Source organism: Rhinoderma darwinii (assembly GCF_050947455.1).
Source record: "Rhinoderma darwinii isolate aRhiDar2 chromosome 11 unlocalized genomic scaffold, aRhiDar2.hap1 SUPER_11_unloc_16, whole genome shotgun sequence".
Lineage (NCBI taxonomy): Eukaryota > Metazoa > Chordata > Amphibia > Anura > Rhinodermatidae > Rhinoderma > Rhinoderma darwinii.
In genome coordinates, this window is record NW_027461847.1 from 1,113,978 (window position 1) to 1,186,066 (window position 72,089).

At 41.5% G+C, this 72,089-nt stretch overlaps 1 long non-coding RNA gene across 2 annotated transcripts; it reads right to left on the minus strand.

Annotated features, from left to right (window-relative positions):
* Nucleotides 1–39,563: 39,563 nt before the first annotated feature.
* On the minus strand, nt 39,564–53,431 carry LOC142698010 (uncharacterized). 2 transcript variants are annotated; one of them, XR_012865641.1, is made up of 5 exons: nt 53,061–53,431; nt 43,820–44,135; nt 43,478–43,680; nt 42,318–42,412; nt 39,564–40,067 (listed from the first exon to the last, which is right to left on the minus strand). It is a non-coding gene; the product is annotated as an uncharacterized LOC142698010 (long non-coding RNA). The 2 variants fall into 2 exon arrangements; XR_012865640.1 differs by lacking the exon at nt 53,061–53,431 and having other exon boundaries at nt 43,820–44,484.
* Nucleotides 53,432–72,089: the final 18,658 nt, after the last annotated feature.

Sequence of the window (72,089 nt, forward strand, 5' to 3'; positions counted from 1 at the left end):
GCTCATTTTTTGCCCCCAACAATTCTGACATTTGCGCATTTTGTGAATTTTCGACGCTAGTAAACTGTTGTAGAAAGGTTAATATATTCCCCCAAAGGCTACAGACCGTAATACAATATCTTAATGTAAGGATGTGTACACTTAATTGTGCAGCAACGCTTGTTGTCTCCATTCTATGTCAGTGTGGGAAGTAGATGTCCGGCCTTATGATTTTGTGATATGTGATAGACCCAGAATCCCAATCACCAAACCAAAGAATGCAAAATAAAGACACAAAACATTATAATTGGGTGTTAAATGGTCAAAACTTTTATTATATTATATGACCAAACCCAAAATGGCAAACCTCCGACTCACGAAGAGTCACCCTCCAGCACGCAGGAAAGGAAAAACCCCCTGTGGGGGAAACCTCTAGGGAAACCATGGCTGGAGGATTGCCCTTCCTCTGGGCTTAGAAGGTGCCAAAATATCATTTGTAGCAGAATTTGTACATTTTCTCAGATTTTCAAGGAAAGACATTACAATGAACGAACGACATAAAACACATAAATCGGCTGATCTGGTTGGCTAGGCGGATGTCTCTCTTCCTGGGCACCCATTAAAATGAATGGGCGATCCACGGATGAGACGGGTCCTCCAGATGCCTCCTTGTAGCACCTGTCTCCGCTCTGGCTAATAGGGGGGGATCTCCTGCTGGAAACCCCCCTCTATTACAGACAACCCGTATGAAGAGGATGGCATCACTGTGATGAAGAAGTGGTCTGGGGTGAAGGGTTTCCCTGCTAGAACCTCCAAATTACATCAGGTCGGCATTGGTGGGGAAGTCAAGCTCAAGGTCCTCAGTCCCATCCAATATGGCGCTGAATGTGGCAGTAAAACCTTCTAATATGGAATCTTCTTTATGTCATAAACATTTGTATTTATGACATCAGCGCATTCATCATCATTACTACAGGAGTTTATTACCACTGCACAACTCATACATTGTGACGTCACCCACAGTGGTCTGAAGTGTTAACCCTTTACTGACTGGCAGTGTACTTACCACAGAGGCCATAAAGCTGAATAGAACATATCAGCGGCCATAAAGGAAAAGGGATAATGCAGGGAGCATCTCCGCACAAGAACTATCCATGACAAAGAGTTCTCCAGTATGAGATAACTTATCTGCTTTCTCCAAAAACCAGCACCACACCTGTCCATAGGTTGTGTGTGGTATTACAGCTCATTACCATTCACTTCAATGGAGCTAAACTGCAATACCAGATACAACCTGTGGATAGGTGTGGTGCTGTTTTTGGAAGAAAGCAGCCATATTTTTGTAATTCTGCACAGCTCCTGTTAGAAATAGTTCAAAAAAATGGGGGAGAAGGAGAAGAAGGGGAGAGGGAAAGAAGAAATTAAAAAAAGGGGAAAAGAGGAACTCTGAGGTAAAAGAAATCAAACTAGACTGAAAGGAGTCTGCTGGAGGTGCCAGATGGAAAGACAGATTTCTGCCCTGGGGACCAGATTAGTTGAAATGTATCTTGAAGGGGGGCTTCAGAGAGTGGGTTTTAACCCCTTCCCCCCCCTATGAAGTGCTGTTGCATTGAAAAACTATGCAGTTCATCTTCGAATGCAGCGTCACAAAAATAAATTATGAAGTAAAATATAAAACTATATAAATTTGGTATTGCAATAATCGTAACGACCCGCAGAATCAAGTTATCATGCAATTCATGCCGCCCGATGAACACTGTAAAATCAAAACAGAAATGGCGGAATTAAAAAAAATAATTCAATTCACCCCACAAAATGTAGTTTTTTTTTACATTGTTTTTTTAATACATTATATGGTACATTAGGCCACAGGGTAAATTCCACGTAAACAGCGCCATTCATCGGTTAACTGTTTAAATGATATGAGTTCAAGTGACCTTTATCGAAAAACACCATAAGAAATGTTTTCACAATTAACCTTCTAATTGGGCCTAGCATGTGTGATACTGTCTGCTAAGCCATTGTATCTAAGCATATTATATGTGATACTGTCTGCTAAGCCGTTGTATCTAAGCATATTATATGTGATACTGTCTGCTGAGCCGCTGTCTCCTATCAAGTAGCAGAGCTATCAGGTGACATAGTCTTAGGGTATGTGCACACACACTAATTACGTCCGTAATTGACGGACGTATTTCGTCCGCAAGTCCCGGACCGAACACAGTGCAGGGAGCTGGGCTCCTAGCATCATACTTATGTACGATGCTAGGAGTCCCTGCCTCGCTGCAGGACAACTGTCCCGTACTGTAATCATGTTTTCAGTACGGGACAGCAGTTCCACGGAGTAGCAGGGACTCCTAGCATCGTACATAAGTATGATGCTAGGAGCCCGGCTCCCTGCACTGTGTTCGGTCCGGGACTTGCGGCCGAAATACGTCCGTCAATTACGCACGTAATTAGTGTGTGTGCACATACCCTAAGGGTTCACACGCCTTTGATTTGAAGCTGGAAACGTTTTTTGAGGTGTTTTTTTCTAGATGTTTTTGGTGCTGATTTTCCATTGACACAATGAAAAACATCTCCAAAAACGGCTCAAGAAGTGACATGCTCCTTCTTTTTACGTGGCGTTTTAAAATACAATAGGCAGATGTTTGTAGGCATTGGGCTACCGATTTTTCAGGCGTATTTGAAGGCGTTTACGCTCCGAAATACGGCTGAAAACACAGCGTGTGAATATACCTTTATAGATACGCTGTCTCAGATATATATATCTTTTTTTTTTTTTTTAGTGGTGTGGGCAAACCATGTCTTGTGTCACAAGACAGTCTTATTAGTGGGGTAGATACGGGGTCTGGCTTAGGCCTTTTGTTGCACAATCAATGTAAAATTGTACACTAGCTCGGAGCTGGCGTTGATTTCTGCTTTACATTACGCCCGTTACTGGCGTAAATTATAGTAAAATTGTCGGCCCTTTCCGCAAAGCGCCACACACTTTTCAAAAAAGTGCCAAAGGCAGCATAAACTGCCCAAAAACTTTCCCGCAATTTGGGAATACTGAGATACCTTGGACCCACCAAAGGAAATAATTCTTGGGGGTCTACCCTTCAACTATATAGAAATAATTTAAACACTCTTAAATGTGTACTAAAAACGTGTGTAGTAAAACAAAGACCAATATTCCCACCATATTGTGACAGATATCAGTCCTACACAGGCATTCTGCAGAACATATAAGTGAATACAGTGCAGTGAAATTCAGTTACTCACATGTGACATCTTCTTAGATTGGAGTTGTTCACGTTCTCTTTTCTTCTTCATCCGGCCCAGAACGCCATGATGACTTCTTCCAGTCTTCTTCATCTCCAATGCCCAAACGCGAACCACAAGTTACGTCATGAAAGTGTTGATGTAACCTAGATACCACGTGTAATGACGGGGTAGGGAGATAGACGGGTGAGCCCTAATATACCCGCCTCTCAGTCCCTGCCTACTTGCACGGCCCGTCCTAGGCGACGGCGTACAACTGGGCGACGGTCCCTACGCTCAATATGTGCACGGCAGACAAACAGACAAGGGTACACAGAAGCTAAGGGAAATGGGGCAGTTGCCCATGGCAACACAGTGAGCAACAGGCGTAGTGAACGAGTCGAGTCAAACCAGTGTACCAAACGCAGAGCAGTAGCGTAGTCAGTAAAGCCAGGGTCAAAATGAAGCAAGGTCAATAATAATAGCAGGAGCAGCAGAGCCAGAAAACAGGAAAGAATCACAGGCAAAGACAAGCAGGAAATGAAGGTATAAATAGATCGAGGCCGGGAGCTAGAACCGTCTGGCCAGGCTGTAATAGGTTCTCCCACTCCTGAGCCTACCAGCCTGAGTGGTAGCAGATCGAGTCACTCTATCAGACCTAGGAGCAGGTGCAGACTGATTAACCACGGGCGTCGACACAGAAGCTGTGTCTGGCAGATCCTTTACACCACGTTCCCGTGACCTAATGTGCCACGTCACAGCGCATTCAAATTGTGGAAGTGTCCGGTCTACATGACTACCGACTGTCATGGTGTGCAGACCTTAGATCAAAATTTTGACATATAACTAACTGACACTAAACCTCATAGGGTAATTTTCTTTAGCTATTATACCAGGATGTAGGCGGAGGAGTAGGCTAAGAGAACGGAAAGTGGCTGAGGCGGGAGTTGGGCCAAAGTGGATATGACACTTGACTGGGGTCTGGGGAGGGGAAGGGGAGAGAGACATGTGGGAAGGTGGGAGCAGAGGGGCAACGTGAAAAAAATAATTAAACTGAATCTACTGCTTTAAAACAGTCACTCACCAAGTTGCGGAGCTGGTCCCTGCATGGGTCCCATTCCTTTCTACAAACCAATTACCACTAATCATAACCTTGATGAGCGGCGGCTGCCCACTTTATTTTACTTTTGTGGCCAGGCCCCTGACAGTAGTACCAGTGGTACTACCCTGATGGCAGGCCTGTTTGCAGGGGTACTAACCAACTACGTCACAGATAACCCAAGTTTCAAGACCAATCAAAGTTATGGATTTTTGGCATCCCATGGAATATGGGAACAATAGGGAATTCTATCAGTAAGTATTCTGCCTTTTTCTTGGCTAATACTCCTAATCCAATTCCTTCTTCTAGCAGATTTTTTAAAGATTCTTTACATGCGGTGCTTGGTTTCGCCACAAGTTTGCGATATGTCGATTCATTGTCTAAAATGGTATGAACGTGTCTGGGATATAAACAGGAATCTAGAACAACTCCTGCTCCGTAAGATTTGGAGGACACAGTTATACGCTGGATATATGGTGAGCCCCTCTGTGTTTTCACTGTTAGCCCTTATGTGTACATAGTGAACCTTTTAGAAGGTTAATCTTTACCCGCTAAGGTGGAAGGCTTGGTTCCAATGCCTAGTTATGGTGGTGTCTGAGGAAATAAAGGTCCTTTTAGACATCCCGATACTGACCATGAAAACCAGCACCAATCGACGATACAGCGTGTCACAAGGAGCAATCATCGTTAATGTATGGGGGCAAACAATCGTTACTACACCAGACCCCGCACCGATCTGCAAGTCTAGCTGCCTCCGGGCACTGGACAACACTGCCAGAAGCAGAAGGCTCCGATCACTGCATAGCGGCCGTTCGGCAGAACTGCAGCTCGGCCTCTACTCTTTGACCGGAGCCATCTACTTCCGGAAGTGTTGTCCGGTGCCCAGAGGCAGCTGGAGTGGCGGATCGGTGCGGGGTCCAGGTGTCGGATACGCACCGATCAAATACTGATGACCTATCCAGTGGATAGGTCATCAGTTGTCAGAACGTGGAAAACCCTTTTAAAGGGAAGGTGTCACGGAAATTTTTTTTTTCTATATATATATTTATAATATTGCTTTTAGTATGTCATTAAAATAAATTGTATTTATTTGTGTTTTTTTGTTGTACTTTTTACTTTTTTCCTTCTTTTACTTCTCTATGGGGGCTGCCATTTTTTTTTTCATCTCTCTGTATCTGTCCATTAACGACACATACAGAGATGGAATACGGCACATACATTCCCATAGAGAATGCGAACGGGAGCCGTTCCATTCACTATAGCGCACGCCGTCTGTGTGGGAACGGCGCATGCGCCACTCCCACACAGATCAAAAGGAAGGTCTTTAGTAGAGCGACATCCAGCGCCATTTTCATGTGGACCGGAAGCCACGGCCGAACAGTAAGATAAGGACTTTCGGTCGCGGCTTCCGGCCATATGTTGAAGGCAGCGCAGACGCAAGGACTAGGAGCGGCAGGGCGGAGGCGGCGGCAGGAGCAGGTAAGTTATGTTTGTGTATGTGATGTGTGTGTGTTTATGTTAGTGTTATACTGTCTGCTGAGCACTGTATCTATTCCTCCTACACTGTGCATTCGCTCAGAAAATGGCGGCACACAGTGTAGGAGGTTTGAACATTCAACCCCCTCCTTTCTCCTGGCACTAGCCAGGATAAAGGAGGGGAGATTCTGTGAGGACACTAGAGCGAGTGTGTCTACTACAAATTTGCAGCATAAGGCAATGAGGTTGCTTTACCACATGCCAATGCGGTAATTTTGGGATTTGCTTACTCTAGTGACCAGCACATGGAAATGTTATAAATTAGAATCTCATTTATAATATTTCCTGACTTGTGAAAAAATTTAAAAATTAAAACAATGTGTAATCACTTATGTACTAACTGTTTAACTGAAAAAAATTAAATTAAATTCCTAGCGACACATTCCCTTTAATACTGGCGCTTCATACACCAGTCCTATTAAACAGTTTGCTGGAGTAAGATGCAACACATTTATTAACAGGCGAACGACTCTTAATAAATGTGTCGCATCTTTTAGCTGCAACGCGGCCTGTCATCAGTACTTTCTAGGTGCTGCGGCCTGTCATCAGTACTTTCTACGTGCTTCGGCCTGCTGTAAGAGCCTGAGGGAATCCGGGAGGGAGAATCGGAGTGGTGAGGTAAGTACATTTTTAAAATGTATTTTATTGTCTGATTGGGGGGGCATACAGTCTGATTGGGGGGAGGTATGGGTCTGGCACGGACCTTTGCCTTGTTACGCCCCCCAGAGATAAATCTGGACCACATTATACATATAGATTTCTGCTATAATTTATATCAGTTACTGGCGTAAATCATAGTAAAATTGTTGGCCATTTCTGCTGGGCCATTTTTGCACCCCAAAAATGTCAACATTTGTGTATTTTAGTAAACTGTTGTAGAAAGGTTAATATATTCCCCCCAAAGGCTACAGACCGTAATACAATATCTTAACCCCTTCCCTCTTTAGCCACTTTTGACCTTCCTGACAGAGCCTCATTTTTCAAATCTGACATGTGTCACTTTATGTGGTAATAACGTCGGAATGCTTTTAGCTATCCAAGCGATTCTGAGATTGTTTTCTCGTGACACATTGGACTTGATGTTACTGGCAAAATTTGCTCGATATGTTCAGTATTTAATTGTGAAAAACACCAAAATTTAGCGAAAAATTGCAAACATTTGCATTTTTCTCAACTTAATTGTATCTGCTTGTAAGACAGGCAGTTATAAGACACACAATGGTTGCTAACTAACATCCCCCATATGTCTACTTTAGATTGGCATCGTTTTTTGAACATTATTTTATTTTTCTAGGACGTTACAAGGCTTTGTACTTTAGCAGCAATTTCTGACTTTTTCAAGAAAATTTCAAAAAGCTATTTTTACAGGGGCCAGTTCACTTGTGAAGTGGCTTTGAGGGCCTTATATTTTAGAAACCCAAAAAAAGTCACCCCATTTTGAAACTTTCACCCCTCAAAGTATTCAAAACAGCATTTAGAAAATTTCTTAACCCTTTAAACTTTTCACAGGAATTAAAGCAAAGTAGGGGTGAAATTTACAAATTTCATATTTTTTTGAAGAAATTAATTTTTAATGCAATTTTCTTTATAACACAGAAAGTTTTACAACAGAAATGCAATTCAATATTTATTGCCCAGATTCTGCAGTTTTAGGAAATATCACACATGTGGCCGTAGCGTGCTACTGGACTGAAGCACCGGCCTCAGAAGCAAAGTAGCACCTGGTGGATTTTGGGGCCTTATTTTTATTTGAATATATTTTAGGCACCATGTCAGGTTTCAAGGGCTCTTGCGGTGCCAAAACAGTGGAAATCCCCCAAAAGTGACCCCATCTGGGAAACTACACACCTCAAGGAAATTATCTAGGGGTATACTGAGTGTTTTGACACCCCAGGTTTTTTGCAGAAATTATTGGAAGCAGGCCGTGAAAATTTCCGCAAAGACTGAAGGAGAAAAAGCACCGCAAAATTTGTAAAGCAATTTCTCCCGAGTAAAACAATACCCCACATGTAGTAATAAACGGCTGTTTGGACACATAGCAGGGCTTAGAACGGATGGAGCACCATTTGGCTTTTGGAGTTCACATTTAGCAGGAATGGTTTGCGGAGGCCATGTCACATTTACAAAGCCCCTGAGGGGATAAAACAGTGTAAACCCCCCACAAGTGACCTCATTTTGGAAACTACACCCATTGAGGAAATTATCTAGGGGTACACTGAGCGTTTTGACCTCACAGGTTTTTTGCAGAAATTATTGGAAGTAGGCCCTGAAAATAAAAATCTACATTTTTTCAAAGAAAATGTAGTTTTAGCACATTTTTTCTCATTTACAGAAAGACTGAAGGAGAAAAAGCACCGCAAAATTTGTAAAGCAATTTCTCCCGAGTAAAACAGTACCACACATGTGGTAATAAACGGCTGTTTGGACACACGGCAGGGCTTAGAATGGAAAGAGCGCTATTTGGCTTTTGGAGATCACATTTAGCAGGAATGGTTTGCGGAGGCAATGTCGCATTTGCAAAGCCCCTGAGGGGCAAAACAATGAAAACGCCCAAAAAGTGACTCCATTTAGGAAACAACACCCCTTGAGGAATCCATCTAGGATTATTGTGAACATTTTGACCCCATAGATGTTTCATAGAATTTATTTGAATTGGGCAGTGAAAATAAAAACAATCCTTTTTCTTCAATAAGACGTAGCTTTTCCGCACATTTTTTTGTTTTCTCAACAAATAATGGAAAAAAAGAACAAAACATTTGTAAAGCAATTTCTCCCGAGTACGGCAATACCCCATATGTGGTCATAAACTGCTGTTTGGGCACACGGCAAGGCTCAGAAAGGAAGGAGCACCATTTGGAGTGCAGATTTTGCTGGATTGGTTTCTGGGCACCTGTGGGACCAAAACTGTGGATACCCCGCAGAAGTGACCACATTTTGGAAACTACACCCCTCAATGCATTTACCTAGGGGTGTAGTAAGCATGTTAACCCTGCAGGTGTTTTGTAGAAATTAGTGTGCACTCGATGTTGCAGAGTGAAAATGGGATTTTTTTTTCCATATATATGCCAATATGTGGTGCCCAGATTGTGCCACCATAACAAGACAGCTCTCTAATTATTATGCTGGGTTTCCTGGTTTTAGAAACACCCTTCATGTGGCCCTAATCTTTTGCCGAACATTCGACCAGGCTCAGGAGTGAAAGCGTACCATGCGAAATCGAGGCCTAATTTGGCGATTTATAAAGTATTGTATCACAATTGCAGAGGCTCAGATGTGAAATAATAAAAAGAAAGCCCTGAGAAGTGACCCCATTTGGAAACTGCACCCCTCATGGCATTTATTAAGGGGTGTAGTGAGCATTTTCACCCCACAGGTCTTTTCCATAAATGATTGCGCTGCGGATGGTGCAAAGTAAAAATTTATATTTTTTCCTAGAAATGCCATTTCAATGGAAAAAATATGTCATACCCAGCTTATGCCATTGGAGACACACACCCCAAAAATTGTTAAAAGGGTTCTCCCGGGTATGACGATGCCATATATGTGGAAGGAAACTGCTGTTTGGGCACACTGTAGGGTTCAGATGGGTGGGAGCGTCATTTGGCTTTTGGAGCGTGGAATTTGCTTGGTAATTGTTTGGAGTGTTTCCGTTTATAATGTAGGGCATATGTGAGCTGGGCAGAGTACATCAGGGGCATAGTCAGGGGGTATAATAATGGGGTAAAAAAACAATAAAATAATCCATTTATGTGTGTTACGCTGTGAAGCAATCCTTTCCGCACTGATATATGGCATCCTTTCTTATCCCCCTTTTGGTCCACACTCCGGACCTTTGCAGTTTGGGGAATTTTGCTGTGAAGTGTTGTCCTGGTATAATACGGGCACCGTCGCTTCCAGCGGATATGTTTGGGCCCTCCCCTTCCTGGTTCCCTAATTTTAGGTCCTTGATAAATCGCCTCTTGAAACAGAAGAAATGTTCCCCTCGGGCTGGCACAACTGCATGTTTTTATTTCCTGACTTATTGGAGCCATAACTAATTTTATTTTTCACAGATGTAGTGGTATGAGGGCTGTTTTTTTGTGGGACGCGCTGTAGCGATTATTGGTACCATTTTGGGGTACATGCGACTTTTTGATCACCTTTTATTCTATTTTTTGGGAGGCCAGGTAAACAAAAAAACGCAATTCTGGCACAGCTTTTTTAGTTTTTTTTATACAGCGTTCACCATGCGTTATAAATTACCTGTTAACTTTATTCTGCGGGTCCGTACGATTCCGGCGATACCTAATTTATAGAACTTTTTTATGTTTTACAACTTTTTGCACAATACAATTACTTTTGTAAAAAGAATGTATTTTTTCTGTCGCCAAGTTGTGAGAACCATAACTTTTTAATTTTTTTGTCGACGGAGCTGTATGAGGGCTTGTTTTTTGCGGGACAAGCTATAGTTTTTATAGGTACCATTTTTGGATACGTGCGACTTTTTGATCACTTTTTATTCCAATATTTGTAGGGCAAAGTGACCAAAAAACAGAAACTCGGGTATAGTTTTTTACGTTTTTTTTTACGCTGTTCACCGTGTGCAATAAATAATATAATATTTTGATACCTCAGGTCGTTACGGTCGCGGCGATACCAAATACGTATGGTTTATAATTTTTTTTCAATAATAAAGGACTTGATAAGAGAAATAGGGCGATTGTGTTTTATTTTATTACTTGAAACTTTTATTGTTTTCAAACTTCTATTTTTTTCATTTTTTTTTACACTTTTTTATACTTTCTTTTACACTTTCTTTCAAGTCCCACTAGGGGACTTGAAGTTCCAACTGTCTAATGTTTTTTTTCTAATACTTTGCACTACCTACATAGTGCAATGTATTAGATCTGTCAGTTATTCACTGACAGCAAGCCGATTAGGCTTCGCCTCCCGGCGGGGCCTAATCGGCTTCCGTAATGACATATCAGGAGACCATTGTGTCTCCTGTTGCCATAGCAGCAGTCGCCAGTCCTGATTGCCTGTCAGGGCTGGTGATCTGCTAGTAACCACTACGATGCAGCAATCGCTTTCGATTGCTGCATCGAGGGGGTTAATGGCAGGGATCGGAGCTAGCTCCGGTTCCTGACATTACAGGTGGATGCCATCTTTCCGGCGGCTACGGAAGCCGATCAGGCTCCGCCGCCGGGCGGTTCTTGACCGTCTTCTGTATTAGGCAGACCGGGAGGCCAGTATTAGGCCTCCGGTTGCCATTGCAGCCACCGGAACCCCGGCAATTTCATTGTTGGGGTTCCGATGAGCTGCAAACACCTTGAGTGCAGCACTCACGTTTGAGCGCTGCACTTAAGGGGTTAATGGCGGGGATCAAAGCTAATTTCGGTCCCCGCCATTACAGCCGGATGTCAGCTGTAAGATACAGTTGAGATCCGGGGATGATGGCACCGACTCAGCTTCTGAGCCGTTGCCAAACATTTGGCGTATGGATACGGCAATTTGCGGGATGTCATAGCTTTCCATGGCGTACCCATATGGCAAATGTCGGGAAGGGGTTAATGTAAGGATGTGTACACTTAATTGTGCTGCAACGCTTGTTGTCTCCATTCTATGTCAGTGTGGGAAGTAGATGTCCGGCCTTATGATTTTGTGATATGTGATAGACCCAGAATCCCAATCACCAAACCAAAGAATGCAAAATAAAGACACAAAACATTATAATTGGGTGTTAAATGGTCAAAACTTTTATTATATTATATGACCAAACCCAAAATGGCAAACCTCCGACTCACGAAGAGTCACCCTCCAGCACGCAGGAAAGGAAAAACCCCCTGTGGGGGAAACCTCTAGGGAAACCATGGCTGGAGGATTGCCCTTCCTCTGGGCTTAGAAGGTGCCAAAATATCATTTGTAACAGAATTTGTACGTTTTCTCAGATTTTCAAGGAAAGACAATACAATGAACGAACGACATAAAACACATAAATCGGCTGATCTGGTTGGCTAGGCGGATGTCTCTCTTCCTGGGCACCCATTAACATGAATGGGCGATCCACGGATGAGACGGGTCCTCCTGATGCCTCCTTGTAGCACCTGTCTCCGCTCCGGCTAATAGAGGGGGATCTCTTGCTGGAAACCCCCCTCTATTACAGACAACCCGTATGAAGAGGATGACATCACTGTGATGAAGAAGTGGTCTGGGGTGAAGGGTTTCCCTGCTAGAACCTACAAATTACATCAGGTCGGTATTGGTGGGGAAGTCAAGCTCAAGGTCCTCAGTCCCATCCAATATGGCGCTGAACGTGGCAGTAAAACCTTCTAATATGGAATCTTCTTTATGTCATAAACATTTGTATTTATGACATCAGCACCTTCATCATCATTACTACAGGAGTTTATTAACACTGCACAACTCATACATTGTGACGTCACCCACAGTGGTCTGAAGTGTTAACCCTTTACTGACTGGCAGTGTACTTACCACAGAGGCCATAAAGCTGAATAGAACATATCAGCGGCCATAAAGGAAAAGGGATAATGCAGGGAGCATCTCCGCACAAGAACTATCCATGACAAAGGGTTGTCCAGGATGAGATAACTTGTCTGCTTTCTCCAAAAACCAGCACCACACCTGTCCATAGGTTGTGTGTGGTATTACAGCTCATTACCATTCACTTCAATGGAGCAAACCTGCAATACCAGATACAACCTGTGGATAGGTGTGGTGCTGTTTTTGGAAGAAAGCAGCCATATTTTTCTAATCCTGCACAGCTCCTGTTAGAAATAGTTCAAAAAAAGTGGGGGAGAAGGAGAAGAAGGGGAGAGGGAAAGAAGAAATTAAAAAAAGGTAAAAAGAGGAACTCTGAGGTAAAAGAAATCAAACTAGACTGAAAGGAGTCTGCTGGAGGTGCCAGATGGAAAGACAGATTTCTGCCATGGGGACCAGATTAGTTGAAATGTATCTTGAAGGGGGGCTTCAGAGAGTGGGTTTTAACCCCTTCCCGCCCTATGAAGTGCTGTTGCATTGAAAAACTATGCCGTTCATCTTCAAATGCAGCGTCACAAAAACAAATTATTTTGTAAAAAATAAAACTATATAAATTTGGTATCGCCATAATCGTAACGACCCGCAGAATCAAGTTATCATGCAATTCATGCCGCCCGATGAACATTGTAAAATCAAAACAGAAATGGCGGAATTACAGGTTTTTTTAAATACATTATATGGTACATTAGGCCGCAGGGTAAATTCCACATAAACATCGCCATTCATCGGTTAACTGTTTAAATGATACCAGTCCAAGTGACCTTTATCGAAAAACACCATAAGACATTTTTTCACAATTAACCTTCTAATTGGGCCTAGCATGTGTGATACTGTCTGCTAAGCCGTTGTATGTAAGCATATTATATGTGATACTGTCTGCTAAGCCATTGTATCTAAGTAGACCTAAGTAGACAAAAGTAGATGGTCCAGCGCAGTCAGGTTTAAAACAGAACGTAGTTCCAATTTTATTTGGATAGTTAAAACAAGATCATTCCCGAATGCAAGGGTGAAAATGTAGGTAAGGTGCCTACGCGTTTCAGACGTATACCACGTCCTTCCTCATGGCTTTAATGCTAACAACTAAATGTCAGAACGAGGTTTATATCCGGTTGCCAACAGGTGAAAATGAGTGATGTCACAGAAAAGTGGTGCTGTCCAGCATAGTAGTGCTGAACTAGGGAGACGCCTATAGGGCATCAGCATTCTGTGAATAAAATCTATCCAGCACGGTGGAGCTGTCCAGCAGAAGTGGGTGGAGCTGTCCAGCAGAAGTGGGTGGAGCTGTCCAGCAGAAGTGGTGCTGAAACAGAGAGCCGGTGATAGAACATCACTGCTCCACTAGTAAGTTGTGTGCTTACAGCATTGGTTGATGGCTAGTAATAAATAATAAGATGAGGGATAATAATGATCCAAAACTATCCTAGAGTAGTGGATAGAATATTAATGCTAATTTCTGTTTATTAGGCTGTCGGATATAAACCTCTGAAATACTCACATCGAAAAATAAAAACATGAATAGACGCTAAAAAATACATGATATTAAACAGTTTAAGACAATACATGAACTGGAAAGAAGGGGAATTATGTATTGGTCTTCAAGGATAATTAGTATTGGAAAATTTGTTTTCCTTTGTATACTAGACCGTCAATTGGTTAACGGGAAATCTGGTGGGGGAAGGACCCGTTAATATGGATAATTAGGTGTCATCTGTAAAAGCCATGAACATTAACAGGTATTATTGATTATTAGGCCATATTAGATTCTGCCGATCATTTCATAGATTCTTTTACTATTAGTGGAACATTAATTCTTTTTTTAGGTTCAAACCTTTAGGAAACCTGGTTTTTAGTGTAAATATCCAGTATGCTTCACGTGATAAGATTTTATGTTTGATGTTCCCCCCTCTGGTTGGAGTTTTGACTTTTTTTCTGGCATAACATCTCAGACTTATAATTGATCTATTATGGAAGGTTATGAAATGTTTTACAACATTGGAGATATTGGTGAGGTTGGGATTTCTTATATAGCCCAAATGTTCTAGTATCCTAGCTTTACATTTGCGGCTGGTGAAACCCACATACATTAGGTTGCATTCCAAACACTCCACAATGTATATCACTGCCTCACTGTTGCAATTAATGTAAGTTTGAATTGAAAAATTTGTATTGTTATCTGAATCTCTGAAGTTCTTAGTGGGCTTAGCATATGAACAGATTTTACATGGATGCGAGCCGCATTTAAAGAAACCCGTATATTGAAGCCATGTCAGTTTGGGAATGTTTGAGGAAAATATAGAAGGAGGCAACAGGTCACCTAGGGAAGGAGCTTTTCTGGACACCACACGACAACCATCCTTCAAAATATCTGACAGAGCCTCGTCTTCCATTAGAATGGCTACATTTTTATGGACGATTTTCTTGATTTCATTAAACTGACTACTGTGTTGTAACACCAAAGTAGGTAAGTTTAGACCGGTATCTTTATTATTAGGTTTTGGCTCTAGAAGTAGATCTCGGGGCTTTTTTTCTACAATGGAGGTTGCTCTTTTGAGGGTTCTGCATACCCTCTTTTGCATAGTCTCCTACAAATTTTCTGTTGTTCCACCCGGTAATTGGGGTCGTTACTACAATTTATTTTTGCTCTGTACATTTCTCCCACTGGGATTGATGAGATGGTTTGTCTGGGGTGACCGCTTGTAGCATACAGGATGGTGTTCCCTGAAATCGGCTTACGGTATGTTTTAGTGTTGATTATTTCCCCTGCATGACCTGTGAGTTCTAGGTCCAGAAACTGGATAGTATCTTTTTGTGAAGAATAGGTAAATTTCAAGTTGAATTGGTTGTCATTAAGATAATTGATGACATTTGGGATATCTGACATATTGCCTTCCCATATAAATAGCAGGTCGTCTATATACCTTGCATACCAGTTAATAGATCTGCCAAAAGGATTATCACTAGAAAAAATGAAAAGTTCCTCCCACCAGGCCATCACAAGATTAGCCAAAGAAGGGGAGAATTTAGCTCCCATTGATACTCCCTGTAGTTGTGGGTAAAACAACCCATCGAACTGGAAGAAATTGTGTGTCATCAGGAAGACAAGGACCTCTAGTGTATATGATTGTAGCTCAAAGCTGTAGTTGCTGTGTTTAAAAAGATGATATTCTAGTGCCCTATGGGCTATTTCATGTGGGATATTAGTGTAGAGTGAGGTCACATCACAGCTCAGCCATGTAAATTTATTTTCCCATCTTTTTTTGTGAAATGAGCATAACACATCTCTGGTGTCATGTAAATGGCCTGGGGTTCTTAGTGCAAGGGGTTGTAACAAGGAGTCTAGCCATTCAGAGAGTTTTTCTGTTAGTGATCCTATCCCTGACACTATGGGGCGCATAGGTGGGGGGTTTATGCCTTTATGAGTCTTGGGCAATGCGTGCATGATTGGAGTTGAGGGACATTGCACCATAATATATTCTGCTTGCTTACTTGTTAATACGCCACTACCTAAACCATCTTTCATTAGTTTGTTGAGCTTTTTTTGGAGCATGGATGTTGGATTACACGTTAGTTTTTTATATGTGTCTGTGTCTGCTAGAAGTTTCAAAATTTGGGTTTTGTACATTTCCCTATCTAGCACAGTGATATTGCCCCCTTTATCCGACATCTTAATAATAATGCCCTTGTTATTTTTTAACGATTTTTTTGCCATTTTCAGCTTTTTAGAGATATTAAAGTTCTTATTGCAACACTTCGAATTTTCAGATAGTGGCTGGAGATCCTTTTCAATTGCCCATTGAAATCTGTCCATAGAGTCTGTCCTGGATGCCAGAGGATAGAAGCTTGGATTTTTCGTAACAAAGTCCGCAGAACAATGAATATTTCTTATAGGAAGTTCTGAGTTCAGACTCTCTAAGCATTGGATTGCCCTATGTTCCTAAAACGATAGTGATCTATGGTCATGGATGTTTGTATTGGATTCTCTGAGATAAAAATCTTCAGGGGGCTGTTGTCATTGAGAGCGTATTATAAAAATGCCTCTTTACTGTTCAATTCCTTACAAATCGATTAATGTCCAGTAGTGTGTTGAAAGTATCGAACATGCGATTAGGGGCAAAATTGAGGCCCAACGACAGAACTTTGACTTGTGCTGGAGTCAGTTCGGATGAGTAAAGGTTGATCACATTAATGCTGAGTGTGGATTCCTGCGGTTTTGTTCCTGGTCTGTTTGGGTGATGTTTCCTACCGCCCCTCCTTTCCCGTTTTTTTACTTCCTTGGTTTGCTGACTGGTTGGTATCTTTCGGAGTATAGGTTCCTAGAGTTATCACTATCTGAGGCTTCATTAAATCCTTCAATTGAATCAGGTTCCGAGGAGCTGAAACTGACTCTATTCAGACATACTTAGCGTTGGTGGCAGAAGCAGGAGCCATAGCAGGTCGTTACAGAGACAGGACAGGGGAGGTGAGCCAGTTCCTGGTGGTGTGGGAGGCAGGCAGGCATGCAGGTCCCAGCGGGTGGTGAGGTCATCTTCAGCTAGCTCCAGCTAGCTTTGGCTCCTGAGCGTACCGACGCAGGGCTATTTAACCCTGTCGGTACGCTCGTAGCGGGGGATGTGGCGCTTGCCCCTGGCTAGCATGGGTCGGCATGGTGATAATGTATCACCAGCCGACTCATGAGCGCCCGCACGAGACAGTCCGTGCGTGCGGGAGACTTGAAATGGAGACAGGGGATAACTATCCCTTGTCTCCATGGTTTCCAAACAAAGCAGGGACATGCTAATTGTCCTGCTTTGCTTAGAACCGCATCCATGACCAGGGCTGTTGTTGTTACAGCCCTGGCTCATGATACATTATATGTTATATGTTTTATACACACATTATATATATATACAGAAAAACAAAAAAGATCCAGCAGCACCGGTTGAAGGATGTGGGTGCAGGCCCCAGGGAGCAGACCAAGCTCTCAATATCAACAGAGATCCAAAAAATAGGCAGCACACCGTAGAAATTTAGTGAAAAAGAGGGTACTTTATTAACCCGAAGTGCGACGTTTCAGCTCTATCCACTAGAGCCTTTGTCAAGGCTTGAGAAAGGCTCTAGTGGATAGAGCTGAAACGTCGCACTTTGGGTTAATAAAGTACCCTGTTTTTCACTAAATTTCTACGGTGTGCTGCCTATTTTTTGGATCTCTATATATATATACATATACACTGTATATATACACACATATACATACACACTATATATATATATATATATATATATATATATAGGGACACTTCCCTTTACAATCCCCCTGTTGTCGGGGACTCGACAATGCAATTTGGGGAAGTGTTTGTGGGGTTCTATTTACCCCCTCAACCTCCCTGGTTACTGGTAATGGTCTGAGATGGAAGGAAGTATACTATTGGACCTAGATACTCGACATCAGCTATCTCCTCAAGGACACCTTCCCGCCAGTCCTCTGACTCTGGAGTCTAGTGTCCAAAGAAACGAAACCTCAAAGTTCACAGAATGAAGATGAAAATAAATCTCCTAGTCCATAGAACGAAGTTGAGATAAAACTCACAGTCCATAGAACGAAGCCTCGAAGCTCATCAGACGAAGTTGAAATTAAACCTTCATAGTCCATAGAACGAAGAAACCTTCATAGGTCATAGAACGGGGTTGAAATAAACTCACAGTCCATAGAACGAAGCCTCAAAGCTCATCAAACGAACAAAGCTCATATGAAAACCTCAAAGTCCATGAAACGCAGATTTCTTGTTCTTTCTTGCTTGGAGTTTCTTCCTCTTGAGTGGCGTCAGCAGGTCTTTCAAGTGGCCGATCCAATTTTAACATGCCGACCCGTGTAAGGTTACTTGTGCCCTCATATGGTCAGCCTTGGAATGGCTTAGCCCGCCTTTCAACAACCTTTTGTATGTGATCCATTACTTTTCCAACTTTTCCCAGCATTTGATTGAAGACTAAACAATCTTTGTGGGCCGATATCCAGGTCTTTATCATGGCAGGTTATCATCCCCGAGGAGGAGGTGAGGTCTTGGTACCAAGGATTCTACTGTGGGGTGGAGTATTGCCTTCCATTTCCCCTCTAACATTCAATCCATCATCATATTGACCATACCAGTTCTCAGGTTGAGGTGGGAAATACCTACAAGGGTTTGTGTGTACTTTACCTGTCCCTAAGGGTTCCTACACACTACCCAATCACACAAACAAAGTGAAAAATAACCAAACATACAAAAATATTCCCCCCCAAACCAAAGGTATATGTACATATAGAGATTCATGCTCAAACAGCATCTCTCACTACCCCTCCATAAACACGAGAAAGGTCCACATGTAAATGGGGTGACTACAGGCTGTAAATATATGCCCGCCTCCATGTACATACTCACTCGCTGTGGGACGGGCACGTCCTCACTGAGTAGGCCTATGTTGCGGACACATATCAACAACTGGAATGTCTATATGTCTGAACCTAAAAAAAGAATTAATGTTCCACTAATAGTAAAAGAATCTATGAAATGATCGGCAGAATTTAATATGGCCTAATAATTAATAATACTTGTTAATGTTCATAGTTTTTACAGATGACACCTAACTATCCATATCAACGGGTCCTTCCCCCACCAGATTTCCCGTTTGACGGTCTAGTATACAAAGGAAAACAAATTTTCCAATACTAATTATCCTTGAAGACCAATACATAATTCCCCTTCTTTCCAGTTCATGTATTGTCTTAAACTGTTTAATATCATGTATTTTTTAGCGTCTAATTATGTTTTAATTTTTCGATGTGAGTATTTCAGAGGTTCATATCCGACAGCCTAATAAACAGAAATTAGCATTAATATTCTATCCACTACTCTAGGATAGATTTGGATCATTATTATCCCTCATCTTATTATTTATTACTAGCCATCAACCAATGCTGTAAGCACACAACTTACTAGTGGAGCAGTGATGTCCTATCACCGGCTCTCTGTTTCAGCACCACTTCTGCTGGACAGCTCCACCCACTTCTGCTGGACAGCTCCACCCACTTCTGCTGGACAGCTCCACCGTGCTGGATAGCTTTTATTCACAGAATGCTGATGCCCTATAGGCGTCTCCCTAGTTCAGCACTACTATGCTGGACAGCACCACTTTTCTGTGACATCACTCATTTTCACCTGTTGGCAACCGGATATAAACCTCGTTCTGACATTTAGTTGTTAGCATTAAAGCCATGAGGAAGGACGTGGTATACGTCTGAAACGCGTAGGCACCTTACCTACATTTTCACCCTTGCATTCGGGAATGATCTTGTTTTAACTATCCAAATAAAATTGGAACTACGTTCTGTTTTAAACTTGACTGCGCTGGACCATCTACTTTTGTCCCCTTTTTTCCAGACCCATATATACCCAGTACAGATATTGTTGTAGATTTCACGTGCAGCCCTATGTAACACCTCTGATAATACAGTGATAGCTCTCTGAGTACAGATAATGCAGTAGATGTTACCTGTAGTCCTATGTAACACCACAGATAACACAGTAATAACGGAGTACAGATAATGTAGTAGTGTTACCTGCAGTCCTATGTAACACCACAGATAACACAGTGATAACTCTCTGAGTACAGATAATGTAGTAGATGTTACCTGCAGTCCTATGTAACACCACAGATAACACAGTGATAACTCCCTGAGTACAGATAATGTAGTAGATGTTACCTGCAGTCCTATGTAACACCACAGATAACACAGTGATAACTCTCTGAGTACAGATAATGTAGTAGATGTTACCTGCAGTCCTATGTAACACCACAGATAACACAGTGATAACTCTCTGAGTACAGATAATATAGTAGATGTAAGAGACAAACACATGCAGAGACACAGAGACAGACACGCACACATACACACACACACACACACACACACACACACACACTGTAACATATACACATACAAACACAGACACATACTGTATACACACTACACACACATATACACACAGACACTCACCATGTATCCTTGCTGACAGGCTCACAAGTTTCTTTCAGGACAGGAGCTTCCTCCTCTGCTTCTCGGCTGTTATTTACTCCGTGTGTGTAACAGCAGAGCACAGAGTAGAGGCAGAGCCCAGTGGCACCCCCTACATGCTGGGAGGGTGCAACAAGGGAGTGGACCGGTCCAGTCCCCTGACCTGAGTCATCTGACCTCATGTCACTGACGTGAGGTCAAGTGACAGGTAGGGTGATTGGACTGGTCCACTCCCTGGTCGTCACAGACCTCAGTCAGAACGACGCTGCGTGATTTCCTGGCTCTTCCTAAAGCTGCTGCAGGTGTCCGACATACAGGGCGCCTATCAGCAGCGATCAGCTGCTCTGCGGCGCCCCCCCCCTTCCCTACAACTTAGTTGCGCCCGGGGCACATGCCTCACCTGCCCCCCCTAGCTACGCCCCTGCACATAGGATACATGCTGCACACACCACTCACACATAGGAAACATGCTGTGCATGCCACTCAAAAATAGGACACATGCTGTACACGCCAGTCACACATAGGATACATGCTGTACACGCCAGTCACACATAGGATACATGCTGCACACACCACTCACACATAGGAAACATGCTGTACATGCCACTCAAAAATAGGACACATGCTGTACACGCCACTCACACATAGGATACATGCTGTACATGTCACTCACACATAGGATACATGCTGTACACGCCACTCACACATAGGATACATGCTGTACACGCCACTCACACATAGGATACATGCTGTACACGCCACTCACACATAGGACACATGCTGCACACGCCACTCACACATAGTACACATGCTGTACGCGCCACTCACACATAGGATACATGCTGTACTCGCCACTCACACATAGGACACATGCTGTACACGCCACTCACACATAGGATACATGCTGTACACGCCACTCACACATAGGATACATGCTGTACTCGACACTCAAAAATAGAATACATGCTGTACATGCCACTCACACATAGGATAAATGCTGTACACGCCACTCACACATAGGATACATGCTGTACACGCCACTCAGACCACACGCCACTCACACATAGGATAAATACTGTACACACCACTTACATATAGGACACATGCTGAACACGCCACTCACACATAGGATACATGCTGTACACGCCACTCACACATAGGATACATGCTGTGCACGTCACTCACATAGGATACATGCTGTACACGTCACTCACACATAGGATACATGCTGCACACGCCACTCACACATAGGATACATGCTGTACACGCCACTCACACATAGGATACATGCTGTACACGTCACTCACATAGGATACATGCTGTACACGTCACTCACACATAGGATACATGCTGCACACGCCACTCACACATAGGATACATGCTGTACACACCACTCACATAGGATACATGCTGTACACGTCACTCACATAGGATACATGCTGTACACACCACTCACACATAGGATACATGCTGCACACGCCACTCACACATAGGATACATGCTGCACACGCCACTCACACATAGGATACATGCTGTACACGTCACTCACACATAGGATACATGCTGTACACGCCACTCACACATAGGATACATGCTGTACACACCACTCACATAGGATACATGCTGCACACGCCACTCACACATAGGATACATGCTGTACACGTCACTCACATAGGATACATGCTGTACACGTCACTCACACATAGGATACATGCTGCACACGCCACTCACACATAGGATACATGCTGTACACGCCACTCACACATAGGATACATGCTGTACACGTCACTCACATAGGATACATGCTGTACACGTCACTCACACATAGGATACATGCTGCACACGCCACTCACACATAGGATACATGCTGTACACACCACTCACATAGGATACATGCTGTACACGTCACTCACATAGGATACATGCTGTACACACCACTCACACATAGGATACATGCTGCACACGCCACTCACACATAGGATACATGCTGCACACGCCACTCACACATAGAATACATGCTGTACACGCCACTCACACATAGGATACATGCTGCACACGCCACTCACACATAGGATACATGCTGTACACGCCACTCACACATAGGATACATGCTGTACACGTCACTCACATAGGATACATGCTGTACACGTCACTCACACATAGGATACATGCTGCACACGCCACTCACACATAGGATACATGCTGTACACGCCACTCACACATAGGATACATGCTGTACACGTCACTCACATAGGATACATGCTGTACACGTCACTCACACATAGGATACATGCTGCACACGCCACTCACACATAGGATACATGCTGTACACACCACTCACATAGGATACATGCTGTACACGTCACTCACATAGGATACATGCTGTACACACCACTCACACATAGGATACATGCTGCACACGCCACTCACACATAGGATACATGCTGCACACGCCACTCACACATAGGATACATGCTGTACACGTCACTCACACATAGGATACATGCTGTACACGCCACTCACACATAGGATACATGCTGTACACACCACTCACATAGGATACATGCTGCACACGCCACTCACACATAGGATACATGCTGTACACGTCACTCACATAGGATACATGCTGTACACGTCACTCACACATAGGATACATGCTGCACACGCCACTCACACATAGGATACATGCTGTACACGCCACTCACACATAGGATACATGCTGTACACGTCACTCACATAGGATACATGCTGTACACGTCACTCACACATAGGATACATGCTGCACACGCCACTCACACATAGGATACATGCTGTACACACCACTCACATAGGATACATGCTGTACACGTCACTCACATAGGATACATGCTGTACACACCACTCACACATAGGATACATGCTGCACACGCCACTCACACATAGGATACATGCTGCACACGCCACTCACACATAGAATACATGCTGTACACGCCACTCACACATAGGATACATGCTGCACACGCCACTCACACATAGGATACATGCTGCACACGCCACTCACACATAGGATACATGCTGTACACGTCACTCACACATAGGATACATGCTGTACACGCCACTCACACATAGGATACATGCTGTACACACCACTCACATAGGATACATGCTGTACACGTCACTCACATAGGATACATGCTGTACACACCACTCACACATAGGATACATGCTGCACACGCCACTCACACATAGGATACATGCTGCACACGCCACTCACACATAGGATACATGCTGTACACGCCACTCACACATAGGATACATGCTGCACACGCCACTCACACATAGGATACATGCTGTACACACCACTCACACATAGGATACATGATGTACACACCACTCACACATAGGATACATGCTGTGCACACCACTCACACATATGATACATGCTGTACACGCCACTCACACATAGGATACATGCTGTACACACCACTCACACATAGGATACATGATGTACACACCACTCACACATAGGATACATGCTGTACACGCCACTCACACATAGGATACATGCTGTACACACCACTCACACATAGGATACATGCTGTACACACCACTCACACATAGGATACATGCTGTACACCCCACTTACATATAGGACACATGCTGAACACGCCACTCACACAGGATACATGCTGCACACACCACTCACACATAGGATACATGCTGCACACGCCACTCACACATAGGATACATGCTGCACACGCCACTCACACATAGGATACATGCTGTACACGCCACTCACACATAGGATACATGCTGCACACGCCACTCACACATAGGATACATGCTGTACACACCACTCACACATAGGATACATGCTGTGCACACCACTCACACATAGGATACATGCTGTACACGCCACTCACACATAGGATACATGCTGTACACACCACTCACACATAGGATACATGATGTACACACCACTCACACATAGGATACATGCTGTACAGGCCACTCACACATAGGATACATGCTGCACACGCCACTCACACATAGGATACATGCTGCACACACCACTCACACATAGGATACATGCTGCACACGCCACTCACACATAGGATACATGCAGTACACACCACTGACACATAGGATACATGCTGTACACACCACTCACACATAGGATACATGCTGTACACACCACTCACACATAGGATACATGCTGTACACGCCACTCACACATAGGATACATGCTGTACACACCACTCACACATAGGATACATGCTGTACACACCACTCACACATAGGATACATGCTGTACACCCCACTTACATATAGGACACATGCTGAACACACCACTCATACATTAGACATATGCTGTACATCCACAAGACCACTGCAGCCAGTCATTGACCTCAGCATTGGCGCTAGCATGTACAGCACATGACCGCTGAGACCAGTGATTGGCTGCAGTGTTCACATGGATGAACGGCATGTTTTCACTAGGTTCAGTAATGGAAAGAATTGGGTCTGGCAGAGGTTGACCATTCACAGAAGCGACAGCTGGAGGTTTCTCCAAAGGCGTTGTGGGCAAATAGAGACGGTCTACTAAGGCCTGTTGGATGAAATTCGCAGTCGCTCCAGAATCCAGATAAGCGGAAACAGAGTGCGATTCTGGTTTATTTTTATTCTCATTCCGATAAGATATTAATACATATAACAAAAAACAATCCCGACCCCTCCCCCAACCTAATCCTAATACAAAAACCTTACTTATACATAACAAAGTACATTTTAAGCGTATACATATGTATTATTAGTTTAAAAAAAACAAAAAACCTTCAACTCTCTCCCATACATAGCTCTCCGACCACCCTCACATCTTTACCCAATTGTCATCCTTGAGTTGAACATAACCCTTTGTTCATCTGTCATGCTCTTGATCCATGGTTCCCATAGTTGTTCAAATGTAACGTTTTTATTTTTGCTATTATAATATCCAAACTCCATGTTTATATTCCTTAGTATTATTCTGTGCCAAGCTTACCCAGAATTGGTGAACCATAGGACAATTCCAAAACAAGTGCGAGAAATCTGCCTCTGATATCCCACATTTTCCCGTAAACCTTTTCATTTTCTTTGGCGTTAAATACAAACCGTGTATAATAAAACATTATGTCATTCTATGGGACCTATTCAATTACAATTTACCAGTGCATCTGCTTATTTTTCTCATTCATTGTCATCTATTACCCCAAAAATATATTCCCACTCCCCCCTTCCTCTTTGATTCCCCTCCCCTCTAGACTCGCATTTTAATTTCTTATAAATCGGTTCTAGTAAACCTTTTCCCCTCCCAAATTGATATAAGTTCCATAACGAGTCAGAAGACTCCAAATGGAATAAAGTTTTATCCCGAGTCACAATCACCGCGTGATGTCATTGAAAATATTTACATCTCATGTGAAGGAATATTTTATTCTGTCCTCAGTGTATCCCAATCTTTCAGATTGTCATTAGAAAATAAAATGTCTAACCAACCTGAGTCCATATTTGGACCATCCACTCCAATCAGTTATTTTATTAACCTCTAATATATTAAAGTTGACAATTAATGGTGTGAAGCTCGATGCTCCATTTAAATGAACATTTGTCTTAATTGAACCCCAATTTCATGCATCATATATATTGTTGGACACTCCTTACAATTTCTCAATTGCCCGGACTCCATTACCTCAAGTATATTCTGAAGATGGCCCCTACTAGACTTACTAATATTTTGTATAAACGGAGATTGTTTCCCACTCAAAATATTTCTCCACTGTCCTGACAAAAAATATATTCTCAAGTCAGGTACTGCCAGTCCACCCTCTTCTCCTCTATCCATCAAGTATTTTAACTTTACCCTGGGTTTCCTTCCTCTCCAAATTAGCTCCCTCATTAACCCCTTCCCTCTTTGGCCACTTTTGACCTTCCTGACAGAGCCTCATTTTTCAAATCTGACATGTTTCCCTTTATGTGGTAATAACGTCGGAATGCTTTCACCTATCCAAGCGATTCTGAGATTGTTTTCTCGTGACACATTGGACTTTACGTTACTGGCAAAATTTGCTCGATATATTCAGTATTTAATTGTGAAAAATACCAAAATTTTGCGAAAAATTGCAAAAATGAGCATTTTTCTCAATTTAAATGTATCTGCTTGTAAGGCTGGGTTCACACGTGGCGGAATTTCACTTGAATTCCGCTGCAGACACTCGGCAGCGTTAATCCGCAGCGGAGCCGTTTCTCCATTGACTTCCACTTCTATTTAGAAGTGTTCGTTTAGACGAGGTGTAAAATTCCGCTGCGGAGCATAGGCTGCGGAGCGGAATTTGGTGTCCGCAGCATGCTCTGTCTGTTGCGGAGCAGTGGCGGACTCATTGCAGAATTTCTCCATTGACTTCAATGGAGATTCTAAATTCCGCAATGAAGTCCGCAGCTGTCATGCATATGTTATGTGTGCTGCGGATGCGTCTTGCTTTTTTGACATGACATTTCTTCATTCTGGCTGGACCTAGGTATTTCTAGGTCTACAGCCAGACTGAGGAAGTCAATGGGGCTCCCGTAATGACGGGAGCGTTGCTAGGCGACGTCAGTAAATAGTCACTGTCCAGGGTGCTGAAAGAGTTAAGCGATCGGCAGTAACTGTTTCTGCACCCTGGACAGTGACTACCGATCCCAATATACAGCAACCTGTAAAAAAATAGAAGTTCATACTTACCCAGAACTCCCTGCTTCTGTCTCCAGTCCGGCTTCCCAGGATGACGTTTCAGTCTAAGTGACGGCTGCAGCCAATCACAGGCTGCAGCGGTCACATGGACTGCCGCGTCATCCAGGGAGGTCGGGCTGGATGCCGAAAGAGGGACGCGTCACCAAGACAACGGCCGGTAAGTATGAAATTTGTTTACTTTCACTAGGGAAAGTGCTGTCCCTTCTCTCTATCCTGCACTGATAGGGAGAAGGGAAGCACTTTTCCCGCAGTCCGCAGCAGCTAGTCCGCATCAATTTACTGCACATTTTGGGCAGATCCGATGCAGAATCTGCAACGCAGATTATGTGCGGCATTGATGCGGACAGCTGCGGAGGAAATCCGCCACGTGTGGGCATGCCCTAAGACAGGAAGTTATAACACACAAAATTGTTCCTAATTAACATCCCCCATATGTCTACTTTAGATTGGCATGGTTTTTTGAACAACATTTTATTTTTCTAGGACGTTACAAGGCTTTGAACTTTAGCAGCAATTTCTCTGAATTTTCAGGAAAATTTCAAAAGGCTATTTTTGCAGGGGCCAGTTAAAGAGGCTCTGTCACCAGATTATCAAATCCCTATCTCCTATTGCATGTGATGGGCGCTGCAATGTAGATAACAGTAAAAAAAAAAAAATTCTTTTTTAAAACGATCATTTTTGCCCAAGTTATGAGCAATTTTATATTTATGCAAATTAGCTTTTCAATGGACAACTGGGCGTGTTTTCTCGTATTTCCAACTGGGCGTGTATTGTGTTTTTACCAACTGGGCGTGTATTGTGTTTTTACCAACTGGGCGTTGTGAATAGAAGTGTATGACGCTGACAAATCAGCATCATACACTTCTCATCGTTCCCACCCAGCTTCTTTCACTGCAGAAATACAGCGTGACGTTACCCACAGGTCCTTCAACCTTGTCGTCGGACAAAGAAGATACATCGTCTCCAGGCGTCCAAAAGGTTAATATGCTCATCTCTAGGGAGTTTGCCAAAACAGTGAACATCCCCCAAAAGTGATCCCATTTGGGAAACTACACACCTCAAGGAAATTATCTAGAGGTATAGTGAGAATTTTGACCGCATAGGTTTCTTACAGAAATTATTGGAAGTAGGCCGTGAAAATTAAAATCTAAATATTTTCAAAGAAAATGTAGGTTTCCACAAGGACTAAAGGAGAAAAAGCACTGCAAAATGTGTAAAGCAATTTCTCCCTAGTAAAACAATACCCCACATGTGGTAATAATTGGCTGTATTGAGACACGGCAGGGCTTAGAAGGGATGGAGCGCCATTTGGCTTTTGGAGCTCGAATTTAGCAGGAATAGTTTGCAGAGGCCATGTCACATTTACAAAGCCCCTGAGGGGACAAAACAGTGGAAACCCCCCACAAGTGACCCCATTTTGGAAACTACACCCATTGAGGAAATTATCTAGGGGTATAGTGAGCATTTTGACCCCACAGTTTTTTTTGCAGAAATTATTGGAAGTAGGCCCTGAAAATAAAAATCTAAATTTTTTCAAAGAAAATGTAGGTTTAGCTAATTATTTCTCATATCCACAAGGACTGAAGGAGAAGAAGAAGAAATAAAAGGACAAAAAGACGGCGCCACCTTGTGTAGATCAGTGAGTTGAGGTGAGGCAAAATGGCAAGAAATGTGCTCACCTGAAAACTGAGGTTTTAAAGCATGTAATATCCACAGTGCTGCTGCCAGATCCGAGTCGGTATCCAGATGGGACCGTTTGGGTAGAAACAAGTGCAGGTAAAAAAGTGGATCTTTTTCAAAGGCGCTGCTTTGTGGTGAGAATGATGTGAAACGAAGTCCAGAGGTATTATTGATAAGTTCAATTTATTGTGAGTGGCTACGCGTTTCGACGATGAACAATCGTCTTCATCAGGCCATGTACATATCAGAAAGGACACAACTTATATAGCATATAGGTTCAAATTAACATAAGTGAAAAAAAAACGCCAAATCTGACGGGGTCAAGGTGCGATCGTGACGTCACTCCCGGCTTTTTTACACACTGTTCCCATCGCAGGGCTATGAATGCGTAATGTATTTTAACAAACAAGCCAAATTTTTACTAGTAGACTGAGATACAATTGAAAGAATGAAAAGAAAAAATGAAGAATAAAATAAAAGAAAAAATGAAGAATGTAGCTGGGTTGGAATGAACGAAGCCGGGACGCGGCTTCGTTACCAGGACAACCAAGCGGGGATCAGAGCGAGGGAGCGAATGGATAGATCTATGCTTGCCGTAGGTAAGATATTGAACAAATTAAAAACTGCTTAAAAAACATGTATTATTTAAATACGAGATGCACATAGATACAGTATCAGACATAGATATTCTTTTGTGACAGCACGGATAAAACATTAGATAACTACATTTAGCGTGGTTCGCAACTTGGTTCGGTCCTGATTTTGATTGGAATATGTAGCATATTTTAAAACTGGAATGTAATTTAATATGAAGATCTTATTCTTTACAATAGTGTACATTAAAGGAAATGAATAGAAATGCAATTATATTACTAGGTCAATAGTGCGGAACCACGGCACCGTAGGATCCGAAGACAGGACAGGCAGAACATACCGCAGGTAAGTTGATAAAAAAATCCATTAAGGTTAAAAATGATAATATGTGAGAATTTTGCTGTTTTAAAAGGAAAATATATACAGACGAGGGTTGCGTAGCCCAAAGAAAAATAAATGAGTAAATTAGGCAGTCAGATTACAAATGTTTAATGATATGTGATAATTTGGAGATCATTTGGCCTCAAATATTTTTTACAAATTTTTGAGGTGTAGGTTAGTCCAATGATGATTCAGAGATGTCATTCAAACCTCCTGGGTGTAAAGTCTGCAATTTAAAAATCCAAAAATTTTCCCTCTGTTTGAGCTTATTAAATCTGTTGGGAACGTTGTGATGTATCTCTTCGATGGGTGTAACTGTAATTTGATTAAATTGGCATTTATGTATGTGAGTGAAATGACGAGACACACTATGTTTCAAAAACCTGTGTTCACATTGAATCTATGTTTGTTTATTCTGGATCTGAGGTGTTGTGTCGTTCTCCCTACATATTGGAGTTGGCATGTACATTCCAATAAATAAATCACATATGTACTGCCAGTGGCGGATTAAGAAGACCATGGGCCCTGGGCTGTTACCCAAACTTGGGCCCCCCTTCTCCACCACCACCCTGCCGCGCCGTAACTATTGCTAACACTACCTAAACACTAGTACACAAAGTACGCACATTATGCACAAAGTATGCACAGTACACAAAGTACCACATTATGCACAAAGTACGCACAGTACAAAGTACGCACATTATGCACAAAGTACGCACAGTACAAAGTACGCACATTATGCACAAAGTACGCACAGTACACACATTATGCACAAAGTACGCACAGTACGAAGTACACACATTATGCACAAAGTACGCACATTATGCACAAAGTACACACATTATGCACAAAGTAGGCACATTATACACAAAGTATGCATAGTACACAAAGTACACACGAGTATGCACATTATACACAAAGTAGGCACATTATACATGAGTATGCACATTATACACAAAGTACATCTTGTAAACACATCAATATGGACATTAAACATACATGAATATGGACATTAAACATACATTAATATGGACATTAAACACACATGCACTTACCTTTTATGTCTTCACTGCAGCTCTTCTCCTGCTCACAGCACAGAGCCCGCCGACAGTCTCCCCTCCCCCATGTCCCGACAGCTAGCAGCAGAGGAGAGCTGTTTAGAGCAGGGAAGGGGGGCTGGAGGGGGAGCTTCTAAAGCAGCACAGACCACGGCTGCTAAGTAGAAGCAAAGCTCCCCTCGCCTGACAGGTGCGGTCCTGGCACCGGGGCTCCCTCCGGTGCTAGCGACGCCACTGGGCATGAGGGGGTTCGGGCGGTCATAGGCCCCTTGGGAGCCTTGGGCCCCCTGGCAGCCTTGGGCCCCGGGCGACCGCCCGAAACGCCCTAATGATAATCCGCCACTGTGTACTGCTACAACTTAGGGATGACTTGATTGGAAAAGACTCTTTTGTGACTGTTGATGTGTATGAGTATTTTTTGTTATTGATACTATTGCAGCATAGGCATCGTGGGTGGCCACATTTGTAGGAGCCATTGGGTCTGGAAAGAAACGTTGCTGATATTGTTTTGGGTTTACGGATTCTGCTGGGGGCCAGAATATTTTTCAGAGTTAGCGATCGTCGAAAAGTGATGCTTGGATGAGCGGGTATCGCATCTTTGAGGTAAGGGTCACTTTTTATGATGTGCCAATATTTGTGCAAGATTGACCTAATTGTCTTGTTCCCTTGGTTAAATGTTGTGATGAAATTGGTGTTGTATTTATTTGGTTCTGGTTTTCTCTGTACAGGGATTAGGCAGGAGTCCTGAGATAATAGTGAGGCTTTTAGTCTTGCATCTTTGATAAGTTGTAGAGGGAAGTTCTTTTCTCTAAATCTTCTCTCTAAAATATTGCACTCTGATTTAAAATTTACGTTGGTACTGCAATTTTTACGTACTCTTCTAAATTGACCGAAGGGTACATTGGTTAACCAAGGGCAATAGTGGGCACTTTTGAAGTCGATATAGCTGTTCACATCGACAGATTTAAAGTGAGTTTTTGTGACAAAACGTTCAGTCATGATGTCATAGCTGATGGTTAGGTCCAGGTAATCGATTGAGATTTCAGAAAAAGTGTGCGTGAAAGAGATATCGTAACTGTTAGTGTTTAAAAGTTTTATAAAACTAGAAGCTTCGTTTTCTGATCCTGTCCACACGAAGAACAGGTCGTCGATGTAACGCCTATATAAAAGAATGTTATTTTTAAAAGAATGTTCCCCAAAAATGTATTCCTCTTCGAAGGCCCCCATGTACAGATTTGCGTAGGCTGGTGCGAATCTGGTACCCATCGCACAGCCTCTGATTTGATTATAAAAACTGTTATTAAAAGTGAATGTGTTATGATGAAGAATAAAATCAATGCAATCGGTTAGGAAGGAAACTTGATTATCAGGGATTAAGACATTAGATGATAGGAATGATTTGGTTACCTGCATGCCTTTATTATGTGGGATATTACTGTATAAAGAGGTTACATCAGCTGTTAAAAAATGTATGTTGGATGTAGTTGCGTCAATTTTGAGATTGAATAGATCTCTGATTAGTTGAGTAGAGTCTTTGAGATAAGATGGTAACATAAGTACAAATGGTTGAAGGTGTAGGTCTACAAAGTGAGAGAGGTTGCTGGTTAATGAGCCGATTCCTGAAATGATGGGACGTCCGGGGGGGTCTGTGAGTGTTTTGTGGATTTTGGGGAGATGATAGATAAAAGGTATGTTAGGGAATGGTACATGTAAAAAACTTTTTTCTTTTTTCGTGAGTAGGCCCTCCTGGAAGGCTTTCTCTATCATAGATGTATATTTACATATCTAGGCGGGAAGGGGATTGGACGTTAATTTACAATAAAAAGTGTTGTCATTTAAAATCCTCATGGTTTCCTCGAGATAATTGTCTCTGTTCTGGATCACTATTCCTCCCCCTTTGTCGGCAGGACGAATGACTATGTCTTCGTTATTTTGCAGGGATTTGATAGCCCTTCTTTCATGTGAGGTTAGATTATCTTGATAGAGATGGGGAGTCTCTAACGTCCTGAATTCATTACTCACTAGTGTTGAAAAAGTTTCAATGAGGGGACCCTGGTGATGGATAGGGTAAAATTCAGATTTGGAGTAAACTTCAACTGGGATGGCTTTTAAATTTGGAGGAGGTATCTGTGGATCCTCTAATGTAATGGATGATATACTGGGTTTCTGTAAAGCAAAGTGTCTGATGAGAGTAAGCTTTCTAATAAAACGGTTGAGGTCCATAAATAAATCAAAATCATTAGATAAAGATGTGGGGCAAAAGGACAGTCCTTTGTTGAGCAAATTTGTCTCATGGGTGTTTAACGTGTAGGATGACAAATTAAATATTTTTATTGTTTTATTCGGTTTTTCTTTGGGTTCAATCTCGGACATTGGCTTATTGTGTTTCCTGCCTCCTCTCCGTCCTCTATGTCTGTATTTAGTTTTCTTTTTATGGAGATTTTCTGTATTTTCGGAAAAAAACGGGTGATGGTTTGTGCTTTGGGGCTCATTATATATGGTAGGAGAATGTCGTTGCTGGAAACTTTGGGGGTTAATGGGGGTCTGGTAAGTTCTGAGGGAAGGCCCAAAAAAGAGGTTGCTGCATAGGTGATGTCAAGTAAGGATGTTGCTAAATCAATATTGGAGGGGTTGTCTATGATAGGTAGAGATGTGGAAAAGCTCCTACGAGGGCTTGTATGTGTGCCAGGAGGGGAGGACTGGGGGGTGCTGTGCACTGATAGTTGGAGTAAGGAAATCAAGCTATCTTCCATGGAATCGTTATGTGAGGAGGAGGGGGAGTCAGGAATAGTCAGGACTTCCATTGGTTCAGGTATTGAAAATAACTTGGAGAGGTGATAATCCAAATCAGATGCCCTAAAGGCATTCAGAGGTATTTCAGTAATTAGTCCTTTGCTAGGTAAGGGACCGGATTGTGTGGAATTGCAATCCAGGTCTGAGTGGTGGGAAAGGTGTTTAGTTGTCACTAAGGGAATAAGTATGGGATGTTTCTCAGCAAGAATAGTATTAGGTATTGTAAAGAATAAGATCTTCATATTAAATTACATTCCAGTTTTAAAATATGCTACATATTCCAATCAAAATCGGGACCGAACCAAGCTGCGAACCACGCTAAATTTAGTTATCTAATGTTTTATCCGTGCTGTCACAAAAGAATATCTATGTCTGATACTGTATCTATGTGCATCTCGTATTTAAATAATACATGTTTTTTAAGCAGTTTTTAATTTGTCCAATATCTTACCTACGGCAAGCATAGATCTATCCATTCCCTCCCTCGCTCTGATCCCCGCTTGGTTGTCCTGGTAACGAAGCCGCGTCCCGGCTTCGTTCATTCCAACCCAGCTACATTCTTCATTTTTTCTTTTATTTTATTCTTCATTTTTTCTTTTCATTCTTTCAATTGTATCTCAGTCTACTAGTAAATATTTGGCTTGTTTGTTAAAATACATTACGCATTCATAGCCCTGCGATGGGAACAGTGTGTAAAAAAGCCGGGAGTGACGTCACAATCGCACCTTGACCCCGTCAGATTTGGCGTTTTTTTTTCACTTATGTTAATTTGAACCTATATGCTATATAAGTTGTGTCCTTTCTGATATGTACATGGCCTGATGAAGACGATTGTTCATCGTCGAAACGCGTAGCCACTCACAATAAATTGAACATATCAATAATACCTCGGGACTTCGTTTCACATCATTCTCACCACACAGCAGCGCCTTTGAAAAGATCCACTTTTTTACCTGCACTTGTTTCTGAAGGAGAAGAAGCACCACAAAATTTGTAAGGCAATTTCTCCCGAGTAAAACAATACCCCACATGTGGTAATAAACGGCTGTTTGGACACACTGCAGGGCTTAGAAGGGAAAGAGCGCTATTTGGCTTTTGGAGATCACATTTAGCAGGAATGGTTTGCAGAGGCCATGTCACATTTGCAAAGTCCCTGAGGGGACAAAACAATGAAAACGCCCAAAAAGTGACTCCATTTAGGAAACTACACCTCTTGAGGAATTCATCTAGGGGTGTAGTGAGCATTTTTACCCCACAGATGTTTCATAGAATTTATTAGAATTGGGCAGTGAAAATAAAAACAATCCTTTTTCTTCAATAAGACGTAGCTTTAGCGAAAATTTTTCATTTTCCCAACAAATAAAGGAAAAAAAGAACACAACATTTGTAAAGAAATTTCTCCCGAGTATGGCAATACCCCATATGTGGTCATAAACTGCTGTTTGGGCACACGGCAGGGCTCAGAAGGGAAGGAGCGCCATTTGGAGTGTAAATGTTGCTGGATTGGTTTCTGGGTGCCTGTGGGCCCAAAACAGCGGAAACCCCCCGGAAGTGACCCAATTTTGGAAACTACACCCCTCAATGCATTTACCTGTAGTAAGCATTTTAACCCTGCAGGTGTTTTGTAGAATTTAGTGTGCACTCGATGTTGCAGAGTGAAAATGGGAGTTTTTCCATAGATATGCCAATATGTGGTGCCCAGCTTGTGCCACCATAAAAAGACAGCTCTCTAATTATTATGCAGTGTTTCCCGGTTTTAGAAACACCCTACATGGGGCCCTAATCTTTTGCCCTGACATTCGACCAGGCTCAGGAGTGAAAGCGTACCATGTAAAATTGAGGCCTAATTTGTCGATTTACAAAGTATTGGTTCACAACTGCAGAGTCTCAGATGTGAAATAATAAAAAGAAACCCCTGAAAAATGACCCCATTTGGAAACTACACCCCTCAAGGCATTTATTAAGGGGTGTAGTGAGCATTTTCACCCCACAGGTCTTTTCCATAAATGATTGCACTGCGGATGGTGCAAATTAAAAATGTATATTTTTCCCTAGATATGCCATTTCAGTGACAAATATGTCATGCCCAGCTTATGCCACTGGAGACACACACCCGAAAAATTGTTAAAAGGGTTCTCCCGGGTATTACAATGCCATATATGTGGAAGTAAACTGCTGTTTGGGCACATTGTAGGGTTCAGAGTGCAGGGAGCGCCATTTGGCTTTTTGAGAGCGGATTTTGCTTGGTTGTAGATTTGTTTGATTATTGCTGGTGTTTCCATTTATAATGTGGGGGTACATGTAAGCTGGGCAGAGTACATCAGGGACATAGTCAGGTGGCATAATAATGGGGTAAAAAAGCAATAAAATGATCCATAGATGTGTGTTACGCTGTGAAGCAATCCTTTCCGCACTGATATATGGCATCCTTTCTTATCCCCCTTTTGGTCCACACTCCGGACCTTTGCAGTTTGGGGAATTTTGCTGTGAAGTGTTGTCCTGGTATAATACGGGCACCCTCGCTTCCAGCGGATATGTTTGGGCCCTCCCTTTCCTGGTTCCCTAATTTTAGGTCCTTGGTAAATCGCCTCTTGAAACAGAAGAAATGTTCCCCTCGGGCACAACTGCATATTTTTTCTTTCCTGACTTATTGGAGCCATAACTAATTTTATTTTTTCATAGACGTAGCGGTATGAGGGCTGGTTTTTTTCTGGACGAGCTGTAGTTATTATTGGTACCATTTTGGGGTGCATGCAACTTTTTGATCACCTCTTATCCTATTTTTTTGGGATGCCAGGTAAACAAAAAAATACAATTCTGGCATAGTTTTTTTTTAGTTTTTTTTATACAGCATTCACCAAGCATTATAAATTACATGTTACCTTTATTCTGCGGGTCAGTACGATTCCGGCGATACCTAATTTCTAGCACTTTTTTATGTTTTACAACTTTTTGCACAATAAAATTACTTTTGTAAAAAGAATGTATTTTTTCTGTTGCCAAGTTGTGAGAACCATAACTTTTTTACTTTTTTTGTCGACGGAGCTGTATGAGGGCTTGTTTTTTGCGGGACGAGCTATAGTTTTTATAGGTACCATTTTTGGATACGTGCGACTTTTTGATCACTTTTTATTCCAATATATGTAGGTCAAAGTGACCAAAAAACAGAAACTCAGGTATAGTTTTTTACGTTTTTTTTTTACGTTGTTCATCATGTGCAATAAATAATGTAATATTTTGATACCTCAGGTCGTTACAGTCCCGGCGATACCAAATACATATGGTTTATTATTATTTTTCAATAAAAAAGGACTTGATAAGTGAAAAAGGGCGATTGTGTTTTATTTTATTACTTGAAACTTTTATTGTTTTCATACTTTTATTTTTTTCACTTTTTTTTTTACACTTTTTTATACACTTTTTCTCAAGTCCCACTAGGGGACTTGACGGTCCAACTGTCAGCTTTAGTTTTTTTCTAATACATTGCAATGTATTAGATCTGTCAGTTATTCACTGACAGCAAGCCTAATCAGCTTCCGTAATGGCTAGCAGGAGGCCATTGTGTCTCCTGTTGCCATAGCAGCAATCGCAAGTCCTGATTGGCTGTCAGGGCTGGCGATCTGCTAGCAACCGCTAAGATGCAGAAATCGCTTTCGATTGCTGCATCAAAGGGGTTACTGGCAGGGATCGGATCCTACCATTTCATGTGGATGTCAGCTGTAATATACAGCTGACTTCCACCGCTGATGACGCTGGATCAGCTCCTGAGTCGGCGCCATCTTGCCGGCGGCTACGGAAGCCGATCAGGCTCCGCCGCTGGGCGGATCTTGACCGGCTTCCGTGCTAGGCAGACTGGGAGGCCAGTATTAGGCCTCCGGTTGCCATTGCAGCCACCGGAACCCCGGCAATTTCATTGCTGTGGTTCCGATGAGCTGCAAACAGCTTAAATGTAGCGATCAGGTTTGAACGCTGCATTGAAGGGGTTAATGGTGGGGATCGAAGCTAATTTTGGTCCCCGCCATTACAGCTGGATGTCAGCTGTCAGATACAGCTGAGATCCGGCGATGATGGCACCGACTCAGCTTCCGAGCCGGTGCCAAACATTTGGCGTAAGTATATGACATTTTGCGGAAAGCACTGGCTTTCCATGTCGTATATTTACGACAAATGTCGGGAAGGGGTTAAGCTTTCTATGCATTTAAAGGTCTTTTCTCCTATCCATATGGGACTGTTAATCAGTGGATACATCAACTGGGGTAATACTATCATTTTAATTACGGCTATTCGATCTGACATACAAAGGGGTAACCTATTCCATATCTTAATTTTTGGGTGAGAATTTTGTAGCGGGTGTCGATCCACGTAGGGTAGTCTCTTCAATCAACCCATCGGGTTGACCACCAGATCATGGGCGCAGGGGATTTAACAGGTGAGTAATGGCTGTTTTTTTCATTTCAAAACATTCCATGCAACTAGTTTCATTTCCCGGACATTCCTTTTAAGGAAATATTTATCGGGGCACAATGCGCCATTTCTGGGCGCGGTATCCAATGTTTATCTGGACAGTCGCCTGGTTATTTTTCTGGACTTTGTATGCACTATTTACCTGGATGCTGGGTAATAATTATGTGAGTTAGAAACAGGCGGACCTGCAATCTCATCAACATTGTCCTTTCCTCATAAAATGTTCTTCTTGAGACATCTGATGGATTACTCTGAAAATATGGCGTAGGTGCCAATCAAGGTCCAAAGGTTGACATACTCAATGGCCTCCAGGATCTGAATTATACCTTTTTCTTTCACTAACCCATTTCTCTAGGAGTCATATATAAAGGTTGGGTCTATGGAGCCCAGATGAGCTACATTAGCAACTTTGAAAGAGCAGCCTCAGAGACATTCAGCTCCAGGATGGTCTGTGTCAGATAAGTAGTGGTTCAGAACGCACTGGACGATGTAGGTGCACGAATAGGGTCCCAACCCAATCGTAGTCAAAATAAGTATTTGGCACACAAAGCTGAAGTTTAAGGAAGAAATCTTGATTTTTTTCAAGTGGTTGTAGATGACAGAGGCTTAGTGCGACGCTTCGGTCATTACATGACCTTCATCAGGCTCTGTGCCGTTCTGGTTGCTGGTACATCCAGTAGTTGGCGCTTCGTTCGGAATGGCGGCTGACCATATAGGACATATCCACGAGGCAGCACATCATGTCTGGTCAATTCCCCTACTACTCTGTACACTAACATCTTCAAAAGAGAAGAGGAAGGTGCAGATGTGACGTTCAGGTTAGGTATTTGCAGTATTGAAGTTGTATTGTGCTCCCCTTGGAGCACTGTGCAAAGGCAAAACTCCTTTATTGGCATGATGTGTAGATGGTTGGTACTCTATTTGGGTGCGCAGGCTTACTTTGTTGTGTGCTCACTTGGCTAGGTCAGCATTAATGAGTGAAATGTATACAGTACCTTAGGAAAATACAGTGTGAGAAAAAGATGTTAACAGGAGCGCTCCCTAGGGTAATACCGTGAAAAAAAATGTAAACTAGTCTTCTCACCTTTTAAACCTCTTGGTTGATAAGAACATCGACTGGATGCAGTTGTCTCTCTTTTTGTAGCTTCTTGTTCTTCTGACACGGAGTACAGTATGTCTCAGGCTGGGGGATCTCTTTGCTGGACTTTGTTGTATGGTGGTGTACGTTCGTCCTGATTATGACCTCTGTTTTTGTAGCAGGAAGATGTCTTTCTTGTTTGGATGTTACTCCATGGGTTACACAGCCTACTCATTCTTCAATGAATCAGTGACCATGTCCACAATTGATTACACAGGTATAATATAGATTTTATGAAAGTTCTTTGGAATTAAAACAAATTACTTTTATGTATTTGTCTATCCATTTTTATTAGAAATACAATAAATACATTGAGGTATGTTTTTATTGACATGTGTTGCTATCAGCCAGACAGGAAAAAAATATGGATGGCCTTGGGAATCTGTAGGGGCAGCTGTTCTATAGGAAAGGGAGTGCAGAGACCCTACCAAACAGGACGAGGGGAGGAAGTCCATTGCCGGGCATCTGAAGAGACTTGCCATTAAACACCCAAAACCATTGTACTTCACCGCAGCCCTGCGAATCATGGACAAGGCTTCATTTTCAAAGACTTCTGGACAGTTGTCTTTTAATTGGATGGATCTTAAAAACCCCTTCTGGACAGTGGGGGATGGGAAGGAGGAGGTGTGGACGGATGACGTTCCGGCATTCTTAGATGGACATTAGTGGTTCATATCTGCTGCCTCTTTAGCGTAGAGACCTTGATCTGGCACATCCCTTTCCATGGCTGATGTTCTCGACACCAGGGCTTCCTCCTGCTGATGTTGTACGGTACATTCCCTTCAGTTCTGAAACAAGAATAAATAAAATGTCCTAGTGAAGAGTTGCTCTCTTGAAGATATTCCCCGTGACCCACACCAAGACCCTTTGTCTGCCAGGTAGGTAGATAGTGCGTTCTATGTTCAACTAAGATACAAAATTCACAAGTAAATCTGCTCAACTTTAAGATGCGGTTAACAGAAATGTTTAAAAACGGGGACAGATAGGGCGCCAAGCGATGGTAGAATTTTATTTAAATACCCGTTTCTGGCACGACTGGTCCCTTTATCTGGTCTTAACCTGACAAAGGGACCAGTCAAGTTTAGTCCCGGACCAGTCCGGTCCAGAAACACAGTCAAAATAAAATGGGCTTTACTTTACTGTCCCCGTGTGAAGTATTTGTGTTACCCGCCGCTTACCAATTTTTAAAGGGGAACTCCAAGAAAAATTTGTCATGCAATCAAAGGCGCAGTGCCCACCCAAACTACATCGCAGGATTTTATAAAAAAATTGGTTGTTATCTATTGGATTACTCCAATATGTAAAGGCCAATATCACTAACAGCTCCTGGCTCAGCCAGCAGAGGTGGGGTCCGGAGCCGAATGGGACCCAGAGCTGCTGAAGGAGCGGGAAGCACATAAAGGGGATTTGTCCGGGGTCTGAATACATTTTAGGGTTTGGTATTAAAGGGGTTTTCCAGGCTTTATAAAAATTGTAATTCAAACTGAAAATTGCACCATTTAGCAAATACCCACCTTCTAATTCTCTGCGCCTCCAGTGCCGGCGGTTCACAATCCCCTGCCGGCCTGTTTACATAGGCTGGACCAGCGATGTCCCGTATCGGCACATGATCGCACTAGTCAATCACTGGCCACAGTGGTCACGTGCCATACTTACTTAGATCACTTCTGCAGGCGATACCCTCCCTCTATACTGTCCTTACTGCAAGGTTTTTATAGTGAGGACAGAATACAGGGAATATCTGGTACACAAAGCGTATTCTCACTAACCCTGCCCCATGACAAGCCATGCCCAATGAACCACGTTCTGTCAAAGGTACGCCCTGTCAAGTCCTGTCTCAATCCATCTGAAACCAAAGTGTCCCTAGAAAGAAATGCCAAATATTGTCAACTATGCTATATTAGGGTATAGTATGAAGAATCAGTGCAGTAGGGTCTATATACTACTATATACACAAAGCTGCCATGTGCCGAACATTGCAACACACCCTTTTCATAAAAGAGCGTTAATTCCAGTCCTGCAGTCACCCTGATGACCTTATACTGTGCCAGTACTTGAGGTAGGTGTGCCCCTTTATATATTACTTGCAGCCAGAATTGGCACCGGGATTATCAGCTCATTGACGAATTCTTAAATGGAAAAAGCGCCATATCCCTATTAGGTCCCGCGGACATCATAGAGGTGGTCCTTGACTTCCAGTCCTGCAGTCACCATGAAGACTTTGTGCTGTCAGTGCAGGCAGAATAAAGCTGACATGGTGACAATGTAATGTTTTCTATGTACTACTACTCCCTGTACTGACTGATAGTAGAGAGAATGGACTAAGCTGAAGGATTCCCGACTCTTATCAATTCTTTAAATAGGGAATATGCCCTGAATACTAACCCCAAATTTATATTCCATTCATAGTAGGGCAGATTTACTATTCAAATTGAGCCAGAATTATGGCGTACATGTTGTGCGCCATATTTATTAATTGTTTTAGACACATTTTGTGGCGTGCTTGACAAGGGGCGTGGCCTAGAATAAAGGGCGTGTCTTAAAATAAGCCAACCAAGAGGTGGTATAAGGAAGAGAAAAGTGTCTAACATGTCTAGTAAAATCTATCATACATCGTGCACCACTGTGATCAATTTGGCGCAGTTTCTGACTTCCTTGTATCAGTTTACACTGTGTAAAACTCAGATAGTTTTAGGCCCCATGCACACTAACTTATTTTTGCGGCCGCAATTCACCCGCAAATCTGAAGGTGAATTGCGGCCCCATTCATTTCAATGGGCCCATGCACACGACCTTGGTTTCCACGGTCCGTGCATTGCCCAGGAACCTGGACCGCAAATACAACGGACATGTCTTATTACGGTCGTGTTTTCCGGTACAGGCTCATAGAAAATAATGCACGCGGTCATATGCACGGCCCGCGATTTGAGGGCGGCCGTGGGTGACACTCCGCGGACGTACGAGCCGTAAGTCACAGTCAATGCACCTCACTACGGTCGTGTGCATGAGGCCTTAGTAAATCTGCCCCATGGTAATACCAGTGACAGCCCGCTCTTTCCCGGTGGGGTACAGTCCTCCGCACATCTTCATCCACGTCTCATCTTGTCTGTGCCGGATACTTTTCTCCTTATACCTGAGAAGTAACAAAAATAACATCAGAAACTAAAAAACACAATTCCAAGTATTTCTCCCCATTTCTAATAATAACATTTCCTGCAGGTGAATAATGGAAAATATAAAGCTATAAATATATTCAGGCCTATGTGTCTGTCCAGGGGGTCAGTGAGGGCCCTGCCTGTTATATGTGGGGAGGTCTCGCTGCACAATAACGGGGGGGAAAATGTCTGTACATCAATATATATTTGTCTCTAGGAGCCCCTACAAAGTCTCAGTGAGGGCCCTGTCTGTTATACGTGGGGAGCTTGTATACAGCGTTAGTAACAGGCATGTCACTCCAGTATAGATATTTTGGGTGCCGGTTCTTCGCCCTCACTGTCCATAGTTTAATTAAACACCTTAAGAAAATGGATCATCACCAAGAAGTTTTATTTAAAGGGGTACTCCCATCTTACTATTTCTCTGGGACTCACACCGATGTGGAAAACGGAGGTCTCTCCCTGACCCTGTCCTGCTTTGTTCCCAGATCCCTGTCCCGTCTAATGGCTGCTGATTCCAGGTGGAGAATGACTTGGGAAAGGCCTCGCACGTCCCTCTCTCTATTCTGTTCTATGGAAGTTTCGGAAACAGCTGAGCGCTGTTGAACTATTTGCGTAACTCCCATAGTACAGAACGGAGAGATCTGCGTGCATGCGCATAGGTGGATATCACATAAACGTCTGAGATGGAGAAAACCCTCTAAAGAGATTATTTCATTAAAGGGGTTGTACATAATTAGAAAAATAGAGCTGCTGTCTTCCAAAAACAGAGCCACACCTGTCCACAGGTGATGTGCGGTGTGTGGACAGCTTAGCCCTATACATTTCAATACAGAAAAGCTGCAATACCACACACAGCCTCTGGACAGAGGTGGCGCAGAGCTTCCATTTGGGTCATAGAGAGGGTCTCCAGCGTGATACCCCCCTCTATGATATCTAAATACCCTTATAGGGCATTTCAGGTGTAACCAGAAGTTAAGGTGATACAAAAAAATATTCCATACATGAGATTTCCTTAATGGAGATTTTGTAACAATAATTACTGAAAATATGTCATTGACTTTTTCCTCCATTGTAGGAATAGAACCCGAGAAGCCACGTTTTGGACTACGGAACAGTCGATCCTCCGGATGAAATGCTGTGTGGTTGGAGCGCAGTCCCAGGAGCGCTGGTGTTGTTGTGCTGATCCATGTTCTTCTTATCTGGAGCTTGTATACAGAACACGCGATTCTTCTGGTCCGACCTACTAACATATATAAGCACAGCCTAAACACACACGTAATGATATATAATAACATAACAGGAACATAACATTACTATGTATCAGCCCTGATACGTCAGTCTCATCATATTTCTGGGGTCCCCGCACACTGGATATACGTTACCTCCTGTGATGATGTCACTTCCTGTATTTCCTGTATGACATGGCTGCTCTTCCTCTTCCTGTTTCCTTTCTGATGTATTTCCTCTTCCTGTGTGATAAGACGTGTGCTGTTGCCTCCTGTGATGATGTCACTTCCCTGTATTTCCTGTATGACATGGCTGCTCTTCCTCTTCCTGTTTCCCTTTCTGATGTATTTCCTCTTCCTGTGTGATAAGACGTGTGCTGTTACCTCCTGTGATGATGTCACTTCCTGTATTTCCTGTATGACATGGCTGCTCTTCCTCTTCCCGTTTCCCTCTCTGATGTATTTCCTCTTCCTGTGTGATAAGACGTGTGCTGTTACCTCCTGCTGTGTATAACACGAGATGTAACATGTCTTATAAAACATGTCAATAATAATCGCAGAAAGCGAACAACATTTTGTTCATTTCCATTCACATCAATGGTTATTTGTTTGCAGCCGTTTTTCTGAGCCGTACTTGTCTGTTTTTAGAATCAACTACAGGGAGATTTGAGATGTGGTTTGAGAATTTCTTTCCTATGTAAATGCCACCCATAAGGACAGCTAAGAAGCCTCAGTTATCAGCGAGCGACCCCATCATTAGAGTAAGCAGAGTGCCCCCATACAGTGCCAGCAGAGTATTGTCCCTTAACCCCTTCCCTCTTTAGCCACTTTTGACCTTCCTGACAGGGCCTCATTTTTCAAATCTGACATGTTTCACTTTATGTGGTAATAACGTCGGAATGGTTTTAGCTATCCAAGCGATTCTGAGATTGTTTTCTCGTGACACATTGGACTTTAAGTTACTGGCAAAATTTGCTCGATATGTTCAGTATTTAATTGTGAAAAACACCAAAATTTAGCGAAAAATTGCAAAAATTAGCATTTTTCCCAATTTAAATGTATCTGCTTGTAAGACAGGCAGTTATACCACACAAAATTGTTGCTAATTAACATCCCCCATATGTCTACTTTAGATTGGAAACATTTTTTGAACATCCTTTTCTTTTTCTAGGACGTTACAAGGCTTAGAACTTTAGCAGCAATTTCTCACATTTTCAAGAAAATTTCAAAAGGCCATTTTTACAGGGGCCAGTTCACTTGTGAAGTGGTTTTGAGGGCCTTATATATTAGAAACCCCCAAAAAGTAACCCCATTTTAAAAACTTCACCCCTCAAAGTATTCAAAACAGCATTTAGAAAATGTCTTAACCCTTTACACATGTCACAGGAATTAAAGCAAAGTAGAGGTGAAATTTACAAATTTCATATTTTTTTGCAGAAATAAATTTTTAGTACAATTTTTTTTATAACACAGAAGGTTTTACCAGAGAAATGCAACTCAATATTTGTTGCCCAGTTTCTGCAGTTTTAGGAAATATCCCACATGTGGCCCTAGTTTGCTACTGGACTGAAACACCGGCCTCAGAAGCAAAGGAATACCTAGTGGATTTTGGGGCCTTATTTTTGTTAGAATAAATTTTAGGCACCATGTCAGGTTTGAAGGGCTCTTGCAGTGCCAAAACAGTCAAAATCCCCCAAAAGTGACCCCATCTGGGAAACTACAAACCCCAAGGAAATTATCTAGGGGTGTAGTGAGCATTTTGACCGCACAGTTTTTTTACAGAAATTATTGGAAGTAGACCGTGAAAATTAAAATCAACATTTCTTCAAAGAAAATGTAGGTTTAGCGATTTTTTTTCTCATTTCCACAAGAACTAAAGGAGAAAAATTTGTAAAGCAATTTCTCCCGAGTAAAACAATACCCCACATGTGGTAATAAACGGTTGTTTGGAGACACGGCAGGGCTGAGAAGGGAAAGAGCGCTATTTGGCTTTTGGAGCTCAAGTTTAGCAGGAATGGTTTGCGGAGGCCATGTCACATTTACAAAGCCCCTGAGGGGACAAAACAGTGGAAACCCCCCACAAGTGACCCCATTTTGGAAACTACACCCATTGAGGAAATTACCTAGGGGTATAGTGAGCGTTTTGACCCAACAGGTTTTTTGCATAAATAATTGGAAATAGGCCCTGAAAATGACAATCTAAATTTTTTCAAAGAAAATGTAGGTTTAGCTAATTTTTTCTCATTTCCACAAGGACTGAAGGAGAAAAAGCACCGTAAAATTTGTAAACCAATCTCTCCCGAGTAAAACAATACCCCACATGTGGTAATAAACGGTTGTTTGGACACACGGCAGGGCTGAGAAGGGAAAGAGCGCTATTTGGCTTTTGGAGCTCAAGTTTAGCAGGAATGGTTTGCGGAGGCCATGTCACATTTACAAAGCCCCTGAGGGGATAAAACAGTGGAAACCCCCCACAAGTGACCCCATTTTGGAGACTACACCCATTGAGGAAATTATCTAGGGGTATAGTAAGCGATTTGACCCCACAGGTTTTTTGCAGAAATTATTGGAAGTAGGCCCTGAAAATAAAAATCTACATTTTTTCAAAGAAAATGTAGGTTTAGCTTATTTTTACTCATTTCCACAAGGACTGAAGGAGAAAAAGCACCACAAAATTTGTAAAGCAATTTCTCCCGAGTAAAACAATACCCCACATGTGGTAATAAACAGCTGTTTGGAGACACGGCGTGGCTTAGAAGGGAAAGAGCGCTATTTGGCTTTTGGAGATCACATTTAGCAGGAATGGTTTGCGGCGGCCATGTCACATTTGCAAAGCCCCTGAGGGGAAAAAACAATGAAAACGCCCAAAAAGTGACTCCATTTAGGAAACTACACCTCTTGAGGAATTCATCTAGGGGCGTAGTGAGGATTTTGACCCCACAGATGTTTCATAGAATTGATTAGAATTGGGCAGTGAAAATAAAAACAATCCTTTTTCTTCAATAAGACGTAGCTTTAGCGCACATTTTTTCATTTTTGCAACAAATAAAGGAAAAAAAAGAACCCAACATTTGTAAAGCAATTTCTACCGAGTACGGCAATACCCCATATGTGGTCATAAACTGCTGTTTGTGCAAACGGCAGGGCTCAGAAGGGAAGGACCGCCATTTGGAGTGCAGATGTTGCTGGATTGGTTTTTGGGCGCCTGTGGGCCCAAAACAGTGGAAACCCCCCAGAAGTGACCCAATTTTGGAAACTACACCCCTCAATGCATTTACCTAGGGGTGTAGTGAGCATTTTAACCCTGCAGGTGTTTTGTAGAAATTAGTATGAACTCTATGTTGCAGAGTGAAAATGGGATGTTTTCCACAGATATGTGGACAATATGTGGTGCCCGGCTTGTGCCACCATAACAAGACAGCCCGCTAATTATTATGCTGGGTTTCCTGGTTTTAGAAACATCCTACATGTGGCCCTAATCTCTTGCCTGGACAGTCGACCAGGCTCAGGAGTGAAAGCGTACCATTTAAAATTGAGGCCTAATATGGCGATTTACAAAGTATTGGTTCACAACTGCAGAGGCTCAGATGTGAAATAATAAAAATAAACCCCTGAGAAGTGACCCCCACTATGGAAACTGCACCCCTCAAGGCATTTATTAAGGGGTGTAGTGAGCATTTTCACCCCACGTGTCTTTTCCATAAATGAATGCGCTGTGGATGGTGCAAATTAAAAATTTATATTTTTCCCTAGATATGCCATTCAGTGGCAAATATGTCGTGCCAAGCTTATGCCACTGGAGACACACACCCCAAAAATTGCTAAAAGGGTTCTCCCGGGTATGACGGTGCCATATATGTGGAAGGAAACTGCTGTTTGGGCACACTGTAGGGTTCAGATGGGAGGAAATGCCATTTGGCTTTTGGAGCGCAGAATTTGCTTGGTAATATTTTTGTTTGGAGTCTCACTGGTGTTTCCGTTTATAATGTAGGGCATATGTGAGTTGAACAGAGTACATCAGGGACATAGTCAGGTGGTATAATAATGGGGTAAAAAAAAACAATAAAATGATCCATAGATGTGTGTTACGCTGTGAAGCAATCCTTTCTACACAGGCCGGTGTCGCACTGATATATGGCGTCCTTTATTATCCCCCTTTTGGTCCACACTCCGCGCCTTTGTAGTTTGGGGAATTTTGCTGTGAAGTGTTGTCCTGGTATAATACGGGCACCCTCGCTTCCAGCAGATATGTTTGGGCCCTCCCTTTCCTGGTTCCCTAATTTTAGGTCCTTGATAAATCGCCTCTTCAAACAGAAGAAATGTTCCCCTCGGGCACAACTGCATATTTTTTTATTTCCTGACTTATTGGAGCCATAACTCATTTTATTTTTCATAGACGTAGCGGTATGAGGGCTGTTTTGTTGCGGGACGAGCTGTAGCGATTATTGGTACCATTTTGGGGTACATGTGACTTTTTGATCACCTTTTATCCTATTTTTTGGGAGGCCAGGTAAACAAAAAAACGCAATTCTGGCATAGCTTTTTTTTATACAGTGTTCACCATGCGTTATAAATTACATGTTACCTTTATTCTGCGGGTCCGTACGATTCCGGCGATACCTCATTTATAGAACTTTTTTATGTTTTACAACTTTTTGCACAATAAAATTACTTTTGTAAAAATATTGTATTTTTTCTGTCGCCAAGTTGTGAGAACCATAACTTTTTACTTTTTTTGTCGACGGAGCTGTATGAGGGCTTGTTTTTTGCGAGACGAGCTATAGTTTTTATAGGTACCATTTTTTGATACGTGCGACTTTTTGATCACTTTTTATTCCAATATTTGTAGGGCAAAGTGACTAAAAAACAGAAACTCTGGTAACGTTTTTTACGGTTTTTTTTACGCTGTTCACCGCGTGCAATAAATAATATAATATTTTGATACCTCAGGTCGTTACGGTCGCGGTGATACCAAATACATATGGTTTATTATTTTTTTTCAATAATAAAGGACTTGATAAGAGTAAAAGGGCGATTGTGTTTTATTTGATTACTTGAAACTTTTATTGTTTTCAAACTTTTATTTTTTGCACTTTTTTTTACACTTTTTTACACTTTTTTACACTTTTTTTACACTTTTTCTCAAGTCCCACTAGGGGACTTGAAGGTCCAACGGTCAGATTTTTTTTTTTCTAATACATTGCACTACCTATGTAGTGCAATGTATTAGATCTGTCAGTCATTCACTGACAGCAAGCCGATTAGGCTTCGCCTCCCGGCGGGGCCTAAATCGGCTTCCGTAATGGCAGAGCAGGAGACCATTGTGTCTCCTGTTGCCATAACAGCAGTCGCCAGTCCTGATTGCCTGTCAGGGCTGGCGATCTGCTAGTAACCGCTACGATGCAGCAATTGCTTTCGATTGCTGCATCGAAGGGGTTAATGGCAGGAATCGGAGCTAGCTCCGGTTCCTGCCGTTACAGGTGGATGTCAGCTGTACAGTACAGCTGACTTCCACCGCTGATGACGCCGGATCAGCTCCTGACCCGGCGCCATCTTGCCGGCAGCTACGGAAGCCGATCAGGCTCCGCCGCCGGGCGGATCTTGACCGGCTTCGGTGCTAGGCAAACCGGGAGGCCAGTATTAGGCCTCCGGTTGCCATTGCAGCCACCGGAACCCCGGCAATTTCATTACTGGGGTTCCGATGAGCTGCAAACACCTTAAGTGCAGCGATCGCGTTTGAGCGCTGCACTTAAGGGGTTAATGGCGGGGATCGAAGCTAATTTCGGTCCCCGCCGTTACAGCCGGATGTCAGCTGTAAGATACAGCTGAGATCCGGTGATGATGGCACCGGCTCAGCTTCTGAGCCGTCCCAAACATTCGGCGTACATGTACGGCAAGATGCGGGAAGTCAATGCTTTCCATGACGTACATTTACGGCAAATGTCGGGAAGGGGTTAAACAGGGCCAGTATACTGCCCCCTCATAAACAACACTACCAGCAGAGACCCCTCAATAACCCATATTGCCAGCAAAGTGCCTCCAATAATTAGTGCCAGCAGACGGCCCCCAATAACCACTACAAGCAGAGTTCCCCCTCACAAATAGTCCCAGCAGAGTGCCCCCAATAACCTCTACAAGCAGAGTTCCCCCTCACAAATAGTCCCAGCAGACTGCCCCCAATAACCTCTACAAGCAGAGTTCCCACTCACAAATAGTCCCAGCAGACGGCCCCCAATAACCACTACAAGCAGAGTTCCCCCTCACAAATAGTCCCAGCAGAGTGCCCCCAATAACCTCTACAAGCAGAGTTCCCCCTCACAAATAGTCCCAGCAGAGTGCCCCCAATAACCTCTACAAGCAGAGTTCCCCCTCACAAATAGTCCCAGCAGACGGCCCCCAATAACCTCTACAAGCAGAGTTCCCCCTCACAAATAGTCCCAGCAGACTGCCCCCAATAACCACTACAAGCAGAGTTCCCCCTCACAAATAGTCCCAGCAGACTGCCCCCAATAACCACTACAAGCAGAGTTCCCCCTCACAAATAGTCCCAGCAGACTGCCCCCAATAACCTCTACAAGCAGAGTTCCCCCTCAGAAATAGTCCCAGCAGACTGCCCCCAATAACCACTACAAGCAGAGTTCCCCCTCACAAATAGTCCCAGCAGACTGCCCCCAATAACCTCTACAAGCAGAGTTCCCCCTCACAAATAGTCCCAGCAGACTGCCCCCAATAACCTCTACAAGCAGAGTTCCCCCTCACAAATAGTCCCAGCAGACTGCCCCCAATAACCTCTACAAGCAGAGTTCCCCCTCACAAATAGTCCCAGCAGAGTGCCCCCAATAACCTCTACAAGCAGAGTTCCCCCTCACAAATAGTCCCAGCAGAGTGCCTTCCTTTATGCAGCTACATCATGTAAGATCTTCCCTAGTTTGGAAGTCTCCAGGACAATCTGGGAGAGAAGACAAGTGTGATGTAACCTGGTTGCAGTGTGTAAATGTAGCCTGAAACATCACGTGTAGCCCCTAAGTCTATGTTCACATGTTACATATTTATTGCAGATTTCCATGGTCAAATTGACACATGAAGTATGAATGTGAATAGGGTTATAGAAAACGGCATAAACTTGCAGCAGTAACAATCTGCAGTAGATGTAATGCAAAGGATGCACAGCCAAATATGCTGCAAAATCCACATGTAATATATGGAGAAATATTAGGCCTAGTTCACACAGAGTTTTTTGGAGCGTTTTTGACGTGGAAACCGCAACGAAAACCGCATCAAAAAACGTCCGAAAACAAATCTTATTGATTTCAATGGGATGCAGAGGCGTTTTTCCCACGAGAAAAAAACACTCACAGGAAAAAGCAGCGTCAAGCCCTTTCTTCAAGCGTTTCCGTCTCTGACCTCCCATTGACATCAATGGGAGGCAAAGAAAACGGTTTTCGCAGCATTTTTGCATGCGGTGCTCAATGGCCGTGGTCGAAAAAGGCGTCAAAAAAGCGGCAGAAGGAATTTTGAGGCAGATTTTTCCACCTGCAAAAAACATGGTGTGTAAACAGGGACTTCGTGTCCACATGTGACCTACTCTATCCAATCCCAGCTGTAATTCCAGCCAAGGCTGCCTAAGATGATGTTCACACCCCCCACTTCTCCTGCGGTTTGGCCGCTGCAGCCCGATGAGGAGGGATTATAACTAGAAATTGTGGATATAAAGAACATGCAGAGGTTTCTGTGTGACAGTCTAAGGGCATGACCAGACGTGGCGGAGTTCTGCACACACTGTCCGCATCAATGGCGCACATAAACTGCGTTGCAGATTCTGTCGCGGCTTTGCCTAAAATGGGCATTAAATTGATGCGGACTGGCCGTTGCGTATTGAGGGGGAAAGGGCTTCCCTTCTCTCTATCAGTGCAGGATACAGAGAAGGGACAGCACTTTCCCTAGTAAAAGAAAAAGAAATTCATACTTACCGGCCGTTGTCTTGGTGACGCGTTCCTCTTTCGACATCCAGCCCGACCTCCCTGGATGACGCGGCAGTCCATGTGACCGCTGCAGCCTGTGCTTGGCCTGTGATTGGCTGCAGCCGTCACGTAGACTGAAACGTCATCCTGGGAAGCCGGACTGGAGGAAGAAGCAGGGAGTTATGGGTAAGTATGAACTTCTATTTTTCTTACAGGTTGATGTATATTGTGATCGGATGTCACTGTCCAGGGTGCTGAAACAGTTACTGCCGATCGCTTAACTCTTTCAGCACCCTGGACAGTGACTATTTACAGACGTCTCCTAGCAACGCTCCCGTAATTACGGGTGCACACACGTAGTCACCCGTAATTACGGGAGCCCCATTGACTTCCTCAGTCTGGCTGTAGACCTAGAGATATATAGGTCCAGCCAGAATGAAGAACTATCATGTTAGTAAAACCAGTACGCTCCGCAGCACACATAACATCTGCGGACTTCATTGCGGAATTTTCACTCTCCATTGAAGTCAATGGAGAAATTCCGCAATGAGTCTGCAACAAGTCCGCTACACGTCCACAACAGCCAGTGTATGCTGCGGACACCAAATTCCGCACCGCAGCCTATGCTCCGCAGCGGAATTGTCCGCAACGTCTAAACGAACCCAACTAAAAAGCTGTGGAAAGCAATGGAGAAACGTGTACGCTGCGGATTTCTGCTGCGGACTATCCGCAGAGGAATTTCAGAGCAATTCCGCCACGTCTGGTCATGCCCTAAGGCTCTGTTCACATCTGCATTGGGGTCCCGTTCTGACGTTCCCGTCAGAAGTTTCCGTCAGAACAGGACCCTGAGCAGACACAAACTGACACCGACGGAAACCAGGGGTTTCCGTTTCCATCACCATTGATTTCAGTAGTCGACTACGCTATTGCTTCCGGCAAAACTACGGGTCCGGAGCACAAAAGAGACAAACGGAAACCACGGGCATCGGCTCCGTCACCATTGAAATCGATGGTGATGGAAACGGAATCCCCTGGTTTTCATCGGTGTCTGCTCAGGGTCCCGTTCTGACGGAAACCTCCGACGGAACGTCAGAACGGGACCCCAACGCAGATGTGAACAGAGCCTAATATGGATGAGAAAGGGGAGGTGGGACTACTCATTGTTTATTATGCCCGGATACTGAACTGGTATTACTAGTATTATACCCTGTTCTATGAACTTTACCCGCTGGAGTACCCCAAAGATGCTTGTACCACTGATCCAGGTGCCATGTGTTTTGTAGTAAAATTAAATTGGTATTTGATTATTTTTTTTACAGTTAATATTTATTAAAAATGAGGTTTTAAAGTTTTTTGCCTGGCAGTGATGGTTTGATATTTGTCCAATACCTATTTAGTTCCATTTTTCATGGATATTATGAGGTGGGACTACTCACCTAACCAGTATGTTCCTGACGGGAGCTGCATGCGTCCATCTCATCAAGTCTCCGATCTCCTGGCAGCGCCGCTTTCTACAGATCCTACAATGAAAATCTATGCAAAAAGTTTACACCAAAAAAACAGAAAATTCTACTGCGGAACCAGGATTGTTGTTGTGTGGCAGGGCTGCACCTCGCCCTTCTGCTGCCGGAGGTAAACAGTGAAATAGCGCCCCCACCTGCATCACCATAGAGTGGCCATGTGGGGTAGAGAAAAGATAGCAAAGAAAATATAGAAAACCTTTATGTTTACATGTAGTAGAAATCTATTTAATACAAGTGAATAATATTTATAAAAATCGTAATCACATGCTGCGTTAGGCCTCATTCCCACGGCAGGGTTTCCCGGCCGGGTGCCGGCCGTTCATAAATCGGCCGGCACCCGGCTGCATTAGGAATAATAGACCCCTAATGGGGCTATTCACACGACCGATTTTTTGACGTCCGGGGAAACCGGCCGTCAAAAAATAGGACATGCTCTATCTTCGGCCGGGTACCCGGCCGCCCGGCTCCCATAGAAGTCTATGGGGCCGGGTAATACCCGGCCATCACCGGGATGTGTCCCGAGTGATGGCCGGGTTTTCCGGCGCTTGCGCTCCATCTCTTCCTCCTCACAGCGCAGAGTGCATGTGAGGAGGAGGAGTTGATGCCATTCTGACGAATGGCATCGCTGTACACTGTGTTGCAGGGCCGGGGTGTACAGCAGGTGGAAGGGAGCGCTGCGCTGGCTCCCTTCCCCTGCTTGTTTTAAAAGCGCCCTGGCCCGGCGACACCTTCGATGGCGCCGCTAGCAGCTGCTGCGGCTGCTACTACTGCAGCGACGCCACTATAGCAGAGCAGGGAGGGGGGGAGGTATCTCCCCGCTCTGCTATGTGCTAGCCGCACTTTAGCTCCTTGAAGGAGCGGAATCCCCGTGTTTTCGGGGATTCCGCACCTGGACAGAGCGCTTGATGTCTCTGTCCATATCTGGGCAGTGACATCAGGGGAAACTCCTGAAGCGGAATCCCCGAACACATGGGGATTCCCCTTCAGGAGTTGCCGCTGATGTCACTGTCCAGATCTGCCCGGCCCGGCACGGATGCAAAACTTTATGCAAACCGGCCGGGCAGAATGGCCGATTTTACCGGCCGGCACCCGGGCTTGGGCGCGACCCGGTCGTGTGAATCCCGCCTTAGGCCTCATTCACACGACAGGGTCCGAGTGTCGGCCGGGAAAATCGGCCGATTTTCCCGGCCAGTTTGCATCCGTTCCGGGCCGTGTTGCCGTTTTTACCGCCCGATTTGCATCCGGTTTTTTCCCTGACCGTTTTTTAATCGGATTAATTTTTTGCACTTTACTTTTTTTTTTATTACTATGGTCTGTCCCTCAAAGGTCCAAAAAGACCTTTTTGGAACTTTTAATATTTTTTTTCTTTCTTTTACACCATGTTTTTCCCTGTAACTGGAGCTGCACAGGAGACAGAAGCAAGCCAGGGGCAAAGCAAAGCAGGTCAAGCGGAACTGCAGCAAGGCAGAAGCACGGCAGAAGCAGGCTGGAGCAAGCAGCAGTGGGGCCAGGAATCCAAAAGAATTACAAGCACTGAGGGAGAGAACAGGGCAGGTAATAAAGGACAGGGGGCGGAGCTAACTCCGACAGACCAGGCCGCGATAGGCTCTCCCACTCCTGAGCCTGCCACCCTGGTTGGTGGGAGATGGTGTCAGTCGAACAGGTCTGGCCTCAGGTGTGGATTGATTAATCCCAGGAGTATACCTAGATGAAGTACCTGGCAGATCCCTAACAGATGGCATTGGAGATCAGGAACTCTTGGCCATAAAATTAGCTCTCGAAGAATGGAGACGTTTGCTAGAAGGTGCTCATTATCCCATCACTGTCTACACCGAGCACAAAAATGTATTGTATCTGCAAACGGCATATAGACTAAACCCTCATCAAGCAGGTTGGACTTGGCTTACCCAGTTGCTCTGGTTGTACTGTAATCTGGTTCGTAGTTGACTGTTTTTTGAATATGGCGCACTTTATTCCTCTGACCGGCCTTTCTTCTGCTAAACGTCTGTCTAATCTCTTCAGTAAACACATTTTTCGTCTGCGATGACTCCCTAAGCATATCGTGTCCGATAGAGGAGTGACATTTACTTCAAAGTTCTAAAGGCCACTCTGCAAGTTGTTTGAAGTTAAGTTGGATTTTCTTTCCGCCTACCACCATTAATCTAATGGAGAATTGGAATGGTTCAACCAGGTTTTGGAAAACTTTTTCAGCAATTTTGTGTCCGCACTTCAAGATGACTGGACTAGTCTCCTTCCCTGGGCAGAGTTTGCTTATAATAACTACACCTGGGAATCCACAACTTTTTCCTTGGTTTATGGACAGCATCCAAGAATCCCTCTGCCAGTTCCAACACTGTCCAAAGTTCCAGCAGCCAGTTTCACTCAATTCTTGCACAAAGGGCAGGAGGCCAAGGAGTCTATAAGTAAAGGAGTAGGCCGATTGAAGGGAAATGCATACAAGAAGTATAGAGTTCCTCCGCAAGTACATTTGTTTGAGGACCCACTGTTTTAAATTGGATCCTTGGTTTTCTACAATTTCCGACTCCCACAGTCTTTGAGAACTCCCAAATGTTTTCATGTGCCTCTTCCCAAGTCTCTGTTCCGGAATCACTTCTCCAAGAAGTTTCCGCGTTCTCCTGCTTCCTCCACTCCTGATAGAGAGTATGAAGTCAACGGGATTCTGGGCACCAAGAGGTCCAGAGGGAAGCTCCGGTACCTGGTCAATTAGAAAAACTTTGGTCTGAGGAGAAATCTTGGGAACCTGAGGAAAATGATCATGCTTCATCTCTCCTCTGGAAATGTTGTCTTCACTTTCCTCACAAGGCTAAAAAGAGGGGGCATAAGGCTCTCTGCGGCTGCCATATACTTACCTCTACATGACGTCCTCTGGCTCCTGGCCACCACCACATACCTCCATCACTCCGGGACATACACCAACTAACCCACACTTACTATATTACACTCATCCAATATATACCTACCTATCTGCACTCACTATATTACACTCATACATTATACACCTACCTGCACTCATTATATTACACTCATCCATTATATACTTACCTGCACTCACTATATTACACTCATACATTATATACCTACCTGCACTCATTATATTACACTCATCCATTATATACATACCGGCACTCACTATATTACACTCATACATTATATACCTACCTGCACTCATTATATTACACTCATACATTATATACCTACCTGCACTCATTATATTACACTCATCCATTATATACCTACCTGCACTCACTATATTACACTCATACATTATATACCTACCTGCACTCACTATATTACACTCATCCATTATATACATACCTGCACTCATTATATTACACTCATCCATTATATACCTACCTGCACTCACTATATTACACTCATACATTATATACCTACCTGCACTCACTATATTACACTCATCCATTATATACCTACCTGCACTCACTATATTACACTCATACATTATATACCTACCTGCACTCATTATATTACACTCATCCATTATATACATACCGGCACTCACTATATTACACTCATACATTATATACCTACCTGCACTCATTATATTACACTCATACATTATATACCTACCTGCACTCATTATATTACACTCATCCATTATATACCTACCTGCACTCACTATATTACACTCATACATTATATACCTACCTGCACTCATTATATTACACTCATCCATTATATACCTACCTGCACTCACTATATTACACTCATACATTATATACCTACCTGCACTCACTATATTACAATCATCCATTATATACCTACCTGCACTCATTATATCACACTCATCCATTATATACATACCTGCACTCATTATATTACACTCATACATTATATACCTACCTGCACTCATTATATTACACTCATACATTATATACCTACCTGCACTCACTATATTACACTCATCCATTATATACATACCGGCACTCATTATATTACACTCATCCATTATATACCTACCTGCACTCATTATATTACACTCATACATTATATACCTACCTGCACTCATTATATTACACTCATCCATTATATACCTACCTGCACTCTTTATATTACACTCATACATTATATACCTACCTGCACTCATTATATTACACTCATCCATTATATACCTACCTGCACTCACTATATTACACTCATCCATTATATACCTACCTGCACTCACTATATTACACTCATCCATTATATACCTACCTGCACTCATTATATTACACTCATCCATTATATACCTACCTGCACTCATTATATTACACTCATCCATTATATACCAACCTGCACTCATTATATTACACTCATCCATTATATACCTACCTGCACTCATTATATTACACTCATACATTATATACCTACCTGCACTCACTATATTACACTCATCCAATATATACCTACCTATCTGCACTCATTATATTACACTCATACATTATATACCTACCTGCACTCATTATATTACACTCATCCATTATATACCTACCTGCACTCATTATATTACACTCATACATTATATACCTACCTGCACTCATTATATTACACTCATACATTATATACCTACCTGCACTCACTATATTACACTCATCCATTATATACATACCGGCACTCACTATATTACACTCATACATTATATACCTACCTGCACTCATTATATTACACTCATACATTATATACCTACCTGTACTCTTTATATTACACTCATCCATTATATACATACCTGCACTCATTATATTACACTCATACATTATATACCTACCTGCACTCATTATATTACACTCATACATTATATACCTACCTGCACTCATTATATTACACTCATACATTATATACCTACCTGCACTCACTATATTACACTCATCCATTATATACCTACCTGCACTCATTATATTACACTCATACATTATATACCTACCTGCACTCATTATATTACACTCATACATTATATACCTACCTGCACTCATTATATTACACTCATCCATTATATACATACCGGCACTCACTATATTACACTCATCCATTATATACCTACCTGCACTCATTATATTACACTCATACATTATATACCTACCTGCACTCATTATATTACACTCATACATTATATACCTACCTGCACTCATTATATTACACTCATCCATTATATACCTACCTGCACTCACTATATTACACTCATACATTATATACCTACCTGCACTCACTATATTACACTCATCCATTATATACATACCTGCACTCATTATATTACACTCATCCATTATATACCTACCTGCACTCACTATATTACACTCATACATTATATACCTACCTGCACTCACTATATTACACTCATCCATTATATACCTACCTGCACTCACTATATTACACTCATACATTATATACCTACCTGCACTCATTATATTACACTCATCCATTATATACATACCGGCACTCACTATATTACACTCATACATTATATACCTACCTGCACTCATTATATTACACTCATACATTATATACCTACCTGCACTCATTATATTACACTCATCCATTATATACCTACCTGCACTCACTATATTACACACATCCATTATATACCTATCTGCACTCACTATATTACACTCATCCATTATATACCTACCTGCACTCACTATATTACACTCATACATTATATACCTACCTGCACTCATTATATTACACTCATCCATTATATACATACCGGCACTCACTATATTACACTCATACATTATATACCTACCTGCACTCATTATATTACACTCATACATTATATACCTACCTGCACTCATTATATTACACTCATCCATTATATACCTACCTGCACTCACTATATTACACTCATACATTATATACCTACCTGCACTCATTATATTACACTCATCCATTATATACCTACCTGCACTCACTATATTACACTCATACATTATATACCTACCTGCACTCACTATATTACAATCATCCATTATATACCTACCTGCACTCACTATATTACACTCATCCATTATATACCTACCTGCACTCATTATATTACACTCATCCATTATATACCTACCTGCACTCATTATATTACACTCATACATTATATACCTACCTGCACTCATTATATTACACTCATACATTATATACCTACCTGCACTCACTATATTACACTCATCCATTATATACCTACCTGCACTCATTATATTACACTCATCCATTATATACCTACCTGCACTCATTATATTACACTCATACATTATATACCTACCTGCACTCACTATATTACACTCATCCATTATATACCTACCTGCACTCATTATATTACACTCATCCATTATATACCTACCTGCAGTCATTATATTACACTCATCCATTATATACCTACCTGCACTCACTATATTACACTCATACATTATATACCTACCTGCACTCATTATATTACACTCATCCATTATATACCTACCTGCACTCACTATATTACACTCATACATTATATACCTACCTGCACTCATTATATTACACTCATCCATTATATACCTACCTGCACTCATTATATTACACTCATCCATTATATACCTACCTGCACTCACTATATTACACTCATACATTATATACCTATCTGCACTCACTATATTACACTCATACATTATATACCTACCTGCACTCACTATATCACACTCATCCATTATATACATACCTGCACTCATTATATTACACTCATACATTATATACCTACCTGCACTCATTATATTACACTCATACATTATATACCTACCTGCACTCACTATATTACACTCATCCATTATATACATACCGGCACTCATTATATTACACTCATCCATTATATACCTACCTGCACTCATTATATTACACTCATACATTATATACCTACCTGCACTCATTATATTACACTCATCCATTATATACCTACCTGCACTCTTTATATTACACTCATACATTATATACCTACCTGCACTCATTATATTACACTCATCCATTATATACCTACCTGCACTCTTTATATTACACTCATACATTATACACCTACCTGCACTCACTATATTACACTCATCCATTATATACCTATCTGCACTCACTATATTACACTCATACATTATATACCTACCTGCACTCACTATATCACACTCATCCATTATATACATACCTGCACTCATTATATTACACTCATACATTATATACCTACCTGCACTCATTATATTACACTCATACATTATATACCTACCTGCACTCACTATATTACACTCATCCATTATATACATACCGGCACTCATTATATTACACTCATCCATTATATACCTACCTGCACTCATTATATTACACTCATACATTATATACCTACCTGCACTCATTATATTACACTCATCCATTATATACCTACCTGCACTCTTTATATTACACTCATACATTATATACCTACCTGCACTCATTATATTACACTCATACATTATATACCTACCTGCACTCATTATATTACACTCATACATTATATACCTACCTGCACTCACTATATTACACTCATCCATTATATACATACCGGCACTCACTATATTACACTCATACATTATATACCTACCTGCACTCATTATATTACACTCATACATTATATACCTACCTGTACTCTTTATATTACACTCATCCATTATATACATACCTGCACTCATTATATTACACTCATACATTATATACCTACCTGCACTCATTATATTACACTCATACATTATATACCTACCTGCACTCATTATATTACACTCATACATTATATACCTACCTGCACTCACTATATTACACTCATCCATTATATACCTACCTGCACTCATTATATTACACTCATACATTATATACCTACCTGCACTCATTAAATTACACTCATACATTATATACCTACCTGCACTCACTATATTACACTCATCCATTATATACCTACCTGCACTCATTATATTACACTCATCCATTATATACCTACCTGCACTCATTATATTACACTCATACATTATATACCTACCTACACTCATTATATTACACTCATCCATTATATACCTACCTGCACTCACTATATTACACTCATACATTATATACATACCTGCACTCATTATATTACACTCATCCATTATATACATACCGGCACTCACTATATTACACTCATCCATTATATACCTACCTGCACTCATATTACACTCATACATTATATACCTACCTGCACTCACTATATTACACTCATACATTATATACATACCTGCACTCACTATATTACACTCATCCATTATATACCTACCTGCACTCACTATATTACACTCATACATTATATACTTTCCTGCATTCATTATATTACACTCATCCATTATATACATACCTGCACTCACTATATTACACTCATCCATTATATACATACCTGCACTCATTATATTACACTCATACATTATATACCTACCTGCACTCACTATATTACACTTATACATTATATACCTACCTGCACTCATTATATTACACTCATCCATTATATACCTACCTGCACTCATTATATTACACTCATCCATTATATACCTACCTGCACTCACTATATTACACTCATACATTATATACCTACCTGCATTATATTACACTCATCCATTATATACCTATCTGCACTCACTATATTACACTCATCCATTATATACCTACCTGCACTCATTATATTACACTCATCCATTATATACCTACCTGCACTCATTTTATTACACTCATCCATTATATACCTACCTGCACTCACTATATTACACTCATCCATTATATACCTACCTGCACTCATTATATTACACTCATCCATTATATACCTACCTGCACTCATTATATTACACTCATCCATTATATACCTACCTGCACTCATTATATTACACTCATCCATTATATACCTACCTGCACTCACTATATTACACTCATCCATTATATACCTACCTGCACTCACTATATTACACTCATCCATTATATACCTACCTGCACTCACTATATTACACTCATCCATTATATACCTACCTGCACTCATTATATTACACTCATACATTATATACCTACCTGCACTCACTATATTACACTCATACATTATATACCTACCTGCACTCATTATATTACACTCATACATTATATACCTACCTGCACTCATTATATTACACTCATCCATTATATACCTACCTGCACTCATTATATTACACTCATCCAATATATACCTACCTGCACTCATTATATTACACTCATACATTATATACCTACCTGCACTCATTATATTACACTCATCCATTATATACCTACCTGCACTCACTATATTACACTCATACATTATATACCTACCTGCACTCATTATATTACACTCATCCATTATATACCTACCTATCTGCACTCATTATATTACACTCATCCATTATATACCTACCTGCACTCACTATATTACACTCATCCATTATATACCTACCTGCACTCATTATATTACACTCATCCATTATATACCTACCTGCACTCATTATATTACACTCACCCATTATATACCTACCTGCACTCTTTATATTACACTCATCCATTATATACCTACCTGCACTCATTATATTACACTCATCCATTATATACCTACCTGCACTCATTATATTACACTCACCCATTATATACCTACCTGCACTGATTATATTACACTCATCCATTATATACCTACCTGCACTCATTATATTACACTCATACATTATATACCTACCTGCACTCACTATATTACACTCATACATTATATACCTACCTGCACTCATTATATTACACTCATCCATTATATACATACCTGCACTCACTATATTACACTCATCCATTATATACCTACCTGCACTCATTATATTACACTCATACATTATATACCTACCTGCACTCATTATATTACACTCACCCATTATATACCTACCTGCACTCATTATATTACACTCATCCATTATATACCTTCCTGCACTCATTATATTACACTCATCCATTATATACCTACCTGCACTCACTATATTACACTCATACATTATATACCTACCTGCACTCATTATATTACACTCATCCATTATATACATACCTGCACTCACTATATTACACTCATCCATTATATACCTACCTGCACTCATTATATTACACTCATACATTATATACCTACCTGCACTCATTATATTACACTCATCCATTATATACCTACCTGCACTCATTATATTACACTCATACATTATATACCTACCTGCACTCATTATATTACACTCATCCATTATATACCTACCTGCACTCACTATATTACACTCATACATTATATACCTATCTGCACTCATTATATTACACTCATCCATTATATACCTACCTGCACTCATTATATTACACTCATACATTATATACCTACCTGCACTCACTATATTACACTCATCCATTATATACCTTCCTGCACTCATTATATTACACTCATCCATTATATACCTTCCTGCACTCATTATATTACACTCATCCATTATATACCTACCTGCACTCACTATATTACACTCATCCATTATATACCTACCTGCACTCATTATATTACACTCATACATTATATACCTACCTGCACTCATTATATTACACTCATACATTATATACCTACCTACCTGCAATCATTATATTACACTCATCCATTATATACCTACCTGCACTCATTATATTACACTCATACATTATATACCTACCTGCACTCACTATATTACACTCATCCATTATATACCTACCTGCACTCATTATATTACACTCATACATTATATACCTACCTGCACTCATTATATTACACTCATACATTATATACCTACCTACCTGCAATCATATTACACTCATCCATTATATACCTACGTATACTCATTATATTACACTCATCCATTATATACCTACCTGCAATCATTATATTACACTCATCCATTATATACCTACCTGCACTCATTATATTACACTCATACATTATATACCTACCTGCACTCACTATATTACACTCATCCATTATATACCTACCTGCACTCATTATATTACACTCATACATTATATACCTACCTGCACTCATTATATTACACTCATACATTATATACCTACCTGCACTCATTATATTACACTCATACATTATATACCTACCTACCTGCAATCATTATATTACACTCATCCATTATATACCTACCTGCACTCATTATATTACACTCATCCATTATATACCTACCTGCACTCACTATATTACACTCATCCATTATATACCTACCTGCACTCATTATATTACACTCATCCATTATATACCTACCTGCACTCATTATATTACACTCACACATTATATACCTACCTGCACTCACTATATTACACTCATCCATTATATACATACCGGCACTCACTATATTACACTCATCCATTATATACCTACCTGCACTCATTATATTACACTCATCCATTATATACCTACCTGCACTCATTATATTACACTCATCCATTATATACCTACCTGCACTCATTATATTACACTCATCCATTATATACCTACCTGCACTCATTATATTACACTCATACATTATATACCTACCTGCACTCACTATATTACACTCATCCATTATATACATACCGGCACTCACTATATTACACTCATCCATTATATACCTACCTGCACTCACTATATTACACTCATCCATTATATACCTACCTGCACTCATTATATTACACTCATACATTATATACCTACCTGCACTCATTATATTACACTCATACATTATATACCTACCTGCACTCACTATATTACACTCATACATTATATACCTACCTGCACTCACTATATTACACTCATCCATTATATACCTACCTGCACTCATTATATTACACTCATACATTATATACCTACCTGCACTCACTATATTACACTCATACATTATATACCTACCTGCACTCATTATATTACACTCATCCATTATATACCTACCTGCACTCATTATATTACACTCACACATTATATACCTACCTGCACTCACTATATTACACTCATACATTATATACCTATCTGCACTCATTATATTACACTCATACATTATATACCTACCTGCACTCATTATATTACACTCATACATTATATACCTACCTATCTGCACTCACTATATTACACTCATACATTATATACCTACCTGCACTCACTATATTACACTCATCCATTATATACATACCGGCACTCACTATATTACACTCATCCATTATATACCTACCTGCACTCATTATATTACACTCATACATTATATACCTACCTGCACTCACTATATTACACTCATCCATTATATACCTACCTGCACTCATTATATTACACACATACATTATATACCTCCTTGCACTCACTATATTACACTCATACATTATATACCAACCTGCACTCACTATATTACACTCATCCATTATATACCTACCTGCACTCACTATATTACACTCATACATTATATACCTACCTGCACTCATTATATTACACTCATCCATTATATACCTACCTGCACTCATTATATTACACTCATCCATTATATACCTACCTGCACTCATTATATTACACTCATACATTATATACCTACCTGCACTCATTATATTACACTCATACATTATATACCTACCTATCTGCACTCACTATATTACACTCATACATTATATACCTACCTGCACTCACTATATTACACTCATCCATTATATACATACCGGCACTCACTATATTACACTCATCCATTATATACCTACCTGCACTCATTATATTACACTCATACATTATATACCTACCTGCACTCACTATATTACACTCATCCATTATATACCTACCTGCACTCATTATATTACACACATACATTATATACCTCCTTGCACTCACTATATTACACTCATACATTATATACCAACCTGCACTCACTATATTACACTCATCCATTATATACCTACCTGCACTCATTATATTACACTCATCCATTATATACCTACCTGCACTCATTATATTACACTCATCCATTATATACCTACCTGCACTCATTATATTACACTCATCCATTATATACCTACCTGCACTCATTATATTACACTCATACATTATATACCTACCTGCACTCATTATATTACACTCATACATTATATACCTACCTATCTGCACTCACTATATTACACTCATACATTATATACCTACCTGCACTCACTATATTACACTCATCCATTATATACATACCGGCACTCACTATATTACACTCATCCATTATATACCTACCTGCACTCATTATATTACACTCATACATTATATACCTACCTGCACTCACTATATTACACTCATCCATTATATACCTACCTGCACTCATTATATTACACACATACATTATATACCTCCTTGCACTCACTATATTACACTCATACATTATATACCAACCTGCACTCACTATATTACACTCATCCATTATATACCTACCTGCACTCACTATATTACACTCATACATTATATACCTACCTGCACTCATTATATTACACTCATACATTATATACCTACCTGCACTCACTATATTACACTCATCCATTATATACCTACCTGCACTCATTATATTACACTCATACATTATATACCTACCTGCACTCATTATATTACACTCATCCATTATATACCTACCTGCACTCATTATATTACACTCATACATTATATACCTACCTGCACTCATTATATTACACTCATCCATTATATACCTACCTGCACTCATTATATTACACTCATACATTATATACATACCTGCACTCACTATATTACACTCATCCATTATATACCTACCTGCACTCATTATATTACACTCATACATTATATACCTACCTGCACTCACTATATTACACTCATCCATTATATACATACCGGCACTCACTATATTACACTCATCCATTATATACCTACCTGCACTCACTATATTACACTCATCCATTATATACCTACCTGCACTCACTATATTACACTCATATATTATATACCTACCTGCACTCATTATATTACACTCATCCATTATATACCTACCTGCACTCACTATATTACACTCATACATTATATACCTACCTGCACTCATTATATTACACTCATACATTATATACCTACCTGCACTCATTATATTACACTCATCCATTATATACCTACCTGCACTCACTATATTACACTCATACATTATATGCCTACCTGCACTTATTATATTACACTCATCCATTATATACCTACCTGCACTCACTATATTACACTCATACATTATATACCTACCTGCACTCATTATATTACACTCATCCATTATATACCTACCTGCACTCATTATATTACACTCATCCATTATATACCTACCTGCACTCATTATATTACACTCATCCATTATATACCTACCTGCACTCATTATATTACACTCATGCATTATATACCTACCTGCACTCATTATATTACACTCATCCATTATATACCTACCTGCACTCATTATATTACACTCATCCATTATATACCTACCTGCACTCATTATATTACACTCATCCATTATATACCTACCTGCACTCATTATATTACACTCATATATTATATACCTACCTGCACTCACTATATTACACTCATACATTATATACCTACCTGCACTCATTATATTACACTCATACATTATATACCTACCCAAACTCACTAATTTACACTCATCTATTATATACTTATTTGCACTCACTAAATAACACACTTCCATTTTACACAAACCTACCCACACTCACTATATTATACTCATCCATTACCATTTATTTTAGCCTCTTTAGGGCTCTATTTGTTCTGACCCTTTTCTAGGCCATCATCTGTTTTTGGCCACACGCAGGCACCATTTCAGTGGTCCTCGGGCACTATTTATATGGTCCTTTCCTTGGCACCATTTCTATGGTCTTCATCTAGGTACCATTTATTTGGCCTCTTTAGGGCTCTCTTTGTTTTGGCCCTTTTCTAGGGCATCATCTGTTTTTGGCCACACACAGGCACCATTTCAATGGTCCTCGGGCACTATTTATATGGTCCTTTCTCGGGCACCATTTCTATGGTCTTCATCTAGGTACCATTTATTTGGCCTCTTTAGGGCTCTCTTTGTTTTGGCCCTTTTCTAGGGCATCATCTGTTTTTGGCCACACACAGGCACCATTTCAATGGTCCTCGGGCACTATTTATATGGTCCTTTCTCGGGCACCATTTCTATGGTCCTCATTTGGGTACCATTTATTTTGGCCTCTTTAGGTCTCTCTTTGTTTTGGCCCTTTTCTAGGGCAACATCTCGTTGTAACCTGTCATCTACAGCGTAATCTCGCGAGATTACGCTGTGCTCTGCTGTAACTACCATAGACAAATTAACGAAGTGCAGAGATTGTGAATAGACATCCCGTGGAATGTCTCTTCACTGTCTAAACACTTCAGTATTGTTAATGTGTTAGTATAAGACAGCACATAGCGATCTAAAAGGATCCCTATGCGCTGCCTAAATGAATGGAGAGGAGTGCATGACGCTGATTGGTCAGCGTCATACACTCCCCTGTACAACGCCCACTTGGTCTGAAGTAAAAATACACCCACTTGGGCATTAAGACACTCATTAGCATAAATCTAAAATCGCTAATAAAGTGGTGAAAATAGATCGTTTTGTTTAATAGAAAGCATTACTGTCACCTACATTACAGCGCCGATCTCCTTATGTATGAGATAGGGCACTTATAATGTGGTGACAGAGCCTCTTTAACCCCTTCCTGCTGTGGCCACTTTTGACCTTCCTGACAGAGCCTCATTTTTCAAATCTGACATGTTTCAATTTATGTGGTAATAACTCCGGAATGCTTTTACCTATCCAAGCGATTCTGAGATTGTTTTCTCGGGACACATTGGACTTTATGTTATTGGCAAAATTTGCCCGATACATTCAGTATTTAATTGTGAAAAACACCAAAATTTTGCGAAAAAAGGCAAAAATTAGCATTTTTCTCAATTTAAATGTATCTGCTTGTAAGACAGGCAGTTATAAACACAAAAATGTTGCTAATTAACATCCCCCATATGTCTACTTTAGATTGGCATCGTTTTTTGAACATCCTTTTATTTTTCTAGGACGTTACAAGGCTTAGAACTTTAGCAGCAATTTCTCACATTTTCAAGAAAATTTCAAAAGGCTATTTTTACAGGGGCCAGTTCAGTTGTGAAGCGGCTTTGAGGTCATTGGCTTTTAGATATTAGAAACCCCCAATAAGTCACCCCATTTTAAAAACTGCACCCCTCAAAGTATTCAAAACAGCATTTAGAAAGTTTCTTAACCCTTTAGACATTTCACAGGAATTAAGGCAAACTAGAGGTGAAATTTACAAAGTTCATTATTTTTTTCCAGAAATTCATTTTGAATCCATTTTTTTTGTACCACAGAAGCTTTTACCAGAGAAATGCCACACAATATTTATTGCCCAGGTTCTGCAGTTTTAGGAAATATCCCACATGTAGCCGTAGCGTGCTACTGGACTGAAGCACCGGCCTCAGAAGCAAAGTAGCACCTGGTGGATTTTGGGCCTCCTTTTTATTAGAATATATTTTAGGCACCATGTCAGCTTTGAAGGGCTCTTGTGGAACTAAAACAGTGGAAACCCCCCAAAAGTGACCCCATTTGGGAAACTACACCCTTCGAGGAATTTATTTAGGGGTGTAGCAAGCATTTTGACCTGCCAGTTTTTTTGCAAAAATTTTTGGAACTAAGCCATGAAAATGAAAATCTACATTTTTTCAAATAAAATGTAGGTTTAGCTAATTTTTTTTCATTTCCAAAAGAACTAAAGTAGAAAAAGCACCACAACATTTGTAGAGCAATTTCTCCCGAGTAAAACAGTACCCCACATGTGGTAATAAATGGTTGTTTGGACACATGGCAGGGCTTAGAAGGGAAAGAGCGCCATTTGGCTCTTGGAGCTCAAATTTAGCAGGAATGGTTTGCGGAGGCCATGTCGCATTTGCAAAGCCCCTGGGGGGACAAAACAGTGGAAACCCCCACAAGTGACCCCATTTTGGAAACTACACCCCATGAGGAAATTATCTAGGGGTACAGTGAGCAGTTTGACCCTACAGGCGTTTTACAGAACTTATTGGAAGTAGGCTGTAAAAATGAAAATCTTAATTTTTTCAAAGAAAATGTAGGTTTAGCTATTTTTTTTTCATTTCCACAAGGACTAAAGGAGAAAAAGCACCGCAACATTTGTTAAACAATTTCTCCCGAGTAAAACAATACCCCACATGTGGTCATAAACATCTGTTTGGACACACGGTAGGGCTCAGAATGGAAGGAGCACCATTTGGAGTTTGGAATGGTTTCTGGGCGCCATGTCACATTTGCTGAGCCCCTGTAGTACTAGTAGGCATTTGTGTTGCACATGATTAGAAATTCCCATGTAGCCCCAACCTAAAGCATAAAGTTCCTTCATGGGCAAAGCTGCCAACAAAAATAGGTATTTCCCATGATGCAGTAAAGTGATTTGGAAGGATATGGGGGCTGTAGATGGGATCTGCTCCCAATCGTACACGCATTCTCATATGTCTCACTATAGAGACTCTCTTCATGTAAGGGGCGGACATTAGAAGATATCTGCAACCCCGGCATTATTCCCCATGTAGAAGATCATTCCCACAAAAATCCTTCATGTGTCTACAACTGTCCATAAAAGAGAGTCATTCATTCCTAAATATGTCACCAATCTTTCCTGATTACGCCATTTTATGGGTGCAACACGTCCGGCCATGTGTAGCAGTATACATATATACTCTATGTGAATAACGCAGACAATACATTCATATTAAATAGTCACCTACCTCTTACCTGTTCACCACATAGGAGTAGGACTGATGACATCATATGAAGACACGTCATCTCTAAAAAGGGAAGAAAAACCCGTAAATAGATTGTAAATAAAAATAATAATTCTCAGTTAGAAAAATCTGCCTCAAAATTCATTCAGGAATGGAAAATCTGCCTGCAAATTCTTGCCGCTATTTTCGTGGCCTTTTTCGCTGCATTTTTCAGGTAAAAAACGGCTCGAAAAACGCTTTCTCTGCCTTCCATCGATTTCAATGGGATGTCAGAGGCGGAACCGCGGCAAGAAAGAGCATGCCGCTTTCTTGTAACACGAGCGGCTGAAATCCGCCGCGGAAAAAAAAACGCCTCCACCTCCCATTGAATTCAATGGAAGGCGGTTTGGGCCTTTTTTTGACACTAAATCTGATACGGTTTCCGCATCAAAAAACTGTGTGAACTGGGCCTTACAGATGTGTTAACCCCTAACTTGCATCAAGTTATACAATGTATCATAATACCAATTCAATACAATCTCGTGCCATCTAGCAAAAAAAAGCAACGTACACTTGTTTTTAACATGGGAGTCTATGGGCGACATATGGCATCCGTCCGAGTAAATACTTTATTTTACATCTTCGTTTAACATCTCGCGCCATACATCTCGGGTTAGGCCCCATGCACATGACCGTATTTTCATCTATCCGTAAATACTGTCTGTAAATACGAATCCGTAGTCATCCGTAACGTATCCGTATATATATGGAACGGTATCCGCAAATATGGTCTGTAGTGCATCCGTATTTGATCCGTATATACGGATATGTAAAAAAAAGGGAGGCTGCAAATGATGTCACCAACATGTTGCTTAGCAACGCTTCTGTAAATACGGACGGTTTACGGATACACATCGGTAGCCGTCCGTATATACGGAAGCGCCCATAGGCTTCTATGGGAGAGTGGCAGGTTCTATCATTTTTTCAGCAAAAATACAGAAAGGTTTCCGTGGCCAATAGAAATGAATGGGTCCGTAATTACGGATGAAAAATACGGTCGTGTGCACGGGGCCGAAGACATAAGATAAGGAAGGACACTTCTGTAT